This window comes from Leucoraja erinacea, chromosome 20 (assembly GCF_028641065.1).
Source record: "Leucoraja erinacea ecotype New England chromosome 20, Leri_hhj_1, whole genome shotgun sequence".
In the NCBI taxonomy this organism is placed as follows: Eukaryota; Metazoa; Chordata; class Chondrichthyes; order Rajiformes; family Rajidae; genus Leucoraja; species Leucoraja erinaceus.
This window is the reverse complement of record NC_073396.1, coordinates 4,475,905-4,547,993: the sequence shown is the minus strand read 5'-3', so window position 1 is coordinate 4,547,993 and position 72,089 is coordinate 4,475,905. Positions and strand designations below refer to the sequence as shown.

At 43.8% G+C, this 72,089-nt stretch overlaps 2 protein-coding genes across 6 annotated transcripts in view; both read left to right on the top strand.

The window, feature by feature from the left end:
• LOC129706657 (actin-related protein 2/3 complex subunit 1A-B) overlaps window positions 1–22,021 on the top strand; it is a 22,247-nt gene extending 226 nt beyond the window's left edge. The window contains exons 2-11 of one of the 5 annotated variants that reach the window (XM_055651041.1): window positions 1,447–1,594; window positions 7,345–7,444; window positions 10,424–10,528; window positions 11,901–12,123; window positions 12,876–12,983; window positions 13,768–13,980; window positions 17,473–17,548; window positions 18,432–18,625; window positions 20,281–20,371; window positions 21,598–22,021. In XM_055651041.1, coding sequence (XP_055507016.1) covers window positions 7,381–7,444; window positions 10,424–10,528; window positions 11,901–12,123; window positions 12,876–12,983; window positions 13,768–13,980; window positions 17,473–17,548; window positions 18,432–18,625; window positions 20,281–20,371; window positions 21,598–21,636 — 1,113 coding nt within the window. In that variant the 5' untranslated portion in view covers window positions 1,447–1,594; window positions 7,345–7,380 and the 3' untranslated portion in view covers window positions 21,637–22,021. Of the gene's footprint in view, window positions 1–1,446; window positions 1,653–7,344; window positions 7,445–10,423; window positions 10,529–11,900; window positions 12,124–12,875; window positions 12,984–13,767; window positions 13,981–17,472; window positions 17,549–18,431; window positions 18,626–20,280; window positions 20,372–21,540 lie in introns of all 5 variants that reach the window. The other 4 variants (XM_055651043.1, XM_055651042.1, XM_055651039.1 and 1 more) reach the window with 4 other exon arrangements.
• Window positions 22,022–29,983: 7,962 nt separating this feature from the next.
• On the top strand, window positions 29,984–63,321 carry arpc1b (actin related protein 2/3 complex, subunit 1B). Its single transcript, XM_055651038.1, has 10 exons — window positions 29,984–30,169; window positions 33,021–33,100; window positions 49,861–49,965; window positions 52,553–52,775; window positions 54,112–54,219; window positions 55,879–56,085; window positions 57,493–57,568; window positions 59,267–59,454; window positions 61,283–61,373; window positions 62,855–63,321. Exons 2-10 carry the CDS (start codon window positions 33,037–33,039, stop codon window positions 62,891–62,893), a joined length of 1,101 nt encoding a protein of 366 aa, XP_055507013.1. The 5' UTR covers window positions 29,984–30,169; window positions 33,021–33,036; the 3' UTR covers window positions 62,894–63,321.
• Window positions 63,322–72,089: the final 8,768 nt, after the last annotated feature.

Here is a 72,089-nt window from a genome sequence, read left to right as displayed (position 1 = left end):
GGGAGAGCCCGGGGAGGGAGATGGAAGCGCTGAGGCCTAGGCTGGAAACATGCCGGCAACCGGGGGAAGGGAAGGGAAGGGTGAGGAGGGCGGCTGTGATTGTGCGCCGAGTCTGAGGCAAAGGCCCCCCCCCGCTCAAACACCATGGGGACAGGCGAGGAAATGACCCACCAGAGAGAAAGACCGACATCTAATGGGGCGACACCCCCCGGGGCTGTAGGAGTGCCGTGTAGAAGGAACAAGTGTATGGAACACTGTAGGTAGACACACAAAACGCTGGGGTAACTCAACGAGTCACACTGCGTCTCTGGAGAAAAGGTATAGGTAACGTTTCGAGAAGAGACTTCTTCACATAGAGAGTCGAGGGAGACATAGAGATATGGAAGGGTAAGGTGTGAAAACGACAGTTCAAATGGGACGTTGATAAGGAAATGTAGAATGGGGTATTGTCTGAAGAAGGGTCTCGACCCAAAACATCACCTATTATTTTTCTCCAGAGATGCTGTCTGACCCACTGAGTTACTCCAGCTTTTTTGTCCACCGTGGTTCAGTATTAGCTGAGGGGAAGGTGACAAGAAGGCATACAATCACTCAGTAGAAATCGGGGAACAAGGGTGGGGGAGTGAAAGTAAGGGTAATTTGAAGTTGGTGAAATCAATATTCACACCGCTGGGTTGCAAGCTGCCCAAGCGAAATATGGAAAGCTGTTCCTCTAATTTGTATTGGGCCTCGCTCTATGACAGTGGAGGAGGCCCAGGACAGAAAGGTCAGTATGGGAATGGGAGGGGGAGTTAAAGTGTTTAACAACCAGAACAATGAAACACGCTGAGCAGGACGCTCCAGCTCACAGTTGCTATTTCTCTCTGGGAACACTCACATATTCCACTGGAGTTTATCTGAATCCTGGCCCAAACTCTCGTCATTTAGTACATGGTCGTAATCATTTGAGCTAATGAAAATTAAGGTTCCTTGTGTCTTTATTGTGTTTTTGTTCCTCGAACAATTATGGGGGGAAATGTTCATAAATGATAGGAACAGAATTAGGCCATTTGGCCCATCTCTGAAATTCAATCATGGCTGATCTATCTTTCCCTCTTAACTCCATTCTCCCTATAACCCCTGACCCACACTAATCAAGAATCTATATCGCTGCCCTAAAAATATCCATTGACTTGGTGTTTTCACTTTATTTGAAGGGAGAGAAAGCTCTAGGTATAGAATTTTCAGACCTATAATTTTGTCTCAATAGGAAAGGTTTAGAGGGAAATTGACCAAATGGGGATATCATGGAGGGGGCATCTTGGTTGGCATGGATAAATTGGATTGAAGGGCCTGTTTCTGTCCTGTATGACTTTGACATCTGAAATAAAAAAAGATAATACTAGAATCTCTTAGCAGGGCAGACAAAGTAGCTTAATGTTTCAGGTTGCCGATCCTTTGTTTCAGGGAAGGTATCCAGAAAAGGTTATGATCAAATCGGTGACACTACTGAAGATATCACTACTAGCGGTGATACTTCCTTTATTCACACGATGTTGGCATGCTGACAAGACTAGCAATTATTGACTTTCCTCAATTTTGCCTATCTTACCAGGTAATTCTGATTACGAATGAGCCGCATTAGTGTCTAGCATTATATGTAGGCCAGGCAGGTAAGAGGACATATTTCCTTTTGTCATTGTCACCTATGTTAATACTACCACTATATTTTCTGACATATTCAACCTAAATTCCAAAGTTATATAGGTTGGTGTTTGAAGTGGTCTTCCCTCTGGGGTTTATGCTTCTAGGAGCTAATCGGGTAAATAATTCAGTAATTTGTTTTGTGCAATAAATAGTACATCAAGTTAGGAGAATTCTTTGAATATTTTTAATCTTGGATAAATGTTCTCCTTTTTGATTTGTTCACACTTGACATGAGGTTTTGCCCCAGGGGTTTCAATGTAGCACAATTGCCGCATGTAATGTTCTCACGTGTACGTTTTTAACCAGATTTGGGTCGTGTCTTGATAGAGAATGATAAGGATTATAGCAATAAAGTGAATGAGTTAGTTGTTGTGATAACTTATATTGTTCCAGGAGCTCTGTTAATATAGTCAAGAGTTTTTTATATTAATCAATATGTACCACATATTATATACCATATAATTACTAGTCATTTCTTTTTAGAAATTATCTTTCTGCAAGTGACCCATTTTAAAATGACCAGTATTTATATAGTACTTTCCCACCGATGCAGCAAAGTGCTTTGTTAATCCAATTAATAATTGCAGTTATTTTTGTATTTTAGACAAGCCTAGCAAGCCGACCAGTTTAACATTGGTTCAGTTAATAAACGGTTAAAAGGTAAATGATCCGCTTTGTAAGTGTAGGACGAGAAATAAATGTTGGTCAGGAACAGGATTTTCTGGTCGTGCTCCAAAGAGCCAATAACTTTAGCTGACAAAGTACTGGGTCTCAGTTTTCGTGAAGCTGAAAGGTTGCCACAGGTTGCAGAGAAGAATGTATCTTCTCTGCAGTAAGGTGTGTTCGGATACGTTGATTGGCACTTGGACATAGTCCTCTGATGGTCCGAGAATTGCCAATCAGCAAAACCTGAAAGGTGATTTTTCGGTCACTGGTGTGCTTTTTTTATAATTCACCCAGAGGGTTGTGAATTTGTGGAATTCTCTGCCACAGTAGGCAGTGGAGGCCAATTCACTGAATGAATTTAAAAGAGAGTTAGATAGAGCTCTAGGGGCTAGCGGAATCAAGGGATATGGTGAGAAGGTAGGCACGGGTTACTGATTGTGGATGATCACTCGATGGGCCAAATGGCCTCCTCTTGCACATATTTTCTATGTTTCTATGCATATAATATTAAGCATTATTGATTTAAAAGATATTTCCAGGATGACTGCACTTCAAGGATGCATTGTTAAATGAAAGACTCAAAACCTATTCCTTTAAGGTGTGTTTTATTTCCACATACAGTGAGGGTTGGATACCATATTGCGCCAAAAGGTTGCACAAAAATTTGTTCAGCCTTCAAAGAAAGATTCCTACAATCACATCAGTGTACTGAAATGTGACTCATTAGGTTGAAGTACAAATAGGGTGGGGGAAGCAATGAGGTATGAGGGTAGGAATGTAAAGTGTTCTGGTCAAAGATTAAAAAAAGAGTCTCAATAGAAATACACTAATTGATACTGCAGACCAAAGGTTTATTACAAAATTACTTGAGAATCACATTTAAATATGTCCTATTAGTCTATATAGCTTTTATGAATTGTATTTCTGGTATTCATCAAGGGCAAGATATATAAACCAATAATTCAATGTAATAGTGAGCAATGTTTTAACAGAGGTACCAATTTTCATGTCTATTTGACCAAGACCTCTTGTTTGTTTTTTGGGTAGGTGAACATAAAAAATCCCCATGGCTTTGTTTGAAAAGCCGAAATTTTATCACTATTTTGCAGATAATCACACTAATGATTACCAACTCAATTATTTTTACTATTGTTTGTATGATCTTGGAGCTTGCAAAGTGGCATCTGCATTTTCTGACCAAACCAATAATGTTTATGGGCTGGTTATTGGCTAAGATTTGTTTTGAGATGTCTGGAGAGATGGAAAAAAAAAACTTTCCTCAATCGTATGACCTCAATTTAAAAAAAAAGCTTGTCCTTTCTCAAATTCACAGGACATTTAAAAATGATGTGATTGACTCCAGTAATCATGTCATATCCCACCGTTTGCTCTATGTTACTCAAGATCATTTTGATGTTCTTGGGACAGCAATGGAAATTAAAAACTAAAAGCTGCAAATGCTGGAAATCTGAAATGAAAGCAGAAGATGCAGGAAACACGCACCATCTCGGGCAGCATCTGTGGAGAGGAAGACGCAGATATTTCAATTCAATGACCTTTATCAGAGCTAGCAAAAGTTAGAAATACAATATTTGGGAGATGGAGAGATAGAAGGGAAAAATGCAATGAGATGGAGAGTGGGAACCCCTGAAAGGTTAGTGAAATAGGAGATTGAGTGAAGACATGAATATCTTGCATTCAAGCACTTGGTTTTCTCCCTTGTCTTTATTCATCTCCTATTATTTCTATCTCCTGGCAGATCAGCAGCAATGAACGGGTTTTTACTGTGCTCTCAGCCAATGCTAGAGTCTTTTTTCAATCTCATGATCTCCAGTTCCCCCTTTGCAACCTTGACATTTTTTGATTTCTAACTTTCTCTAATTGTGGTGCAAAATCATTGACCTGAAATGTTCCTTTCATTGATGAGCAACAACAGAATGGAATGTAATATTTAATCAAAAATATTGCAATACAATCTGCAGGTGATCGAGAAAAAGCATTGCAGATTGATTCCATGATTTTTTGAGGAATATCATCCCAGATCAGGATATCGGTTTGTCCTTTTCAGACTGAAGTATATTTGACCCATGGAAGTTCCAAACATTTCATTCATTAATGCTAAACAAAAGACACAAATTGCTGATAACTCACAGGAACAGGCAGAATCCCTGGAGAACATAATGACGTTTATATACACTAGCAAGTCTGAAGAAGGGTCCTAACCCGAAACGTCACCTATCCATGTTCTTCAGGGATGCTGCCTAAAGTGCTGAGTTACTCCAGCACTGTCTTTTTTTTGTAAACCAGCAGCTACATACAGTTCCTTGCAGTTTCTACTAATTTATTGATGCTTCTTGGTACACAATTTTGTATTTTCAAGAAACCTCCAACTGAAATCTAAAACTGATCTAGGGGAGCAGAATGCACATTAGAGCAATATTAAAATCTTGCCAACTACTCTTTCTAGGCAGCATCAGCATTATAATAATTGCTGACTAATTCAACTGCAAATGACACCATTGTGCCATTCTCTGAATGGCAAAGCTAATTTAAATTGATGTCCTTCACCCTTTTGTTGCAGATGCTGTTACCTGTATCCCACTGCAACCCAGATCTTCTTGTAAATGAGACATTGATTCAAAGAATGTTTGACATGCCAATAAAGTCAGAGGATTAGGAAACATACATGGTGTTTTGTGTTGAATGATGACTCTTGTAATGTGCCATACAAATTTTAAAATATTGTTACTAAAATTACTTTTGTTTTAAAGAGAAAATATATACACATGCGAATAAACAATGTACTCAATTCAAACATTTCTGGCATGTTTAATTTTTAGGATGGAAAATTCGCAATATCTTGAAACATAAAAATTATTAAATAATTCAAATTTTCATCAAATAATACAAATTAATTTTGAATTGTAACACTTTGACCATGCATAATCACTTCATATGTATCTTGGTACCAGGAATAAAACAAATAAATGATTAGGTCCATTTTACTCGGGTTACTGATAGATCATTTACTGGAGTAGGAAGAAAAAATTGATTGGGTTTTATTTGCATTGCAGTATTGTTAGTTGTGTGGCATCAATATCTCGAAATAAATTTTAGTTGTTTCTCCGTAAATCTAAAATGTGTGCTTCAATTAGCCCTTTTACTTTAGCTAAAATCAACAGTTTACCCCTAGGCAAAACGTAAATTCTTGAAATTCTTATGGGTGAATGTTAATTCAGCTAGATGGTAAAATATAGGAGGGGGGGGGGGGTTTCTGCTTGTTTTGGTAAGTGGTATATTGGTTACCTTCCCAAATGACAGACAGGTTTGTAGGTTATTCCAAAGACATACAGGTTTGTAGGTCAATGGCTTGGTGTAAGTGTAAATTGTCCCAAGTATGTGTAGGACAGTGTTAATGTGCAGAGATCGCTGGTCAGCGTAGAATCGGTGGGCTGCAGGGCTTGTTTCCATGCAGTATCTCTAAACTAGACTAACATAAAACTAAATACAGATTTCTCCATGTACCTGTGCTAAGATTCCATTTTTCATAATTAATCAGCTGGAATGTTTACAAGAGTCTGAGTAAACTTGCCACACCAAGGCAGCTACATGAATCTAACCTCTTTGTTGCTACATCCTCTGTTATCCAGGCAATCTTAAATCTGGATTGTTTAATTGCTTCCTCATTATTAATATTAATTTCTTGATTGAATCTCTTTTCCATCAGCTTGGTGTTTTGATTGAATTTCATAATTTGATTGAATTTAATATCTCAAACATTTTTCATTTTGACACTTGGAAAGTGCGCTTAGGTGCAACAATGGCGTTACTGTGTATTCTGCTATATTTAACACTTAGACATTGTTTTACAAATGTTTGGCTGAATCATGCCCTTTAACCCTTATTCTGAATGTTTTTAACCTTGGTGCCACAGTGCAAACATGGCAAGATGTTGAGTTCATGTCTAACTTTTGACAACTCAGTTGCACTCTAACTGTAATTGCTATGAAAGATTGTTCTCCAAAGTGTAGATTTACTTTCTGTCGTGCAGGAGCTGGTGATGAGTGTTGCATGCAATGTCTGCCTTTGCTAGAAAGTTCCTCCAGAGATGCTGAACATTTCCTTTTATTTCTAAGGGTGTTTTTGTCAGGAGGCAAGCTAGCAGTGAATTGTTTAATGGATGTTTGTTTAAAACCTGTTCTTGTGCATGCTGCATTGAATGAATTAACAAGGGCTTAGACTCCACATTTATATGAACTGCAACTTAATTGCTGAAGTTGAAGTGAGCTTGGTACTGGGGTGGAAATGGTGGACAACTTCCCATTTAGTTGTAGATTAAAACTCTCCCAGTGGGAAGCTTGTTGGAGATGCAATACAGTATTACAACTGGAAAGAATGAGAATGGTGACACCATTCTGCACTGAGATTCTGTCTTGGCTGAACACAGTAGATGTAGGTGGAATATGGGTAACAAAAATCCACAGAGAGGTCTCCCTGCAAAATGAGTCAAATTCCACTGTCATGATAAGTGGGCCAATGTTAGCATCTTCTCCTAGGCCATTGGCCCCAGCATTGGGATTGTAACCTCTTTGGCCACTCTAAGGATTGTTTTGATGCAGGATACCAAACTTGTAAAAAAAAAACCTATTCTGTTACAAATTCTCATAAGAAATTTCTCTAAGAAATTGCAGAAGGGCAGAGGAAATTGCTTTATTCTCTCATGGTCTACTTGCTGACCTGTGGAAGTCCTTGGTCCAGGATTGATCTAAACGAGGAAGGAGAATAAGGTTTGTTACCAGAAAGAACGACTCTCTTAGGAAGTACATGCTAGTCCATCTTAAACAAAGGAAGGGGCCAAAGAACTTGGGTTATTTCTTGTTAGTGATTTGGAAATAGTTGTTGAAAATAATTGTACTGATTTTAAGTTTTTAAATTGTTGAATAAATGATCAAAACACTGAAATGTTATTTCCCTCTTTTATAATATTTCAAGGTTTAGTGAAGGTCATAAAGAAGTTTTGAAAGTAGAATGTCTCGCCATCAATTCTTGTTTGAACCAATTACATGTCATGCCTGGAATCAAGATCGGACACGTAAGTTAACTTTGTGATGTCCGTGCAAATTGGCAAGAATGGTCAGTACTTTGTGGGAAATAATCATGGTTTGTTTTGCAAATTGTTTGTGCGTCAGTGAAGCCTGTTTCCAGGGTCTGGTGTCCATGTTGACTCCTGATTATCATTGCCATATCTTAGATTCTATGACAGAACAGTAAATCTAAAAATGTTGCTATTGTGATAATGTTGAGATCCACAGATAGCAAGCATGCTTGTACTGTAAGCGTGCCAAATTTCATCCAAAATTGTAAAACATTTTCCACCAAAATAACTGGATTAGAAATAATCTGCACACTTGACAAGTTATTTGAGGCTATTCCAAAGAACCAAATGTCTCAATTTAATTTGAGAAGTTCTTCAAGTGTCTTTATTTGCTTTAGGAGTGGCCAGTGATGGATGAATGACAGGTTAATCACATGTTAAAGATATTTTTACTGCTCAGGAATGTGATAAATTGCCCCCGAGAAAAATTTGTGGTTGCATTTGGAAGGGAATATCAAACTTAAAAGGATAGGCTATCTAATCTAATCTAAATACCCTTGTAATTGTGTTCAAACCAGGGATCTTTTAATCTACAAACTAAAAAAACATTGTAACACCTGTCTTACAGCATTTTTCAAGTGGTATCTGTAGGATCTTTTGTCAGAAGGAATAACTATTTCACAAGTGTGTCAGTTGAGTTGAATAAGCGAGTTAGGTATTCTGACTATGCATGCCCAGGTCATAAGTTATTTGCAATAAACATTCTCGGCAGCTCAGCTGCTGCATATATATACAGACCCGCGTTTCATCCGTAGTCTGGATCGAGCCCGGGTCTCCAGAGCTGCAATCGCTGTTGAATTGCTACTGAACCGTCCCCTCCCGAGTGTCCCATCCTTGTCCGGGAGCGTCCGGAGATGTCCGGGGTGACCCTAGACTGACGGGACAACGGCCCGGAGCAGTGGCGGTCCCAGGCTCAGAGCCAGCGCGGAAAAGAAGCATTGACTTCAGCTCAACTCTGCATATCCCGCCGGGTTAACCGACAGCCCTGGATTGACAGTCTGCGCTGGCAGTAAGTCTGGGGCTGCCACTACTCTGGGCCGGTGTCCCATCATTCTAGGGCTGTCTGTTAACCCAGCGGGACAGGCAGAGTTGAGCTGGAGTTAGCGCTTCTTCTCCACGCTGGCTGTAAGCCTGGGGGCCGCCACTGCTCCGGACAGGTTTCCCCCCGGACATCTCCGGCCGCTCAGACAGGGATGGGACACTCGGGTGGGGACGGGGTCAGTCCAGTAGTAATTCAGTCCAGTAGCGCTTGCAGCACCGGAGACCTGGGCTCGATCCTGACTACAGATGAAACGCAGGTCAGTACACAGGCAGCAGTTCAGCTGCTGAGAATGTCTCTACGCCAGTCCAGTCTCTCCCTGTCTCCCACTCGCATCTGCCCCCTCTCTCTCTCTCGTTGTTACCCCCTGCTCTCCCGCTACCTGGCACCCCTGTTCCTCTTTATTAAATATATTTTTACACATAAATTATGACTAAAGATAAGAATTTATACAGTTTATACTGCCAGCACGCTGTTCGCTTTTTCTTTATCGCGAATGACCTTTGACAAATCCCATGATTCTTTATGTTTTTCGGAATATCGAACTCGCTTATTGTTAGACAAGGTGGTATCTCTGAGATGAGAAAATGAGCAATCCATAAACAAAAATCTAAAATATTCTGCAATATAAGTATTTCACATTCTCCTTTTCTGAAGCGAAGGATGTCAAAGCAGAGGTGAATCAGTGACAGCTGAAAGTAAGATGAGTGACATTGTTATGAATGGGTTTTCATAAAGATTAATTTGTTAGATTGAAGACAGACTAACGCTGACAGAATATAGGAGTAATATTGATACAGTTCTAAATCAGATATTATAGTTCCACTGAATATGGATATTGCCAGAGTATAGAAAGTAACCAATGAACATGTTTGCTTTAGTGGGCTAGTTAGCCTTATATCTGAAATATAGATAATTGGGCAATATACTATATTTTCATTATCAAATATACAATACAATTTATTTGTGTCATTTGAACCTCATTGAGGTTCAAACGAAATTTGGTTTCGTTATATATTTAGACAAAGGTAAAATAAAAGTGAAATGGGAGGCAAGGCTTTCAGAAGAGAGAATTATGGATATATAAAATGGAGATGTTTACAGTAGCCTCATGAATTTAGAACAAAGCGTGGGAGATGCAATAGTAAATGAATGACACTTAAAGGATATCTTTCTGCAGATTTGAGAAGCTGCAATCTATGTTCATATAGCGTTTGATGCAGCAACAGTGAATGTTGATGATGAATAAGGTGCATAAAGGGATAGAGGGTAATTGAGATGTATTTTCTTGTGTAGAGATGGACATCAACATGGGTTGAGTCAAATGGGCCATTTCTCTCTGTCACCTCTATGGTTTTTGCCAGAAACAGTTCTTTGATTACCAATAGTTTTTGAAGATGTTTGAGAGCTTATAGGTTCAAGATTAAGTACATAACAGTAGGTAATGGTGTTGGCCTCTGGAGTCTCTCGGGCGCGTGTCATTTGTCTTTCCTATCTCCTCAACAATTCTTGAGTTCATTTGCTTAGTTTTATTTCTTAGTCCTCAAAGGCCACTTAATAAATGCCTTTAAGAGAATCCTCCTGATTTAATTAGCTCGATCGAAAATGGCATCGCTGTTTTAAGACCATATGTGACTTTTAACTTTGTAAATTGCTAATAGATGGTGGGCCTTTTCCACCCTGATCCATCACACCTCACCCTGGCAACTGTGAGTCTGAACCACACCCTATATGCTGTCATATTGGACGGCAAGATTGGTTGCTGACAATATACTTATGGCATCATTACTGAAATGCCCAAACACATTTTTATTTTTGACACACAAATATCACTCATTTGTATATTGTAAATTTTCCAATTTTCCTGTTTTCCACAGAGATAGCACTTAGTCCCAATAACCACGAGGTTCATATTTATAAGAAAGGTGGAAATCAGTGGATCAAGACTCATGAACTGAAAGAGCATAATGGTCGAATAACAGGTACAAAAACAACTTTGTTTCTATTAGTTTGGGATATTTACACTTGAGATTAGTTTGTAATTGGGATTGCCATCCAATGTTGTGAAAATGGTAATATATTTAACAATTTTCAGTCAGCTGTCTAAGCCAAAGTGTTTTAATTCGATGGTGCTACTAAATGTCAGACAGGTATTGGAGTAAAACCACGTTTTCATTGTTAGCTGTTGAAAAATCTGAAACCCAAACTGAACATATTCTTAACGTTCTCATTGGTTTCTTTGGGCTCTTTTGAAATCCAAGCAAACAAATATTCTGGCATAGAATAATTTATGTACCCCACGCTGCTGGGATATGTTGGGGGGGAAAGAAACAAATTGCTGGAGGAATTCAGCAGGTCAGGCAGCATCTGTGGAGGGCAAGGACAGACAACGTTTCAGGTTAGGACCCTTCTTCAGCCTTTGAGGCCCTCTTGTTCTTCTTTGAAAGAAATACCTCTCTACCCTTTCCTGATCTCTCTGTCTCCATCACAGGGGACGTCTCCTACAAACCCACTGACTCCCACAGTTATCTGGACTACATCTCCTCCCACTCTGCCTCTTGCAAAGAACGCTATCCCCTACTTTCACTTTTGCTGTCTCCGCAACACCTGATACCGAAATGAGGCTTCAGGACATCTGAGATGTCCTCTTTCTTTGATAAACGTATCTCCCTGATCCCTCGCCTGCATCTCCTGTGTCCCGTATTTCTTCTCTCATTTCACCCTACCCTCGAGATTAAATTTCCCCTCGTCCTTCCATTTCACCCCACCAGCCTCCCTATCCAATAAATCATTCTCCAACATTTTCGCTAACATCTACATGATCCCAACACCAGTCACATCTTCCCATCCCCACTCCGTTCTCCATTCTGCAGAGACCACTTCCTCTGCAACACTTTGGTTCACTCGCCCTTTCCCACCCAAACCACCCCTCTTCCCCAGGAACTTTCCCCTGCTACTACAGGAGATGTAATACCTGTCCCTATAAATCCACACTCACATCCATAGCAGGTCTTCCAGGTAAGGCAGAGGTTTGCGTGCACCTCCTCCAACCTCATCTACTGCATTTGGTATTTCTGATGTAGCCTCCTTTAAATTGGAGAGACAAATCGTAGACTAGGCGGCCATCTCACTGAACACTTGTGTCAGCCGCCAAGGCCTGCTGGATCTCCCATATTCATTTTGTCCAGAGATGCTGCCTGACCCACCAAGCTACTCCAGCACTTTGTATCTTTATTTGTAAGCCCACGTCTGCTGTTCCTTGTGTCTCCGTTTACATTTTACTGCCAGGATGTGTTCTTCTGGATACTGGTGTCCATGATGAATTTACACTGACATTTGCTACTGTTTGTGCAGGCATTGATTGGGCTCCCCAGAGTGATCGCATTGTAACCTGTGGTGCTGACCGTAATGCTTATGTATGGAGTCAGAAAGATGGTGTGTGGAAGCCAACCTTGGTCATTCTAAGAATTAACCGTGCTGCCACATTTGTTAAGTGGTCTCCTCAGGAAAATAAGTTTGCTGTGGGCAGTGGTGCCCGGCTGATCTCAGTATGCTACTTTGAAGGAGAAAATGATTGGTAAGGGAATTCTTGGTTTAAAAAAAACAAGAGTGCCTTTGAGGGCAATTTAAGTTTTCAAACACTATTTGTATTAGGGTAGTTGGCAGTTTTGTAGTTTTATTTTCTTCTTGCATAAATGTCTATAATACTCATAGGAACATTGTTTTTTATTGTAACGTTTGTGGGGCTGTCGATTTAAAAAAAAAAAATATATATATATATATATATGGCAAAGGTTGAAAATTGAGTTACAGACAGAAAATACAATTTTTAAAAAAAAGATGTTTTACGTTTTCAATATTTTAGAATCAATGTTAGTGATTTAGATAAGGATACACAGTTTAATTAATCCAAGTTTGCTGTCAGCACAAAACTCTAAAGAAGATGCAATAAAGCTATTAAAGCACAAAGGTTGTAATATACAGAAATTAGAAGAACAATAATAGCAAATAAAACATTCATAAACAGAAATGCTTAGTGTTAAGAGGAGCCTGGGAGTTGCTGAAATTCGATTTAAAGGTTTTCCACCATAAATACAGAAAAATATGAAATGTCTTGTCACGTGTAGTCTGATCAAGGCCTGGAAACTGGGTCCACCTGCCTTGAAGCAATGCACTTTAAAATCGAGAAGTAGGGGGTGTGCAGAAATGAAGATAAATGTTTCAACTAAATTAATTAAAAATGGTTAATAAAGTGTAATTAAAATCTTTTCTGAATGAACAAATGCATCTGTTGGGTGAATATCACCAGCTGTGGTTTTTCATGTTTAGGTGGGTGAGTAAACACATTAAGAAGCCAATTCGTTCTACTATCCTTAGCCTTGACTGGCATCCCAATAATGTCTTACTGGCAGCAGGTTCATGTGACTTCAAATGCAGGTAAGATCCACTGCAGTTCTTGTTGGTTTCACAACAAAGTTCTCTCAGTTGCACAAATTATTGTAAAGTAAATTTAAGAAAAATGCATTCTCTTCAAAAAACGTCCATTGTAAATATTAAATTATTTTTTATATATAATGGCAATTGTCAGGAAAATTTGAATTGACAAACTTCCAATGTATTCAGATAGAAGATAAATCCCGTTAAACTTTATTTAATTGTGTTACCCAAAGGAAATTGTAGGGCAGCAAATCTTTTTCAGTGACTTATTCATGGGCTTTGTACGGGAATGAATATCAGTTCATCCATAATCTTGTTGCATGTTAAAGGAGCTTGAAAAGCCATGTAGGTCTACTCTTTGCTTCTATTGCTTATGTTGTGAACATTTAAACACAATGAAGATCTCCACTTCTCACTTCTTTTGACCCGAATAGTAAAAAAGCTATGATAAATATTACGTTTGTACATTCTCCCCATGATGGAGTTTGTACATTCTCCCCGTGAACTGCGTGGTTTTTCATTGAGTGCTCTGGTTTTGTCCCACACTCCAAAGACACACAGGTTTGTAGGTTAATTGGCTTGGTATATTTGTTAATTTTCCCTAGTGTGTGTGTGTGTGTTGGATAGCATTAGTGTGCGGGGATCGCTGGTCGGACAGTAGCTGGTGGGCCGAAGGGCCTGTTTCTGCACAGTATCTCTAAATTAAATTGTACTTTTGTGCAGCTTTCCCCTAATATCTCAACCAAACTGTGCTTCTGACAAGACGATTTTATCTTTCCTTTAGAGTTTTTTCTGCTTACATTAAAGAAGTAGACACAAAACCTGCGGCCACACCTTGGGGTTCCAAAATGCCTTTCGGACAGGTGATGGCAGAGTTTGGTGGTGCCAGTAGTGGTGGCTGGGTCCACAGTGTTTCTTTCTCTGCCACAGGAAACCGCCTGGCATGGGTCAGTCACGACAGCACTGTATCTGTTGTTGACACTGGTAGAAATATGACGTAAGTATTGTTCTTTATTTTTCAAGTGAATTGAGGCTCGTGCTGGCCTTAATTTTTTTTTTTTTTTAAGTTAAGGGGTTTTAAAGATTGCTTTTGATTTTTTTAATCTGGGTATATTTATCATTTAATTTCAGTGTTATCTTGATCAGTAAGGATGTCAGGAGTTATAGGGCATAGGCAGGAGAATCGGGTTGAGAAGGAAAGATAGATCAGCCATGATTGAATGGCGGCGTAGACTTGATGGGCCGAATGGCCTAATTCTACTACTAGAATGTATCAACTTATTACAGTATATTGATGCATGGGTATGTCTCAAGAAGATTTCAGTTTTGCTACTGAATGCTCTACTGATTCAAGAGTCAAGAGTGTTTAATTGTCATATGTACAGACAATGGAACAAAATATTCTTGCAGGGGGCTTAACAGACCATAAATACAATTTGCACAGATTGTTTTTAAAAATTCAGTAAATTAATTACCATAATACTAATACAAACCAGATGTCCTTGCAGCTGAGGTTAGTGTTGTTTGGTGTCCGACTGCCTGATGGTTGCTGGGAAGAAGCTATTCTTAAGCCAAGTGGTTACGGTTTTCAGAGGTTTGGACCTTCTTCCCGATGGTGGGAGTGAATTGATTGTGTGATGTGGGTCTTTGATATTGGCTGCTCTTTGGAGGCATAACCTCTTGTAGATCCCTTTTAGATGATGGTCCGGCGACTCAACCCACCATGAACGAAGGAGATTGTAGAGAGCTGCGGACACTATCCAAGCCTTTCTCCACAATCTCCTTCGTTCGTGGTGGTTTGAATCGCCAAACCAGGCCATGATGCAACCAGTCAGTATGCTCTCTGCCATTCATTCACCTGTACAAGTCTAGAAGAATGAGGGGGGAAACATACCGAATAGTGAAAAGCTTGGATAGAGTGGATGTCGAGAAGATGTTTCCACTAGTGGGAGAGTCTAGGATTGGAGGTCATAGCCACAGAATTAAAGGATGTTCTTTTAGGAAGGAGATGAGAAGAAATGTCTTTAGTCAGAGGGTGGTGAATCTGTGGAATCCTTTGCCACAGTAGGCTGTGGAGGCCAAGTCAGTGGATATTTGTACGGCAGAGATAGACTCTTGATTAGTACGGGTGTTAGAGGTTATGGGGAAAAGGCAGGAGAATGGGGTTAGGAGGGAGAGATCGATCAGCCGGGATTGAATGGCGAAGTAGACTTGATGGGCCAAATAGTCTAATTCCTCTCCTATCACTTATGACCTTATGACAAGTTCAGGCTATTTTTGTTCAAAATTATTGTACTCATTTAAATTTGATGCATTACCTTGGTTTCTCACGTCCGCTAAACAGAAATGAAAATAGTTTTAGTACAAAGTGAATGATTCCATATTGCCGTTCACTTTAAATTCGAATGAATGTAAAATATTCCAATTCATTTTAAGTAGTGCTTTCTCATGTAATGCATGTTTGGACCACATGGTGTCAGTGTAACATCATGTAAGCCTACATCCAAATTTGGCATTCATCTTACAGTAGTGGTTTTTAAAACACTCTTCTTTACAAGGTGTCTTTTTCAACGAGAAATCCATTTTTTTTCCCCCACAAAAGCTGATAATTTTTGTCGTGCTTTGAATTATCTATTTCTTTATTGAAATCAGCACCCATCAGCATTTTCAAATAACCACACAATCTTTGTGTCTCCATTTGGTTCTTTTTGCAAATCATCTGAAATTTCTATTCCTCATTTCTTGATCCTTCTATCAATGGGAACTGGGTGTATATATATGATTTAATTTCAGTGATATTAAACTCTGTAAACCTGAAACGTTAATTCTCTTTCTGCCACACAGATACAGCCTAACTTGCTGAGTGTTGGAGTATTTCCTGTTTATATTTCAAATCTCTGGCATGTGCCATAGTTTAGAGTGATTCCCTATTTACTGATAGATATTTAATGTCATTGAGTACTTCTATCAAATCTCTCGAGTGTCTTTGATTTAAGGAGTTTAATCTAACAGCCCCTGTTTAAACAAAGTATGCACAAAATTAACGTCCTCGAATCTTTCTGGGAAATCAATCCTGTAAGACCTTAATATCCCCTGTAAAATTCTCTTTGAAATGTACACACTAGAGGCGTTATTCAATATACACAATGGATGCATCCAACCGTACTGCCAATTGGTTTAAAAGAGGTTTAACAAAATTCCCTTGTTTTGTACTCTATCCTGCATGTAAAATTCACCGTCACTTTATGAACAACATTATCGACCTGTCATATCACTGTCAATAATCTGTGCAACTGTGGCCCCAGAACTTCCCCCCCCCCACAGTTGGAAATTTTAGATGACATTTTCCTGGCTTATACTTTCCATCAGAATATGTAACTTTGCACTTTGTGTGTTTTAAATTAAATCTGCTGTGTATTTGTCCTTTCCATCAATGTGACTATTCCCCTTTGAAGGATGTCCATTCTCCAGAACACAACAGTTCACAATCACTATGCCATTGTTCCCTAACTTACTTTCACATCTATGTCGCCACTTCCCCTTGCATTCCATATGATTCCGTTTTGGTGACAAACTTAATATGTGCCTTTTGAAAATCCCCATGTAGTCAATGAATTTCCATTGATACTTTTTGCTAAATTTCTCATTAAATAAACATAATTCATAGTCATCCCAGTGACTCTTGATTCTACCCCAGACTTTTACTTCCACCTGCTTCTCTGCCTCTTGTTTGACTCTATAGTATCTCTTTATTGTTTTTGGCCCTGTCCAGTTTTTCAACTGCCTTGCCTTCTCATGTAATTTTGCTAACATTTTCTCCTTGGTCATCTTCTTTATTTTTTCTTTACTCTGGCAATATAGAATGTAATATTTTAATCATTTTTTTTCTTAACGTTTGTTCCATGTGACCAACCTCACTCCTTAAAATGACGTTGAGTGGCTCATCTTTCCTCATTGCATCAGAAACATTCTCGTGAATATTTTTCTATAATCACTGTACGTGGGGATATTTGCAGTCACACTTTCACTTGTCTAAATCCATTGCAAACAGTGGTGTGTGGAACATTAGGTCACCCAGGGGTTGCTCAGAAACGTGTGCCTCTGGTTAGAAAATTGCCTCCAATTGCTTAGGCTGCAAGCCATCTTTGAAGTTTCATTTGTCTAATTTTAGTCACTGAGCCATTATGAAATCTAGTTCCATACATCCCAGAAATCAAAACTTGAGGGCGAAGAGAAATAATGTTTATACCACTTGCTCTGGAAAGTACAATAACATAATGGTAACTAAGTTTCTGATAGTGGTTTGGATTTTGAAATTGTTTTTAAAACTACTTGATTAGAAATTGAGGCTTCTGCTTCTGTCCAAATTTCTATCGTTCCAGCTTCAGGGGTTCCACTTTTACAATGGGGAAATAGGTGATTAAATGGTGTTGGTTAAGGATGTTTGAAAGATAAGTGGTTAGAATTTAAGTGTAATCTTTCTTTCTAGGGTTTCTCAAATGAAGACTGAATTTCTCCCCCTGTTGAGTGTGATTTTTGTCTCTGAAACTAGCATAGTGGCAGCAGTGAGTACTACTTGATTTCATGTTACAAAAGCCTCTAAGATCAATCAAACCTGTTTGAGATAGTCCACATTTGCTGTTTAGTCCTGAATAAAGAATTTGTCGCAATGTCACTTGATCTCATTCCACAAATAATCGGATCAATAAATCGGGACAAATCAAAACCCTTGGGAGATATAACTCATTATCAAGTTGTCTTTGACACAAAATGCTGGAGTAACTCAGCGGCTCAGGCAGCATCTCTGGAGAGAAGACATTGATGACATTTCGGGTCTCGACCCGGAACGTCATCCGTTCCTTCTCTCCAGAGATGCTGCCTGAGCCGCTGAGTTACTCCGGCATTTTGTGTCTATCTTTGGTGTAAACCAGCATCTGCAGATCCTTCCTACACCAAGCTGTCTTGTCAGCTTGCGGGATTGGTAGGCGAGGTAAAGACGGATGTGTGTCGTGAACAGTGATTTGTGCTTGTTAGCTGGGGCAGACTTGGCTATGATGAACCAGCGTGTGCGTCTGGAGGCTGCTGGTATCTAAGCTTCCATTCTGAGGGCTGAAAGCAGCATTCTACCACATCCCATAGGAGCAAAAGCCTTCAAAAAGACTGCAAATGGGGGGAGGAGGGTGGACAAGGAAGAATGCGCGCTCATCCTATCAAAAGTATTGCATCTAAATACTAATTAAATGTTAACTGCTTAAATGTGATTACTGCGTTATTATTTTAGTAATTTTGCATTCTGTATTTTTCAATGTAAATTATTTACTGATTAGTAATTAGAAATATAAATGAACCATATTGTTTGAGATAATAAAAATTCTGCATGTTTCCTCAGCTCAACTTGAGTGAGTATTAAATTGTAGAGTCCATTATACAGTTTTCTCCACACCTCAGGGCCATGACTGCTGCCCGATGCTCTTTGTGTACGACGATCGTGGCTCTTTAAACTACATCTCTAAGCTAGACATTCCAAAGCAGAGCATTCAGCGCAACATCTCTGCTATGCAGCGTTTCCACAATCTGGATCGAAGGGCGACCACAGAGGATCGAAACGCCACACTCGAGACCCTCCACCAGAACAGCATCACGTAAGTGGCCAACCTCCGCGAAGCATGTGTAAGAAAGAACTGCGGATGCTGGTTTAAATGGAAGGTAGACACAAAATGCTGGAGTAACTCAGTGGGCGAGGCGGCTTCTCTGGAGAGAAGGAACGGGCAACGTCGCCCATTCCTTCTCTCCAGAGATGCTGCCTCACCCGCTGAGTTACTCCAGCATTTTGAGTCTACCTTCACGAAGCATGCAGCCTGCCTTGCTTGCTTCAGGAAGAAACCCTGAAAATCGATAGATTGGAAACTCAAGGTTAGCCATAGCTGACTGGTTAGCACGCAACAAAAGCTTTTAGCTGTAGCTCAAAAAAAAGTGACACAAAACCACCGTAAGGGGAGGGGCGCTGTGAAGGAGGGAAAGGGGGAGAGCAAAGGGGGGGGGGGGGGGGGGGGGCACCACTGTGATGGAGGGGGAAGAGCAATGAACCATGGAGGACCTGGTGTGGGGGGACCACAGGGAGGAGGGAGGGGCAGGGGAGAACAATGGAGGATCTTGGATATGCGAGCAATGAATTTAACTGCCTTGTCGCATGTGACAATAAAGCATTCCATTCCATGCTAAACTCAATTCAGCCATATAATCTGCCAGAATCCAGAATGGTTGAGTTTAGTTTATTATTATTGTACCGAGGTACAGTGAATAGCTATTTTTGTTGTATTCTATTCAGTCAGTGAAACGACTATATATGATTACAATCAAGCTGGCCACAGTGTACAGGATACAGAATGGATTCTGTATAATAGTACATTTTGGTACTAAACGTTTACTGCAACTTGGGATTTCAACAGAGACCCTGAGAATATATTGCCGTCTCTGTGACTGTCTGAAGAAGGGTCTCGACCCGAAACGTCACCTATTCCTTTGCTCCATAGATGCTGCCTCACCCGCTGAGTTTCTCCAGCATTTTTGTCTACCTCAATCAATCAGTTTTATTCATCACATACACACATAAGTGCAGTGAAATGAATTTGACAGCAGCGGTACAGTCGAAAAAGAACACAATAAAATTAATCACAAACATCCACCACCGCATTCTTCACTGTGGTGGAAGGCACAAAGTACAGTCAGTCCTACTCCATTGTTCACCCGTGGTCGGGGCCATAAACCTCCGTAGTCGCAGCTACGGACGGCCCGATGTACAGGCCCTCTCATCGGGAGGGTTGAATATCCGACGTCGGGACGGTCTAACACACTTCGCGTCTTGGAGCTCCCAAATCGGCGCTTTCCTACCGGAGGCCGCAGCTTTGGGGTGTTGTAGGCATCGATTGTTCGATTTTTCCAGCATCTGCAGCTCTTTCTTAAACACTGTGGCTGTCAATGTGACATAATTAAATGGTCAATCTACAATATAGAAAAAACGATAACCAAGATTGTTTAATAAAGGGAGGTCTTTCAGAAGGGAGGCTGTGTATTTATTCGTAGATTCCACAATAAAATTCCTATACAGACCAGACTGCCGTATTGAAATGCTGACAGGGTTAAGCAATCTGTTAGGAGGCTCATGTGGAATGTTAATGTAGCTTGGATTCATTTCTATTCTGCAAACTCTCCCTCCCACCCAACCTGCTTGAAATCATAAGCACACTGTATTCTGTAATATAACATGTGTTTTCTCTCTCTCTCTCCCTCTCTCAAGCCAAGTCTCCATATATGAAGGCGATAAGAGAGATTGTTGGAAGTTTTGCACTACTGGGATTGACGGTGCGATGACAATTTGGGATTTGAAGGTGAAGTAATATTCTGGGAACGTTGACTGTTTTCAACAATGCAGGGAATGTTTTTAAGTGTTTTCTCATTCATATTTATAATTGTGTTCATTGACACAAACTGCAGTCGAATTGATATTTTAAACAATAACCAGTCTAAATTGGTGTTCAGTTTCTTCACAACTTTAGGGAACTTCAAGTACTTGTTTTAGGAAGGATCAGTGTTTCTAAAATTTGTGTTCACATCCGCATGTTAAGTATCCAGTCTTTGTTGAACATGTTGTTATTTAAATAACAAGGTGGTGCAGCTGGTAGAGCTGTTGCCTCCCAGTGCCAGAGACCCGGGTTTGATCCTGACCCCGGGTGCTGTCAGTGTTGAGTTTGCACGTTCTCCCTGTAACCACGTGCGTTTCCTCCGGTTGCTCCTGTTTCCACCCACATCCAAAAAAAAATGTGGGTTTGTAGGTTAATTAGCCTGTGTAAAATTGACCCTAGCGTGTCGGGAGTGGATGTGAATGTGGGATAACACAGAACTAGTGTAACCGGGTGATCGATGGTTGGCTTGGGCTGGGTGGGCTGAACGGCCTGTTTCCGTATAGCAAGTTAATTGGAAATGATTTACTTTCAAGTCCAAGTGACTATATTCCAAACATTATCTACTGTTCTCTGCTAACCACCCACCAGCTCCCCCTTCCCACCCACCCGAAAAAAAGGATTCTCAATTTTGTCTGAAAAATCTACATGAAGCTTTATTCCAACATTTTTCCAGAAGTATATGAAGGAAAAACCTTGGACTTTTGAGTTACAGCGTGGAAACAGGCCCTTCAACCCACCGAGTCTGCGCTGACCAGCGATCGCCCCGTACACTAGCACTATCCTACACACTAGGGACAATTTACAGGAGCCAATAACCCTCAGACCTGCACGTCTTTGGAGTGTGGGATGAAACCGGAGTACCCGGAGAAAACCCACATGGTCACAGAGAGAGCGTACAGACTCCATACAGACAGCACCCGTAGTCAGGATTGAACCAGGGTTCGCTTGCGCTGTAAGGAAGCAACTCTACCGCAGTGCCGGCCCAAAATATTGCAGAAGTTGATGAGAAGGTCGAACATTAATCAAACTGAAACACTAACTCTTTCTTTCTTCAAAGCTGCTGTCTGACCTGTTGCCAACATTTATTTCACCAGAACTTTTAACTTTCTTCATGGCCACCAAGCACTTAAGCATTCTCAATTTGCTTTCAGACTCTGGAATCCTCAATCCAAGGCATGCGTATCATGTGAACACGAAACTCTGCAATCTAGGCCGATGAAACCGTGAGAAAGGAAGAGCCCTGCTCCCTCCCCCTCTCTCTCCACCTCCACCTCCAAATGCAACCGGCTAGAAGCTGGGCAGCAAATCTTCAAAAACAAACACAAGGAAAAGCACTGACAACATTCGGAAATCAACGCTCCGCCACTTCATTCTGGGAATTTTGATTTGATTTTAAAGGAATTGCTTTGAAGTGGGGTTTTTTTCCTTTTTTTTCTTAGCTAAAGCTCCCTTCAAAACAGTTTCTGCAGCACCCTGAGGGCTTTGCCCTAATGAGGGGAATAATGTACACTAATTTAAAGGGACTTTTATGTAGTGTGTCTGCTAGAAAATAAACACTACAAAACTTCACTCTTATCTCGCCTCTGTTGTTCATTTACATTTTTTGATTGCAGGGAAAAAAATCCAAATGTGTGCTTTGGCGGGAAATTGGGGTTGTGAGGGGAAAAATGGATTGGCTGCATTCGAATGGCAGAAGAGATTCGATGGGCTGAATGGCCTAATTCTGCTCCTGGGTTTTTTGGCCTTAATCTGTTCTGAACAGAATGTACAGATGTGCTGCAGAAATAGTCCATTGTGTTTCAATGCAATATGTTTCTCTCCATTCATCCTTTGTTCTTCAATCCTTATGAACAGTTAATAGCCATTCTTCTTGGATTGCAGCTGTACAAAGAAGGCACGCTGGGTAATAAACGAGAGCCAAATTAATCTTCTGTGACAGATTCGCTAATCCAGTATCTACAATACACAGATCTGCAGAAAATCTGATTCAATCTGTCAGTATGGCTGATTAACGAGTGCTGGAGAAGTGGCCCGTGGCTGGGAATTGCTCATCCTCTACAATGCCTCAGTACCCACAAGCTAATGTCCTAATTAGAGGTACGCAACACAGCGGAGAGGTTTCACTTGTTCGATGTTGTTGAACAGCTTGATATTACGTCCTTAATTTTCAGCAATACTTATCAAAAGCTTTCTAACCTTTTGGCATCTCGGAGCTCAACATTGAATAATTACGGTGGATCTCAACAACACTAAAGTGTTCAAATGGTGTTTCGTATCAATCAAATAGTAATGCAGACTTTTCTGTGTTTAATTTGTAAGAATTAGTGATGGATTTCCAATCTGTAACAGAGCAGATCAAGGCAAAATTAAACCCATTTGGACAACGTGATACCTTCCGGAAGAGATGGTGTATTAGATCATTTGAAACTTGGGGTTACATAATCTGTTTCAATTTTCTCTACTTTCCCTTTCCATTGGACAGGGATTTTTTTTTTTCAAATCCCTCCACATTTGAAAGACATTTGGACAGGTACCTGGATAGGACAGGTAAGAGTGATATGGGCCAAATGTGGACAGGTGGAACTAGTGTAGAAGGGACGTGTTAGTCAACATGGGCAAGTTGGGACAAAGGGCCTATTTCCCTGCTGTATGTCTCTGACTCTATGTGGATGCTGATAAGGAGAATTAATTTAGCTCCTTGCATATTTCCACCTGGGTTCGGCATCTTTTAATAATTAAAGCAGATTTGATCATTTCCATTCAAGTGGGCTGCAGGGCACTACATGGCACAACTGGTGGAGATGCCGTCTCTGTGCTGGAAACCCCATTTCATACTTTGCCTCCTGCTGTCTGTGTGATGTTTCTACCTTCCCGTGGCCAGGTGGGTTTTCTCTGGGTGCATTGGTTTTCTCCCTCATTCCCAAGACTTTAGATACATCGCATGGAAACGGGCTTCAGCCCACCGAGTCCACGCTGACCAGCACCATCTTATACAGTGACGATTTTCCATTTTTACCTACAAATCTGTACGTCTTTGGTGTGTGGGAGGAAACCGGAACGCCCGTAGAAAACCCACGCAGTCAGAGGGAGAACGTACAAACTCCATACAAACAGCACCCGTCGTCAGGATCGAACCCGGGTCTCTGGCGCTGTAAGGCAGCAATTCCACTGCTTCGCAATCGTGCAGGTTGATAGATTAATGAATGACTGCAACTTGTCCAAAGTACGTAGGCGAGTGAGTGAGAGAATGTGTGGTGTATAAAATGTTGAATTAACGTAGGCTTAGTGTAAATAGGTGGTTGATGGCTGGTACAGTCTTGGTGGACCGAAGAGCCTGTTTCCATGTGGTTTCTATGACTGGTAACTTTTACAATGTTTTGCAAAGCTACTGACTAGGCACTTTGGAATATTTTAAAGCATAACGTGACTACTATAAAACATTTAATTGGTGATATTTAATGTTTCTAAAATTATGATTTCTTAATGTTACTATTAGTTATTTGTCAAGGCACATGCACAATAGTGGTAGTATTTGAATCTGAGGTAATTAAAGGGATAAAGATATTTAAAGTAGTGTACAATTCCTGAAATATTACAGGAATTGGTGGAAATATTCTGACCAAACCAAAGTAACATTTTGGGTTGGTATTTAGCTGTTGTATAAATGAATGATAGTAAAGGCAAAATATTAACAAACAGAATTAAGAAGGCCACTGATGTGTAAATACGTACTGAACAGTAACAAATATCAAAAAGGTTAATCTCAACAGAGCTTATAACATTTAAAAAGTGTTAGTGTTTAGATGTTAGACAGTTGTTGGAGAAACTCAGCGGGTGAGGCAGCATCTATGGAGCGAAGGAATAGGTGACGTTTCGGGTCGAGACCCGTCGGTTATTCCAGCATCTGCAGTTCCTTCTTAAACAGTGTATAGATGTTCATCATTCTGGAGGTTCGTGTGGATTCGATCTGGATTGTGGGTGGTGTCTGTACGGACTTTGTACATTCTCCCTATGTCCGTAGATACACAAAAATGCTGGAGAAACTCAGAGGGTGCAGCTGCATCTATGGAGCGAAGGAAATAGGCAACGTTTCGGCCCGAAACGTTGCCTATTTCCTTCGCTCCATAGATGCTGCTGCACCTGCTGAGTTTCTCCAGCATTTTTGTATACCTTTGATTTTCCAGCATCTGCAGTTCCTTCTTTAACTCCCTATGTCCGTGTTGGTTTTCTCCAGGTGCTCTGGTTGCCTCCCACATTCCAAAGTCGTGCAGGTTTGTAGGTTAATTGCCTTCTGCAAATTGTCCCTGTTGTGCAGGAGAGAACTGGTGTACAGGTGATCATTGATCTGCCCAAAGGTTGTATCTCTAAAATAAATACCTTCAGTGGAAACTCAATAGATGCATTCAGAGTTTCAAAGGTTCCTGTTTATTATTGTCTGTATATCGTGATCCCAGAGAAAGCAATCCAAGTTTGTCCAGCCTCTCCATGTAGTTAGTGCCCTCTAATCCAAGCAGCATTCTGGCACCAAGGTGGCGCAGCGGTAGAGTTGATGCCTTTCAGCACCAGAGACCCGGGTTCGATCCCGACAATGGGTGCTGTTTGTACGGAGTTTGTACATTATCCCTGTGACCTTGTGCTTTTCGATGGATGCTCCCATTTCCTCCCACACTCTTAAGACGGGAGGGTTTGTAAGTTGTTGGATAGTGTTAGCATGCGCTGGTTGGCATGTACTTGGTGGGCCAAAGGGGCCAGTTTCTGGGCAGTATCTTAACTCTAAATTAAACGTTGACATTTCTGACTGTCTTAACCTATTATTCCTCTCGGCTTTAAATGCGTCTATCAGGGAGACTCCAAGACCTTGGACGTTCCAGAGAAAAGAATCCAAGTTTGTCCAACCTCTCCTTGTAGCTAGAACCCTCCAGGGTTGGACAGGCTAGATGGAGGAAGATTGTTCCCGATGTTGGGGAAGTCCAGAACAAGGGGTCACAGTTTAAGGATAAGGGGGAAATCTTTTAGGACCGAGATGAGGAAAACATTTTTCACACAGAGAGTGGTGAATCTCTGGAATTCTCTGCCACAGAAGGTAGTTGAGGCCAGTTCATTGGCTATATTTAAGAGATAGTTAGATGTGGCCCTTGTGGCTAAAGGGATCAGGGGGTATGGAGAGAAGGCAGGTACAGGATTCTGAGTTGGATGATCAGCCATGATCATATTGAATGGCGGTGCAGGCTCGAAGGGTCGAATGGCCTCTACTCCTGCACCTATTTTCTATGTGTCTATGTCTAATCCAGGCAGCATTCTGGTGAACCTCTCCAGGGCCTTGTATGAATTAATGGATTTAACCCTTTGTGTCACTTCCCAAGAAGCAATCTATTTGCAGCAAATACTTTACAGACCATGGCTGTTGCAAATGTTTTTGCATCATGAACCACAAGACCAATCTAGCGTTGCCTTGTGGGATGTGGAGGAAACACGCCTGGGACATTCCTGAAGTATGACCAAGCATAACATGAAATGTATGTCTGTATTTTGACTGAGGAATGTGAACCACAGGGTGTGGGCAGGTTAGAAACCTACAGGAGTAGACCATCATCACTGTCTCCACAGCTAGTTATTAAGGCAGCCACCAATCCAAGTTCCTAAACATTTTGCTGTTTTTTTCTTCCCCCTTGTTTTCCTGTGCTGGCAAAATAAACGAGACCTCTGTTTATTTGATGACTGTAAAACCATTTTAACAGTACCCCCTTTAATTAAGAGGAGGGCACTAAGAAAAATGTGAGGGGTGGAATAAATTAAAAGAAGCACAGATTCGCTTGGTTGAATTTGTCCGGCTGAGGAGATTAGTCGGGGAAGAAGCATTTTCATCGTCACGCTGCCCCCATTCATCCTCAGATGGAGATTTGCGAATGTTCCGTTCATTAGTCCCCGAAACCGGAGCAGTGATGGTGAGGGTGGCGCAGCGGTAGAGTTGCTGCCTTACAGCGCCGGAGACCCAGGTTCGATCCCGACTATGGGCGCTGTCTATACGGAGTTTGTACATTCTTCCCGAGACTGCGTGGGTTTTCTCCGAGATCTTTGGTTTCATCCCACACTCCAAAGATGTACAGCGGGTTCGTAGGCCGATAGGCTTGGCATAACTGTAAACTGTCCCCAGTGTGTATAGGATAGTCTTAATATGCGGAGATCGCTGGTCGATGTGGACTCGGTGGGCCGAAGGGCCTGCTGTATCTCTATGCTAAGCCTGTAGACTGGGAACCAGCTTGGAGGTGGGAGGAGTAGGCAACGCTGCAGATGCTGGACAGAGGACCGGTAAGAAGAACTAGGGTCTAACCTTCCGCGCCCTCTAGGTCGGCTGCGGGAGGTGTTTCGCGGCATGAAGGCTGTAGATCACTGGGCGAGGAGAGGGCCGACAGTTCGCCTTTATGGCCAGCTGCCATTGGGACTGTGAAATGGTGCCAAAATCTGGTGACCTGCGTTTAGTTTAGTTTAGAGATACAGCACGGAAACAGGCCCTTCGGACCACCGTGACTGTGCCAACCAGCGATCCCCGAACATTAACACTATCCTACACGCACAAGAGACAATTTGCAATGATACCAGGCCGATTACTCTACAAACCTGGAGTGTGGGAGGAAACCGGAGCACCCAGAGAAAACCCACAGTAGACAAAAATGCTGGAGAAACTCAGCGGGTGAGGCATGGCAGTATGTATGGAGCGAAGGAATGGGTGACATTTCGGGTCTCAACCCGAAACGTCACCTATTCCTTCGCTCCATAGATGCTGCCTCACCCGCTGAGTTTCTCCAGCATTTTGGTCTACCGTTGATTTTTCCAGCATCTGCAGTTCCATCTTAAATAGAGAAAACCCATGTTCAGTTGGGAATGTGAAATTGCGCCAAAACTTGCATTTAGACTTAGTGGGCTGTTTCTTCTCATGATGTGCTATCCGGGGGATTGTACTTGTGTAAAGCAATAATCTCGCTGATCTGTATGGAAAAAGAAATCCACTGTACTATGGTATACGTTATAATAATGGAACCATTGCACCAAGTCCCAACTGAAGTATATACAATGCCTATTTTGGATGAGCAACTCACACCTTGCATGAGGACTTGTAATGGATTTTGCTGTTACACTCAGCTGCTCTGCCGGGTAAGCTGTCAAAACGATGGTTCTGGTCTGCCGAAACGACATGTTAGCTTCCTGTCTGCAACTTGTTCCACTCTCACCCTGTTGCTTCTTACTTCCGGTTCAACTATATTGAGGAACCACTGTGTTTCTCATGTGCATCGAGTGTTGGCGGCTCACTGCAAGGGTGAAAATGGTTTGAGCCTCTCGCTTCTGCAACCAGCCAGTATGATCGGGTCTTCCTGTCAAAAGAAATCTTATTATTAATAATAATAAACTTTATTGCGGACTCAAGGTCCAGACAAGGGGCAACATTAAGAAATGCATTGCATATTATAAAATATCATAAAGTACGTATAAAATGTACCTTTAGATGTGGCCCTTGTGGCTAAAGGTATCGGGGTATGGAGAGAAGGCAGGTACAGGATACTGAGTTGGATGATCATATTGAATGGTGGTGCAGGCTCGAAGGGCCGAATGGCCTACTCCTGCACCTATTTTCTATGTTTCTAAAATCTTAGTATATCACTTATAAAAGCATCATAAATTATATATTAAAAAACAAAACACAATACATTACTTAAATATCCAGGTTAAAAGAATGATCAATGTCCTACAACGAGACAACGATACCAGTGCCTCCACAGCTGGGACTCGTAGCGTGTAGTGCTAACCCTTATGGTTGAGTTCAAGTTATTAAAGTTGATGTTTATAACAAGGCCGTGAAGCATTTGGGTCTCACATTGCTACGATCAGATGCGACTGTATAAAATTACAGGAAGGAGCATGACTAGTAGTTTTACACAAACAATCAGTCAGATTAGTCAGATTTTGTACCACCTTGAACATTCCCACTGCATTACCAACAGCTACCTGTGTCCACTTCAGCTAAATTGGGTGTTTCCCCCATCTTATCTTTACTGCCCCAGAAGCCCATACCCATCCCTACATTATTGTATGATTTAAACTTTACCCATTACAAATTCTGAGAGTCTGAAGAAGGGTCTCGACCCAAAACGACATCTATTCCTTTTCTCCAGAGATGCTGCCTTATCCGCTGAGCTCCTCAGCATTTTGTGTCTACCTTTTATAAATTCAAATGGATTAAAAATAAGCTGTTAATCCTATCGACAAAGATGATCTTCTTGACTTTCATTGACTCCCTATCTCTTGGGTCTTCCATGGAACTTACTCAATGTCACCCCTGAAATCTCACTCTGATGCTGATGTCCTATGATGACTGATTTTCCCCACAGAGTTACTGTCGTATACTCTAAATCTCTCTCAAATGATGCTGCCAAGCCAGTTATGTGGCCATCTTCAAAACCCTTGAACCTGGGTCATCAACTTAATCTTCACTAAATTCTCTCCAGCTTCCTGTTTGCGCTCTTCTAATGATCTAACTTTCCTCTTCATGTGAAACCAACTGTGTACCATGTACCATCTTTGAAAAAGGAAATATTCAACAAATGCCCTCCAGCATGTTTAAAAGAAAGAGTTGAACCTGCTGAGTTACTCCAGCTTTATGTGTCTACCTTTGGTTTAAACCAGCATCTGAATGTTTCCATGACACAGTTTGGCTCAACACTGCCCAGTCCATCATCGGCTCTGACCCCCCCTTCCATCGAGGGGATCTATCGCAGTCGCTGCCTCAAAAAGGCTGGCAGCATCATCAAGGACCCACACCATCCTGGCCACACACTCATCTCCCCGCTACCTTCAGGTAGAAAGTACAGGAGCCTGAAGACTGTAACATCCAGGTTCAGGAATAGCTACTTCCCCACAGCCATCAGGCTATTAGACTCAACTGGAACAGAACTCTGAAAATTAATAGACCATTACCTGTTTATTTGCACTTTATCTGCTTATTTATTGATCCCAAGATTCAAGGTCAAGATTCAATTTAATTGTCATTTGGACCCCTTGAGGTCCAAACGAAATGCCGTTTCTGCAGCCATACATTACAAACAAATAGACTCAAGACACAACATAATTTACATAAACATCCATCACATCGCTGTGATGGAAGGCCAAAAAAACTTATCTCTCCACTGCACTCCCCCCCATGTCAGAGTCAAAGTCAAGATGTATGTATATAATGGTATATGGACACACTGATCTGTTCTGTAGTCATGCCTACTCATATATTGTGCTGAAGCAAAGCAAGAATTTCATTGTCCCATCTAGGACACATGACAATAAACTCTCTTGAATCTTGACTCTCAACTATTCTACGGCCAACAGAGGGTTAATCCATTTATTGCAACATAACGTGTTCGTCAGAGTGGCTGTGGGAGTGGTGTTGGCCTTGTTTGGTGTTGAGGCGAGGAGGGAGGGGACGAGTGGAGAGCTGAGAGCTGAGAGGCAGCTGGTGAACGAGTCAACCGCCCACATCAGGAAGTGGTCGGATCTCTGCAAGAGGAAAGGGAAGTAGGAGAGGGCGAATCAGGCACTCAGCCCTTTTTCTCTCTTACAACTGCACCGCCGTTCATGTTGACGGAACAGAGTCCATGAACAGAGGCAACTCCTCTCCACCAAAAACAAGAAAACCCTCAACTTTTTAACTGGGATCTTTTGCCTTTTAATTGTTTACAGGTAGGTTCAACATTTCAGATGTTTCCCCCTTAAAATAAAGAATGATTAGCAAGTTCCCTTTGTGATTTTTTCCCCTTCCCTTTTAAGCGGAACCTCTCGATCTTGACTCATAGGGCAGAGCTTGTCAAGGTTTGTGCAACTTTTTGTGCTGGTAAATGATGTAATTTATGCTCGGAAAATGCCAAGTCGCGAGAGAAAAGTGGGCCGTTTTGTAGAGCTCTCTGTGCAATTAGTATTGTGGGAGTCGAGGGTGCGAAGGAACAGAGTCTTGTACTCCACAAGCAGGGCAGAGTCCCACAGAATGCCCCGAATACAATGATGGGGACTAAACAATAATTTGCAGCACAATGAAGATAGTTTTTTTGTTTGACTTTGTTCGGCTTTCTGTGCTAGTCCCAACCAAGACACATGCCATTTGTGTGCTGAAGATTTGATGTCAGCCCCAGATTGTTACAGAGATGTGGTTGAATCTGTCAATTGTGCCTTTTTTTAATTTTTAGGTTAAAGGCATTTTATTTTTGTGTTTGTGTGTGTTGAAGGTGAATGTTGAGACTCGTTGTACAGAAACATTAGGGTAGGATGATTATGCAGTGTAATAAGGGTAGATAGGAGTTATTTGGAAAATGTGGTGGAAAAGTAGAGTAAAGAAGGGTTAATTTGTGCGGCTTAGTTTAGAGATACAGCAGGGACACAGGCCCTTCAGCCCACCGAGTCCACGACAACCCATTCACACTAGTTCTGCTTTATCCCTCTTTCTCACCCACTCCTTACAGACTAGGGGCAATTTTGCAGAGGGCCAATTGACCTACAAACCCGCACGATTTTGGGCTGAGGGATGAAACCCACGGGGTCGCAGGGAGAAATGGCAAACTCCACACAGACAGCGCCTTCTTCTTCTTGCGTATGGCGAGCACAGCCTAAAGTTGTAGGACAATGTACCTCAGTGACTGCCAATCACCCCACCCCCCCCCCCGGATACTCCTCCCACAGGAAAACACTATGAATGTATGCATGTAAATAGAATATGGTTTCAATAAATAAATCTATGTCGCTAACTGCATTTCGTTGTCTCTGTACTGTACACTGACAATGACAATTAAAGTTGAATCTGAATCTGAACTTGTTCTATTTGATCTTATTTGATTGTGCTCGCTGGGTTGACTGCATTCGTCGAAACAGGGCGGACCACGTGAAGGTTGCAACCTCCCACCCCAGTCAGCACCTGAAGTCGCGATTGAACTTGGGTCTCCGATGATGTGAGGCAGCGCCTCTACCAGCTGCACCACTGAGAGATGTTGAAAGTGTTGTTGCTTTGTAATTGACTAGGGTGGTGGATATATTTGGATGAGCTTCCAGAGGAGGTAATTGAGGCAGGAACTATAACAACATTTAAAAGACACTTGGACAGGTACATGGATAGGAAAGGTTTAGAGGGGCATATGGACCAAATGCTGGCACGTGGGACTAGTGTAGATGGGGCATCTTGGTTGGCATAGATGGGTTGGGTCGAAGGGCATGTTTTCATGCTGTGTCACTCTGTGGAGCTGTTGGGCTGAAACTAATACAGGATACAACCATGGATGCAGAAAATAACAACTGAACTAACAAGGGGTAGGTGTTGTAGGAGGGACCGTTCATGGCCACTGCAAGCCACGCTTACACTTTGTTCCTCTTGAATTCACCATCTAGAATCCGAATGAGTTCTCTTGGATTCTTCAGCTTGAGAAATATTAACACTGTGTTCATTGAAAGTGCAGCTCAAAGACATCGTAGGCAGAGGATTGCGTGTGGGAAGAGGTGGAATATTGAATTCAGCGTTCACTAAATGGCTCGTATCTGTAACCAGAAACTAATGAAAAATGCTCCAGGTATTTCAGGAAGTGAAGTGAGTTTTTTTGTGGCTGGTGTGCCTCATTCCTACAAACCAAAATGTCTATAGCTCACTCCATCACTCATTATACCTCCAGGCCAGCAGCATAATCAAGGATGAGTCGCACCCCGGGCACTCCCTCTTCTCCCCTCTCCCATCAGGCAAAAGGTACAGAAGTGTGAAAACGCACACCTCCAGATTCAGGGACAGTTTCTTCCCAGCTGTTATCAGGCAACTGAACCATCCTACCACAACCAGAGAGCAGTCCTGAACTACTATCTACCTCTTTGCTGTCCCTTGGACTATACTTGATCGGGCTTTGCTGGCTTTACCTTGCACTAAACGTTATTCCCTTTATCATGTATCTGTACATTGTAAGTGGATTGATTGTAATCATGTATTGTCTTTCTGCTGACTGGTTAGCGCGCAGCAAAGGCTTTTCACTGTACCTCGGTACACGTAACCATAAACTAAACTAAACTGATCTGAAACATCACCCGTCCATTCCCTCCACAGATGCTGCCTGACCCGCTGAGTTCCTCCAGCACTTTGTATTTTGTTCAAGATTCCTGCATCTACAGTTCTTTGTGTCCCCATGTCAGCAGAGGACGTGGTGTTTTATTTTGTGTGAATTCTCGATTAGTACGGGTGTCAAGGGTTATGGGGAGAAGGCAGGAGAATGAGGTTGAGAGGGAAACGTAGATCAGCCATGATCGAATGGCAGCGTAGACTCGATGGGCCGAATGGCCTAATTCTGCTCCTTTGACTTATGGACTTTGCAAGGATAGATATAAATGTGTTTCATCTGGGGCTGTGGGAAGTCCATTGGTGTGAGTCGCAGTTGTTCTGTAACTGTGTGTGTCTCTGTCTCTGTAACTGTGTGTGTCTCTGTCTCTGTCTCTGTCTCTGTCTCTGTCTCTGTCTCTGTCTCTGTCTCTGTCTCTGTCTCTGTCTGATGTAAATTGTTTCCATCTGTTTTAGTTGCAGAAGATCAGCCATGTCTTACCACAGCTTCCTGCTCGAACCTATCAGCTGCCATGCCTGGAATAAAGACAGGACCCGTGAGTATTTCAAACACACCGCAGATCAAACACTTTTGCCAGACCGCCGGTCTTCATGTCCACTGGTAACCAACGTCACGGATTTTACGCTGATCTTTCTTCAACGACCCACACCACAGTCACTACTTCACTACTTGAATGGAACTTGTGAATCATCGCTGCACAAGTTGCAATATTTGTTCCAGCTTTGGATGCCAGCCTCCAGCTTGGTCCGACAATTTGGCAATTATGATTTCTGTTGTTTACATTTAAAATATCTAATAGATGACAAAGAAATAGAACACTTTCCACATTGCTAATAGAAAAAGTAGATCGGCTCTAAAGACTGCTCCACTTAGATCGTCCAGCACAGCAACAGACCTTAGAGGCAGAAATAAGTCTGTACTCTGGGTTGGATTATGAATAAATTGCTGGTTTATTGGGGTTTAGCTGGAAAAGGAGCTCAGTGGGATTGGAACTCAAAGTGTTGGAGTAGCTCAGGAGGTCAGGCAACATCTCTGGAGGACATGGACAGGTGACGTTTCATGCTGAGACCCTTCTTCAAGCAGATTGTACAGTTGGCGGGAGCTAAAGCTGGAAGAGAGGTGAGGGTGGGACAACGCCTGGCAAATGATAGGTGGATGCAGGTGAGGGGGGGGGGGGGTAGTTTGATTGATTGGAAGATAGTTAGACAAAGGCTGGAGATGAAAAGACAAAAAATATGAGATAAGGATAGAAGAGGCAGGAACAGTGAAGTCGGAGGAAGGAATACAGGTGGAAGTGGAATGGGAGAACCAGGTGCCATCCAGTCTAGGTTCAGTTTATTGTCACGTGTACCGAGGTACAGGGAAAAGCCATTGCTGCATGTTATCTGGTCAGCAGAAAGACAATACATGATTACAATCAAGCCATTTACAGTGTATAGACACATGATCTATATTGATACAGATTTATGGAATTCCCTGTCACAGAGGGCAGTAGAGGCCAAGTGACTGGATGGATTTAAGAGAGAGTTAGATAAAGCTCTAGGGGCTAGTGGAATCAAGGGATATGGGGAGAAGGCTGGCACGGGTTATTGATAGGGGACGATCAGCCATACTCACAATGAATGGCGGTGCTGGCTCGAAGGGCCGAATGGTCTCCTTCTGCACCTATTTTCTATGTTTCCATGATAAGGAATTACATTTAGTCCAAGGTAAAGCCAGCAAAGTCCGATCAAGGATAGTCCGAGGGTCACCAATGAGGAAGATGGTCCTTCAGGACTGCTCCCTGATTGTGGTAGGAAGATTCCTCCAGGTGCCCTCTTACTCCAATCAGTCTGAAGAAGGTTCCTGACCCCAAATGTCGCCTGTCCATGTCCTCCAGAGATGCTGCCTGACCCACTGAGTCACTCCACAACTTTGTGTCTATTTCTGGCACTGTTATTCACTTCCTTAAGTCTGAGCACATAATGAGAATGTCTTCTGATGTTGTTCTGCCTCGTACTTTGCTTCCTGCAAAGCTCTCAGGTTGAGTGTTCTCGGTCTGGTTGCATCTTGCCAGCCGTGCTTTATATAGAAACATAGACAATAGGTGCAGGAGGAGGCCATTCGGCCCCTTCGAGCCAGCACCGCCATTCATTGTGATCATGGCTGATCGTCCCCTATCAATAACCCGTGCCTGCCTTCTCCTTATATCCCTTGACTCCACTAGCCCCTAGAGCTCTATCTAACTCTCTCTTAAATCCATCCAATGACTTGGCTTCCACTGCCCTCTGTGGCAGGGAATTCCATAAATTCACAACTCTCCGGGTGAAAAGGTTTTTTCTCACCTCAGTCTTAAATGACCTCCCCTTTATTCTAAGACTGTGGCCCCTGGTTCTGGACTCGCCCAACATTGGGAACATTTTTCCTGCATCTAGCTTGTCCAGTCCTTTTTATAATTTTACATGTTTCTATAAGATTCACCCCTCATCCTTCTAAACTCCAGTGAATACAAGCCTAGTCTTTTCAATCTTTCCTCATGTGACAGTCCCGCCATCCCAGGGATCAATCTCATGAACCTACGCTGCACTGCCTCAATCGCAAGGATGTCCTTCCTCAAATTAGGAGGATTGGAACTTTGGATGAGCAGAGTTGAGGTGAAAGGGGAAGTATCGATAAAATTGTTCGTCGGAGGTAGACCCGAAACCCCCCACGGATTTCCACGCCGTTTCTGAGCCCTAGACCAGAGCGTTGCCTTTTTTGATCCTGCGTCGAGGGTTTTGGGCAGAAGAAAGAGATGAGAGTCGTTGAAGGGATAGCCTATTGAAAGATCCTTCGCTCCATAACAAGATTGATTGAAGGGTGGAGCTAATTATTGACTGTTCCGACACACATCCCAATCTGTCCCATCCTGACCGGGTAGACAAAAATGCTGGAGAAACTCAGCGGGTGCAGCAGCATCTATGGAGCGAAAGAAATAGGTAACGTTTCGGGCCGAAACCCTTCCGGGTTTCGGCCCGAAACGTTGCCTATTTCCTTCAGGGTTTTGGCCTGAAACGTTGCATATTTCCTTCGCTCCATAGATGCTGCTGCACCCGCTGAGTTTCTCCAGCACTTTTATCTTCCTTCGATTTTCCAGCATCTGCAGTTCCTTCTTAAGCACCCAAACCGACCAGGTTGCCCAAGGAATGCCCAACGATGTCACCCGGGGCAATATGGTCGATATTTCTGTACAATATCTAGCACGCGAGTGACGTCATTCCACGTGGCCAAGTTGGAATGTTATCGGGGTTGCTGGGGGGGAACTGACGTCGTGAAGCCCCTGCTGAAGATAGGGCTCTTTTAAAAATAGCGGAGTCAGGGGATATGGGGAGAAGGCAGGAACGGGGTACTGATTGGGGATGATCAGCATCAGAAGTAACTCTGCGGGGATAGGCAGCAGCATCTCTGGAGGAGAAGGAATGGGTGAGGTTTCGGGTTGAGGCCCTTCTTTTCTTAACCACCCTGAAACGGGAATGAACGCATTTTATTTGTTGGAGGGAGTCGGAGGAAAGAATTGATTTTTAATTGCGTAATCTTGAGGCATCTTGGTCGGCATGGGCAAGTTGGGCCGAAGGGCCTGTCTCTGTGCTCTGTGACTGATTGAGTTGCCAGGCACATAATGCATCGCAACTAACTGTTTGCATTCAGTCTGTTTCTTCTGACAAGAAAAGCAGAAATTATATATAAATCCCAACATAACCACTGCCGCCAGTTTGCAAAGGGAGTCCGTAGAGGGAGTGTAGAGAAGGTTCACCAGACTGATTCTTGGGATGTCAGGACTTTCATATGAAGAAAGACTGGATAGACTTGGCTTGTACTCGCTAGAATTTAGAAGATTGAGGGGGGATCTTACAAAAAACTTACAAAATTCTTAAGGGGTCGGACAGGCTAGATGCAGGAAGATTATTGCCGATGTTGGGGAAGTCCAGAACAAGGAGTCACAGTTTAAGGATAAGGGGGAAATCTTTTAGGACCGAGATGAGAAAAACATTTTTCACACAGAGAGTGGTGAATCTGCCACAGAAGGTAGTTGAGGCCAGTTCATTGGCTATATTTAAGAGGGAGTTAGATGTGGCCCTTGTGGCTAAAGGGATCAGGGGGTATGGAGAGAAGGCAGGTAAAGGGTACTGATTGGGGATGATCAGCCATGATCATATTGAATGGCGGTGCAGGCTCGAAGGGCCGAATGGCCTACTCCTGCACCTATTTTCTATGTGTGTTCTGGTTGGCTTCCTTGCTGTGAATGCCAACGTAATAAGAACAACACTGACTAATCAAAGTGTGCCCCCTGGGATGGTAACTGACTCTTGATCCCACTGCCCTGACTTGGGTGAGCTGTATATTCTCGTGCAGCAGCTCCCACACAGAATTCAAAGACCTGCTTTGTTCTATTTCCTGGAGACTATTTGAAATGTCCCAACAAAAAGAGCCCTATGGTGCGTGCCAGTTATAGTTCACGGTCCCAGGAATGTATGTATTTAGCTGAGATTCATTTGGAACTGACTGTGCAGCGATGTGTAACCCAGATGGGCAAAAGATGAGAGAGCATAAAGTGAATCGAATGCAGATGGATCAAGGTTCACTTTGGCAGTCGATGCTCTTCACTGCTCCATCAAACCCTGCTTCCTCTTAATCCAGAGTGACTGGCTTCAGCAGTTGTACAGAACCGCAGTCCACAGCAGTATTATTTGTAAAGTTGTGTGTGTGTGTGTGTGTGGTTGTGCGTGTGCGTGTGGGTGTGTGTGTGTGTGTGTGTGTGTGTGTGTGTGTGTGTGTGTGTGTGTGTGTGGGTGTGTGTGTGTGCGTGGGTGTGTGTGTGTGTATGTGCATGTGTGTGTGTGTGCGTGTGCGCATGTGTGTGTGTGTGTGTGTGTGTGTGTGCGCGCATGTGTGTGTGCATGTGTGGAATAGTGCTAGTGTACGGGATTATGATCGCTGGTCGGCACAGACTCGTCGGGCCGAAGGACCTGTATCGACGCTGTGTCTCTAAACTCAGTCTCTTGACACAATCCCCCCCCCCCCCGGCTCGATTCCAGGGATTACTGCGGCGTTTCTGTCACCGTGCCGTGAATGAAGTACCCGTCCCCAACACCCCAGGCAACTTTATTCATGAGGACATGGGAGGATCTTGTGTCTTTTTTTTTTCCCCCAAGTATTTAGGTGTGGATTTATTATTGTCATGTGTACCAAGGTGCAGTGAAATTTTGTGATGCACGCTATACAGACAGATCATGTACAATGGGCAGAGCAAAGGGGAAGATACAGAATGCAGAATATAGTTCAAGTGTTTTATTGCCATATGTCCCGGATGGGACAATAAAATTCTTACTTGCTGCAGCACGACAGAATATGTCAATATGTAACCATAGTATATAACAGGGGGAAGAGAAAAAAAAAAGAAAAACTTCAATAAATAACAAACGTAGTGCAATAATAATATACTTATTATTCTCAGTATTGTAGCATCATATCCATTGATTCCCTCCAAAATCTGGAAATCTCTCAGTCTCTGCATTGAATGCAACTAATGTCTGGACCCCCAAGGACTCTTGAGGAAGTGAATTTTAAGAAGTCTCCATTGAGAGAAGCATTTTCTTCTCATTTCAGTCGTAAAGTTTCAGTAACTTTTTATTTTTGAGATGCCAACCCTTGGCAAAGACTAAAACCCCTGTCCCACTGTACGAGTTCATTCCAAGAGCTCTCCCGAGTTTGCCCTGACTCGAACTCTGAGATTTACGGTAATGGCCACTCGTCGGTACTCGGGGCTCTCGTGGACATTTTTCATCGTGTTGAAAAATCTTCACGAGTCTTCCCGAGTACCTGCCGTTAGCGCTAAGAGACGTCCCCGAGCTCCAACGTACCCGCTACGTTCATTCTCCGTGCTTTCCACGAGTTTGATTTTTTTTAAACTCGGGACAGCTCTTGGAATGAACTCGTACCGTGGGACAGGGCCATTACACTGTGGTGCAAACGTGTGTTTATCATTGTTAATGGGGGAAAATTGTCCCAACGCGGCTTTAACGAGAGAGTTGAACGATTAAAGGAATATTGTGAAGAACGTCCACATTTCATAATGTACCTCCTGACATTTCACAGAATGACTTGGTGATGTTGCGGCATGTTTGAAAGCAGGCTGTTGTGCAAGGCGCTGGTATGCTGAAGGATTGCTCAACCATTAGCACCAGGTCTCGCCGAGACATGTACAGCTCACAAAATGCTGCTTCAGGAAAAACACATATTTGGCAATTAGTTTGGGCATGTTGAGATCAGGTCATGTAAAGTTGGGTTGGGACCTGTCCTCCCTTTTCACTTTTCCCCACCCATATTGGCTTACCTTCTCATCTTTCAACTCTTCACCATGCAAGCCGCATATATCGTTAATGTTGCCAGCTAACTCCTGCAAAAACAAGGAACTGCAGATCCTGGTATACACAAAAACTCAAAGTGCTGGAGTAACTCAACAGGCCGAGCAGAGACCTCTGGATTCTCTCTTCATCAAGCCCTCCTCCTATCCCAGAAACAAAAAAAAAACTGCAGGTGCTGGTTTATGCCAGAAATAGACACAAAGTGCTGGAGTAACTCTGCGGGTCAGGCAGCATCTGTGGAGAGAAAGGATGGGTGACGTTTCAGGTCTGGATCTCTCTTCACGCTTTCAGCCATCTTTGTCTCCAGAGATGCAGCCCGACCCGCTGAGTTACTCCAGCACTTTGTGTCTTTCTCCTCCTTTCCTTCCTTCCTTACAACTGGTTGGCGTCTCTTCCCATCCATCGCCTTCTGTGCCTCGGCATTGAATTTTGTCTGACATCTCTCCTGGCAAAGTGTCGCCGTGAGAATATGTGACTTTTATAGACAATAGGTGCAGGAGTAGAGGCCATTCGTCCCTTCGAGCCTGCACCGCCATTCAAAGTGATCATGGTTGATCATCCCTAATCGGTAACCCGTTCCTGCCTTCTCCCCATATCCCCTGACTCCGCTATCTTTCAGAGCCCTATCTAGCTCTTTCAAGGGGCAATGGTCAGAAAAATAAGGAAGTAACAGAAATAAATTTGAGGATGTCTTTTATCAATCATCAGCAAAAAAAAAACTCTGCAGTCAAACTAAACATCTAGTAGTGAGAAAATAAACTGTGTGGGCGGGCGGGAGAACTGCTGGACAGATGGAGAATGACGTGATGTATGGATGGATGGATTTAGTTCCCTGGTCTTTTAGTTTCTGGCCAGTTAGATTTGAACACAAACCAAACTAAACAAGCAGAAGGTTCTCCTCCAGAGATGATCATCTCTGACAGGCACAATCCGACTGATGTCTGATACTGGCTACTGGGTGAACTCTCTTGCTGGGAGCTGAACATCCAGGCTCCTTCCTCCTATTTCTTTTTTACATTTAACGTAGAACGGTACACAGAGTCTCTTGCCCAGAGAAGGGGAATCGAGAACCAGAGGACATAGATTTAAGGTGAGGGGGGCAGGGGGGGAGATATTGAACAGGAGCCTGAGAGGTAACTCTTTTATGCAGAGGGAGGTGGGTATAGGGAAGGAGCTGCCGGAGGCGGTAGTTGAGGCAGGGACTATTGCAACGTTTAAGGAACATGTAGAAGGGAAGTATTGAAGGATCTGGGCCAACAGCAGGCAGATGGAACTAGTACAGTTAGGGCACGTTGGTTGGCATGGACCATTTGCCATTTATTACAATGCTATTTGTGGGATCTAGGGCGGCACAGTGGTAGAGTTGCTGCCTTACAGTGCTTACAGCACCAGAGACCCGGGTTCGATCCCGACCACGGGAGCTGTCTGTACGGATTTTATACGTTCTCTCTGTGAACATGTGGGCTTTCTCTGAGATCTTCGGTTCCCTCCCACACCCCAAAGACGTACAGGTGTGTAGGTTAATTGGCTTGGTGTAAACGTAAATTGTCCCTAGTGTGTGTAGGATAGTGTTAGTGTGCGGGGATCGCTGGTCGGCGCGGACTCGGTGGGCCGAAGGGCCTGTTTCCGTGCTGTTTCTCTAAGCTAAACTAAACCTAGTTGCGACCTCCTCCAGTAACTTAAGGTTTCCTGTCTGCCAGCCGTGCCTGCAGGCCATTAGTATTTTACTAGCAGTGAAGTACAAATGTGCTTGCCTCTGCAGATAGCAGTCTGCAGCCGTTGAGAGGATGTTGGGGAAATGTTTTCTGCAGAAACCGCAGTGTAGTGACATGGGGGCGAGGTCTCGGGGCTGGCTGGCTGAGGAAGCTGCAGAACCAGCTCTCCACACGCTCCAACAGTTGCCGAGCCACCACTTTGTTTTGTCTGAAGCAGGGTCTCGACCCGAAACATCACCCGTTCCCTCTCCGCACAGATGCTGCCTGACCCACTGAGTCACTCCACCATTTTGTGTCTATCTTTGCATCTGAAGTTACTTCCTACAACTATTTTAACTCTTGTTAGAGTTTTATTCTGATCTGAAGAAGGGTCTCGACCCAAAACCTCATCCATTCCTTCTGTCCGAAGATGCTGCCTGTCCCGCTGAGTTAGTTACTCCAGCATTTTATGTCTATCTTTGATGTTAAACCAGCATCTGCAGTTCCTTCTTACACATTTATACTGATCAGTTCTCTTTGTCAAAAATGCTGGGGAAACTCAGCGGGTGAGGCAGCATCTAAATGCCTGATCTGCTGAGTTTCTCCAGCATTTTTGTCTACCTTCGATTTTTCCAGCATCTGCAGTTCTTTGTTATACAATTCTCTTTCTCGTGTACTTTGTTTCCTCGTCGTACAGTGTGGAAGGAGGCATTTGGCTCACATCCCTCTAAACTTGTCCTATCCATGTACTTGTCCAAATGTGTTTTAAATGTTGAATGATAGACCCTGCCTCAACCACCTCCTCTGGCAGCTCGTTCCGTACACCCACCACCCTTAGTTTGTGTAAAAGTAAATTTGACCCTCTGGTTCCTATTAAATCTTTTCCCCCTCAATTTAAACCTATGACCTCTTTTTCTTGATTCCCCTACTCTGGGTAAAAGACTCTGCATTTACCCAATCTATTCCTCATGATTTTGTACCTCTATAAGATCACTCCTCATCCTCCTGCACTCCAAGGAATAATGTCCTAGATGTCAGCTGATTTACATCGGGGAGACTAAGCGGAGGTTGGGCGATCGTTTCGCCGAACACCTCCGCTCAGTCCGCAGTAACCTACCTGAAATCCCGGTGACTCAGCACTTCAACTCCCCCTCCCATTCCCAATCCGACCTCTCTGTCCTGGGTCTCCTCCATTGCCAGAGTGAGCAACACCAGAAATTGGAGGAACAGCACCTCATATTCCGCCTGGGTTGCTTGCGTCCGGATGGCATGAACGTTGAATTCTCCCAGTTTTGCTAGCCCTTGCTGTCTCCTCCCCTTCCTTAACCCTCGAGCTGTCTCCTCCCATCCCCCCGCCCTCCGGGCTCCTCCTCCTCCCTTTTTCCTTCCTTCTCCTCCCCCCCCCCCCCCCCCCCCACCCCCCCCCAGTCCCCATCAGAAGAAGGTTTTTGGCCCGAAACGTCGCCTATTTCCTTCGCTCCATAGATGCTGCTGCACCCGCTGAGTTTTCTCCAGCATTTTTGTGTACCTTCGATCTTCCAGCATCTGCAGTTCCTTCTTGAACACAATGTCCTCACTTTATCAACTTTGCATGGAGTTTATTTTTCCACCCAGGAGTTTAACAAATGTTCCCTCTGTTTTTCAAATACTTTTCATCCCATTGCCCCCATTGCTCACACCCCCATAAATCCAAACATTTAGATATTTTAATAAGTTGCCAAATATTTTATCAGTTTTCTCTAGTAAGACAGGCGATCAAATATCTAGTAAAAAAAACTGCTGGTGTTGTTTCTGTAACAGTGGTACAGCTGGTCAAGCTGCTGCCTTGAAACGCCAGGGACCTGGGTTCAACCCCGACTTTGGGTGCTTTCTGTGTGGAGTTTGCACGTTCTCCCCTGCCGCCGCCTGGGTTTTTTCCGGGTGCTCCGGTTTCCTCCCACATCCCAAAGATGTGCGGGTTTTGTAGGTTAATTGGCCTCCGAAAAGTTGCCCCTAGCGAGTGGATGAGAAGGTGGGAATGGCATCTATTATGACAATAAAAGGCTATCTATCTCTGAAACTGAATTGAATGTAAAGAAATAGACCTTTTGCTGGTGTTTTTTTGTTAGTGTTATTCGGAAAAGAGTTGATAACCAAGATACTGTAGTTGGTTCAATGACATTCATGATCCGTTGATTCGAGGATGTTTCCACTGGTGGGAGAGTCTAGGACTAGAGGTCACAGCCTCAGAATTAAAGGGCGCTCTTTTACAAAGGAGTTGAGGAGGAACTTCTTTAGTCAGAGGGTAGCTGATCTGTGGAACTCATTGCTACAGAGGGCTGTGGAGGCCAAGTCAGTAGATATCTTTAAGGGAGAGATAGATAATTTAGAGATTAGAACGGGTGTCAGGGGTGATGGGGAGAAGGCAGGAAAGTGGGGTTAGGAGGCGGGGATCAGCCATGATTGAATGGTGGAGTGGACTCGAGGGGCCGAATGGCCTAATTCTACTCCCATAACTTGTGACATGGATAGTAGAAGCCCAAGGAAGTTAACACCTATGACCTGGCCCAACATATATTGCGCAAATGAAAACCTTCAAAGCAGCAGATCATTTAATTATTTGTTTTAAGAAGGAACTGCAGATGCTGGAAAATCGGAGGAAGACAAAAGTGCTGGAGAAACTCAGCGGGTGCAGCAGCATCTACGGAGCGAAGGAAATAGGCAACGTTTCGGGCCGAAACCCAGAAGGGTTTCGGCCAGAAACGTCGCCTATTTCCTTCAGGGTTTTGGCCTGAAACGTTGCCTATTTCCTTCGCTCCATAGATGCTGCCCCACCCGCTGAGTTTCTCAAGATCATTTAAATAATTATGTTAGTGGAAGTTTGCTGCGTGAACATTGGCTGCAGATTTACTTCATGGAATCATTAAAACTACATTTCAAAAGGTGCAATATTTTGGGATGTCTGCAAGTTGCGTAAAGGGTTAGAATGCAAGTTTTTTTGGAGTTTTTTTTACCAGCCAACAGCCGCTGTTTAATCTTCTATCTTTGCTCGGGCTTGTGTTCCTGTTTCACCGCTGATTACTTGACCATATTTGGAAATGATTGACTGGATTTCTGTTCCCTTTCTGAAGCTGACGTCACAATTTTATTTGTAGCGTTTTGCAGTTTCCTTTTTTCTTTTTATTTTTCTCTCTCCCTCTCTCTCTATTCACCACACTCTCTCCATTCCCCCCTCTCCCTCCCCTCCTCATTCTCTCTCCTCTCTCTCCCCCCTCTCCCCCCCTCTCTCCCTCCCTCTCCCCCCCTCTCTCTCCCCCTCCCTCTCTCCTCTCTCCCCCCTCTCTCCCTCTCTCTCTCTCTCCCCCCCTCTCTCCCCCTCTCTCTCCCCCCCTCTCCCTCTCCTCTCTCCCCCTCTCTCTCCCCCTCTCTCCCCCCCCCCCCCCCCCCCCCCTCTCCTCCCCCCCCCCCTCTCCCCCCCTCCCCCCCCCCTCTCCCCCCCCCCCTCCCCCCCCCCCCCTCCTCCCCCCCCCCCCCCCCCCCCCCCCCCCCCCCCCCCCCCCCCCCCCCCCCCCTCCCCCCTCCCCCCCCCCCCCCCCCCCCCCTCCCCCCCCCTCCCCCCCCCCCCCCCCCCCCCCCCCCCCCCCCCCCCCCCCCTCCCCCCCCCCTCCCCCCCCTCCCCCCCCCCCCCCCCCCCCCCCCCCCCCCCCCCCCCCCCCCCCCCCCCCCCCCCCCCCCTCCCCCCCCCTCCCCCCCCCCCCCCCCCCCCCCCCCCCCCCCCCCTCCCCCCCCTTCCTCTCCCCCTCTCCCCCCCTCTCCTGCCCCCCCTCTCCCTCTCCCTCTCCCTCTCTGCAGGTCTCTCCAAACAGGTGGCATCACCAACAACTTTTCACCTCTCCAACCCAGTCCTTGCTGTATCACAGATAGAACATCAAACATGGATCAGTACAGCACGTGAAGGTCATAAGGAATAGTAGAACTTGGACATTCGGCCCATCAAGTCTTCTCTGCTGTTCAATCATGGCTGATCTATCTCTCCTTCCTAACTCATTCTCCTGTCTTCTCCCCATAAACTCTGTCACCCTTACTCATAAAGAATCTATTAATCTCAGGAACAGGCCCTTCGGCCCACGATGTCCATGTTCAATGTCTGCCTCATCTACCTACACGTAATCCATATGCCTCCATTCCTTGCATTACCATGTGCCTAAACACCATTATCGTTGCTGCCTCCACCACCAACCCTGGCAGCGTGTTCCCGGCATCCACCACCCTCTGTGTAATGGAAAACGTGGACCATTACACATTCAACTGGGTGCAAGGAATTTCAGATGCTGGAATCTGGAGCAGAACATGTGGTGCTTGAGTAAGTGTGGGTCAGGCAGCATCCCTGGAGGACATTGGAGATGTATCAGGTCGGGACCCTTCTTCAGACTGAATATAGTTGGGGTGAAAACTGTGATATTCTGCTTTTACATCTATATCGGGAAGATCTCTTAACCTCCATCTTTAAGGACTAAAGCAATGCATTCCTTCATAACTCGGACACTGGGATCAGACATGTCCCTGGGATCAACCAGCCATGAGATAGGAAAGACATAAGGAGTCTTGGTTATCTCTCTCGAACATCAGCAGCCAGCCAGTCTGAAGCACTACAGTCTTTGGATCAAGTCGACATGTCAGCACACTGCACAATTTGACTAATTACAACCCCATTTGTATTCTGGCCCACGGCCAGTAGAATAACCGTGAAAACTGGCTCTAACAATCATTGAAGAACGTTTGTTCTAAGTACAGACTAATCTCTGGCAAAATGTTGCAATATAAAATGGTCTGTGCGGTTTAAACTTCAGAATTCCACTAACTGTGCTTGCCTGTGACACAGGAGGAGGCCATTCAGCCCATTGTGTCTATGCTGGCTCAGCAGAACAATTCACAGCCCCATTCCCCTTCTCACAGATTCGTTCTCTCCCCTTCCCCCTCCCCCTCCCTCTCCCTCTCCCCCTCCCCCCTCTCAATTCAATTAAAAAACTTTATTGGCATGATAAAAACACATTGTTATATTGCCAAAGTATTATGACATACATGTTTAAAGTGCATAATTATAAATACAAGTACACAGTGCATGGATAGATATGTCCCTGTACATAAACTCGCAATAGGCCGATAGCCCTTTATTGATTGCTACAAGTTCTTGCTGCTGTAAGCAGTACAACACAATAGCAAGTTTAGCAATTCAATATTAATTTCTTAGGTTACACAAAAAAGCTGGAGAAACTCAGCGGGTGCAGCAGCATCTATGGAGCGAAGGAAATAGGCAACGTTTCGGGCCGAAACCCTTCTTCAGACTTTCTTAGAGTTAGTTAATGTCAATTAGTGTGTGCGTACATATGTGTATGTTGGTCATTCACCGTCTCTCAGGTTATGGCATGCTGTTACGTATTGTGCACCAAGATGTGCCGTATTTCCTTCACCAAGGATTATTCTTAGTTTTGATGTATCCTCTAGTTCTTTAAAATCAGGGGTTGCCACACTGAGTTTGTCAAAGTTTGCTTTCAAGTCAAGTCAAGTCAAGTCGAGTTTATTTGTCACATACACATACGAGATGTGCAGTGAAATGAAAGTGGCAATGCTCGCGGACTTTTGTGAAAAAGACAAACAACAAAACAACCAAACAAATTATAAACACAATCATAACACACATATTCTTTTACATAATAAATAATAGAAGGAAAAACGTTCTGTAGAGTTAGTCCCTGGTGAGAAAGGCGTTTACAGTCCGAATTCCTTGTTTTGTCAAATTGTTTGCATTTTAGGAGGAAGTTACACCTCTGTTTCAACCTCATCTGTCAAACAGTGGCCGCATATTCTGTTTTCTCTTGGTTGCCAGAATCTCTTCTGTCTTCCTTTTTCAACTGCCAAATAGTGGTCACTTAACCTGTATTTGGCCTCTCCCTATCCCCTCTCTTGACTCCCATTAGGCAGCAGCTCGAAAATGCTCACCATTAGACTCGGGAACAGCTTCTTCCCCTCTGCCATCAAGCTTCTGAATGGCCCTTCCATAAACTAGGGTACTGCCCAATACACTTCTACATTGCACCTTGTCTCTGGAGCTACTGTGCTGTGATGCTGAGAACTATATTCTGCATTCTGCTATTCCCCTATTGTATGGAGTTTGGATTTATTCTATTTATGTATAGTATTAGTACAGATATCTGATTCAGTGGGGGAACATGCAAAACAAAGTTTTTAGCTGTACTTGATAGATGTGTCAAATAAGATTCAGATTAAATTTTAATTGTCATTGTCAGTGTACAGTACAGAGACAACGAAATGCATTTAGCATCTCCCTGGAAGATCGACATAGCAAATGATTTGAATAAATAATAATAAGTGTCCGGGGGGGGGGGGGGGGGGGGGGGTGATTGGCAGTCACCGAGGTACGTTGTTGAGTAGAGTGACAGCCGCCGGGAAGAAGCTGTTCCTCGACCTGCTGGTTCGGCAACGGAGAGACCTGTAGCGCCTCCCGGATGGTAGGAGGGTAAACAGTCCATGGTTGGGGTGAGAGCAGTCCTTGGCGATGCTGAGCGCCCTCCGCAGACAACGCTTGCTTTGGACAGACTCGGCCTCAACTAAAAAGGCACATCCTGGTAAACAACTGGTGGAGCCGGAGTGGTGAACACAAGTCTTTGAAACCCCAGTGAGCCAGAGTTTGTTGCAGCATCCTCACAACCCTGGTAGTTTTAATAAGTTACTGGAGACTCTTGACCAAGTTTACAGAGCTGGTCGTTTTGCACATTGTGTTTGAAACAGCAGGAAGTCATTAGTAACACACCAGAGAAAAGGTTATTCCAGAGTTGTGTGCATTGGCATAAAACCATCAGTGACAGCAATGGAAGAGGAAGTAGTCTGATTGAATAGGCTGAGTTAATGGGCTTGAGAATGAACTTTCCTCCTATTAGAGGGTGGATGTGAATTCTTATCTCAAGGCTCTGTGCACAGGGGGATGTCGACCAGGATGTTGATGAATGACACAACAACATCCTTGGCCGAGGGGGGAAGATCATGTCCTTTATCCCAAAATGGGAGAATGCTCATTCCTCGGTCATTGGTAGCAGAATAATGATATTGAGCCAACACAGGGATTTAGACATATATATTTAGCAAGTCACAACACACAGTCAAAATGGAGTGTACCAAAACGTCACCTGTCCATGTTCTGCAGAGACAGAAGATAGACACAAACTCAGGCAGCATCTCTGGTGAGAAGGAATTGGGTGACGATTCGGGTCGAGACCCTTCTTCAGGCTGAATCGGGGGGGGGGGAAAGGTGATACAGAGATAAGGAAGTGTAAGGTGTGAAAATAAGACAAAGGGGATGAAGATCGAGGAACATGTAGAATAGATCGTAAACAAAAGTGCTGGAGAAACTCAGCGGGTGCAGCAGCATCTATGGAGCGAAGGAAATGGGCAACGTTTCGGGCCAAAACCCTTCTTCAGACCTTTTTTGTCCGGTTGGAGAATTGTGTATGCCGGTAGATAGGCAGTCAGTATCGATAGTCCGGCTTGGGTCAGAACTGGGAGGTAGGGAACTGGAGCTGGAAGCCCTGAGGTATGAGATGGAGGCGCAGGCATGCCCAGAGGAAGCAAACATGGCTGTGGTATCAAGTCTGGGTAAGGATGTGGTGGTAGAGTTGGAAGGAAGGATGATCTATTCTGAATGATCAGTCTGGAGACGGGTTTTGGCCCGAAACGTTGCCAATTACCTTCACTCCATAGATGCTGCTGCACCCGCTGAGTTTCTCCAGCTTTTTTGTGTACCTTCAATATTCATACTGCTGGGGTATAAGGTGTGATTCCCCCAATTTGTGCTGGGCCTCACTCTGACAGTGGAGGGGGCCCAGGACAGAAAATGTCAGTGTGGGAATAAGAGGGGGAGCTAAAGTGTTTAGCATCTTTCCCCTCTCACCTTAAACCCATGGTTCTTGATCCCCCTACTCTGTGGGTAAAAGACTCTGCATTCTCCCTGTGAATTCTCCTCGTGATTTCAGGACACAACAGGTATAGTTATTAGGAAAGCTGCCAGGATCTCTCAAACCATTCACAAATCACTGTCTCCAGAAACACTGGAAGGGAGGGAGTACAAGAAAAGTAGCGAGATTCACATATGTAAACCATTTGCTTTTAGTTGTAAATGATTACAGATGGAAACTAAAGGTAGTATGGTTGTCTGGAGATTTGGGGTCTGAGTGATAGTAATAAAACTTCCTGAAATACATGGGTTAACAAATGATGAGCATTTTTCAGCACTGGGCCTGTATTCACTGGAGTTTAGAAGAATGAGGGGGAACCTCATTGAAACATACAGTATAGTGAAAAGCTTGGATCGAGTGGATGTGGAGAGGATGTTTCTACTATTGGGAGAGTCTAGGACTAGAGGTCGTAGCCTCTGAATTAAAGGACGTTCCTTTAGGAAGCAAATGAGGAGGAATTTCTTTAGTCAGAGGGTGGTGAATCTGTGGAACTCATTGGAGGCCAAGTCAGTAGATATATTTAAGGCAGAGATTGATAGATTCTTGATTAGTATGGGTGTCGGGGGCTATGGGGAGAAGGCAAGAGAATGGGGTTATGAGGGGGAGATAGATCAGCCATGAACTAATGGCGGAGTAGACTAGATGGGCCGATTGGCCTAAAACTGATCCTATCACTCATGGCAGAGGTTCCCAACCTTTCCCCATCCCGTTTACCCCTGGCAACATTAATAGCACATAACAATGTTATTTCATTTATTTATGAACAACTAATGATGAACAGATATTATAACGCTACACCAGAACCAAACAGTCAGTCAGTGAAAAAAAATATATACGCATCCAGAATCAACAACTTTAGCCCCTGGGGAAGTGAAATTTACCCCCAGGTTGGGAACCTTTGACTTATAACCTCATGAACTATAAGTACAGAGATAGCTGCTGCCTCACATTTGGAGCGCTGACGGGCCTGTTTCCACGATGTGTCTCTAAAACTAAGTAGATGTGTTGATGACATTTTGGATCCTATGATTTGCATTCCCTCCCCATTTCAATTGTTGCCTTTTGTGTCCAAAATCTTCTCTTCTCACTTTAACCTCATGGGTTTTGAACACTTCACCTAGATAAATATATAAAAACCAGGCACATATGGTTCTTTAGTTTGGTTTGTGCCTCAGTCTTGTGGTTCACATGTTCTAATTGTTTCCTCAGAAATTGCACTGTGCCCCAACAGTCATGAGGTTCACATCTACAAGAAGGAGGGCGCCAAGTGGAGTAGGATTCACGAGCTGAAAGAGCACAGTGGACATGTGACAGGTGAGCGATCAGATGTTAGCCCCACACGGTTACACTGAAGTACCATCTCTGGGGCAGAAACGCATCGTCACGGCTCATGAAGTAAGTGGGCAGCAAAGAGTTCCTGCCGCACAGCGCCACAGTAACCCCTGTTCGATTTTGACTGTGGGCGCTGTCTGTACGGAGTTTGCACGTTCTGCCTGTGACTGCGTGGGTTTCCTCCGGGGGCTCGGGTGCAACACACATACATCAAAACACAAAGTGCTGGAGTGACTCACACAGCATCTATGGAGGGAATGGACAGATAGCATTTCAGTCTCCTTCAGATGTGGTTTATTTAACTGTAAAAAAAACAAACCCATACATATTAGATGCATAAAATGTGAGTTTTGCAGAAGTTACTTCAAGATGAAGTCATTTACTTCTACAACAAACAGACATGTCTTTATTGCAAGATGCAGACAAGTATACAACATGAAGAATATACTCCAAAATATAATGGATTTTAGACGGGTACATTCTAATATTTTTAAGACAGAACTGCAGATGCTGGAAATATTGAAGGTAGACAAAAATGCTGGAGAAACTCAGCGGGTGAGGCAGCATCTATGGAGCGAAGGAATAGGTGATGTTTCGGGTCAAGACCCTTCATCAGACCTATTCAGACCAAAACGTCACCTATTCCTTCGCTCCATAGATGCTGCCTCACCCGCTGAGTTTCTCCAGCATTTTTGTGTACCTTCGATTTTCCAGCATCTGCAGTTCCTTCTTGAACACAATGTCCTCACTTTATCAACTTTGAAATTTTGTTCCCTGCAGTCATAACAGTAGAAAAAAAACCACACACAGACAATTAACACAATTCCACACAAACATCCACCACAGTGAATCTCCAAACACCTCCTCACTGTGATGGAAGGCAAAAGTATTTTCTCTTCCCTGTTCGTTTCTTCTAATATTGTGTGATAGAGAGTCAGAGCCATTTTCCCCAGGGTGGAGATGTCCAATATTAGAGGACATAGCTATAAGGTGGGACGACAGATGGCGCAATGGGCTAAGTGTTCGGCTGGCGACCGGAAGGTAGCTGGTTCGAATCCCGCTTGGAGTGCATTACTGTCGTTGTGTCCTTGGGGCAAGGTGAGAGGGGTGAAGTTTAAATGAGATGTGCGGGGCAGGTTGTTTTTTTACACAGTGTTTGGGGCCTGGAATGCGGTTCCACGGGCGGTGGTGACGTTGAAGAAATACATTTGTAAGTGCAGGGAATAGCGAGAGATATGGATCATATCGATGAGATTAATTTAATCTGGCTTCATATGTGTGGGAAAGAACTACAGGTGCTGGTTTAAATCGAAGATAGACACAAAATGTTGGAGTAACTCAGCGGGACAGGCAGCATCTCAGGAGGGAAGGAATGTTGGTGATGTTTCGGGTCGAGACCTTTCTTCTTAAAATCTGCCGTCACGTTCTGCACAAACATTGTGGGCCGAAGGGCCTGTTCCTGTGCTGTACCCTGTTCTCTGTTCTAATACAATAGCTTTAAATAACTGAACAGTCACAGGTCCTTTATTGGTGAATTAATCAAGTCGAGCTCCAAAATTTAATTGAAGAAAAGGCACAAAGTGCTGTAATAACTCAGCGGATCAGGCAGAATATCTGGAGAACGTGGATAGGTGACGTTTCGGGTCGGGACCCTTCTTCAGACTGTTGGTGAATGTAGATTCGCAATGTGGTTTGTATTTTTCAGATGCTCAGGATGATACAGAAATGTACTTTCAGCATTAAAATCAGTTAGTTATCCAAACTCTGGTAGTTTTATCCTCCACACAAGATAATGATTGTACTCTAATGAATAATAGCTGTACAACTCACCTTCACCACTCGTAGCGATAACATGTTCTGTACTTCACTCCTCGATAAGTTCCCCCCCCCCCCCCCCCCCCCCCAAGTTGTTACCTGATTTATTATGTGTTGGAAGGAACTGCAGGTGCTGGGTTATGCCAAAGATAGACACAAAATGCTGGAGTAACTCAGCGGGACAGGCAGCATCTCTGGAGAGAAGGAACGGGTGACGGTTCGGGTTGAGACCCTAGTCTGAAGAAGGGCCTCGGTCCGAAAACGCCACCCGTTCCTTCTCTCCAGAGATGCTGCCAGTCCCACGGAGTTACTCCAGCATTTTGTGAGGAAGCTGTAGTGGTTCTTCAGTCTGAAGAAAGGTCCTGACCTGAAACATCGCCCATCAATGTACTCCATAGTAGCTGCCTGACCCGCTGAGTTACTCCAGCACTTTGTGACCACTGTTTTGCACTGGTTCTTGAGTGGGAAAGGGTCACATCTAACAGAAGCAAGTGCTACATGGATCAGGTGGGTCAGGCAGCATTTCTGGAGAAAAGGAATACCAAGGTGAAGTTTCGGGTCGAGACCCCTCTTGTGATTTATTAGTGACTTTCTCTTTAGCGTTCAGCCGTTATTGTTCTTGCCTGCAGCAGGCCAAGGTTGCCATGTATAAATTGGTTGCAAACATTAGGAGGAACTGTGGGACACTTTCGCGATTCTGTCTTCCTTTCTAAATGGTGATCGATTCAGTCCATTGCTGTTTGTCTTGCATTAGGGATTAGCTGGGCTCCGGAGAGCAACCGAATCGTGACCTGTGGAACCGATCGTAATGCCTACGTCTGGTCACTGAAGAGCAACGTTTGGAAGCCAACCCTGGTCATCCTGAGAATCAACCGAGCCGCCAGATGTGTCAAGTGGTCTCCAAAGGAGAACAAGTTTGCGGTGGGCAGTGGGTCGCGGCTGATTTCAATCTGCTACTTTGAGAAGGAGAATGACTGGTGAGTTTACAGTGACGGGCGTTCGATCTTCAACCACAATTGTGATGGGACTGTCCATGGCTCATGGCTTGAGACCACTCGCGTTGACCTGGGCGACACGGTGGCATTTATTTTGCTTAAGGGCCTGTCCCACTTGCCGAATTGTTTAGGCGACTGCCGGCATCATCGACTGACGTATCAGGTCACCGAAAAATTTGCGTTGGTGACTCGGCGTGACGGCATATTGATGCGCGGTGTTTTTTCAAGTGGCAAAACTTTTTTTGTCGCTGCTGGATATTGAAATGTTCAAAATCTTTTGGAGACACTGATATGACGCTGGCAGTCGCCGAAAATATCGCCATGTGGGACATACATAGATACATAGAAAATAGGTGCAGGAGTAGGCCCTTCGAGCCTGCACCGCCATTCGATATGATCATGGCTGATCATCCAACTCAGTATCCCATACCTGCCTTCTCTCCGCACCTGCCTCTCTCCATACCCCCTGATCCCTTTAGCCACAAGGGCCACATCTAACTCCCTCTTAAATATAGCCAATGAACTGGCCTCAACTACCCTCTATGGCAGAGAGTTCCAGAGATTCACCACTCTCTGTGTGAAAAATGTTTTTCTCATCTCGGTCTTAAAGGATTTCCCCCTTATCCTTAAGCTGTGACCCCTTGTCATGGACTTCCCCAACATTGGGAACAATCTTCCTGCATCTAGCCTGTCCAACCCCTTAGGAATTTTGTAAGTTTCTATAAGATCCCCCCTCAATCTTCTAAATTCTAGCGAGTACAAGCCGAGTCTTTCTTCATATGAAAGTCCTGCCATCCCAGGAATCAGTCTGGTGAACCTTCTCTGTACTCCCTCTATGGCAAGAATGTCCTTCCTCAGATTAGGAGACCAAAACTGTACGCAATACTCCAGGTGTGGTCTCACCAAGACCCTGTACAACTGCAGTAGACCCTCCCTGCTCCTATACTCCTGTACTTTGCTCCTTTAGTCCCGTGAATCGGACAGAGCACGAGTGCATGGAGGTAAAAATGGGAAATGCTACAATGGCTTCACGGTGTTAAAGTCCACAGATCCCGCGCATTCACGGGCGAACCTCCGCAAAGGATGGCGGGCTCCACCAAGCCCGGCAACCATGCTCCAGTTTGCCTTTGAGCAGAAATGTATTCTTACAACATGTACATACATTGGTACTGACCGCATGAGTTGGCATTAACACAAAGCCCATTGACTGGGGCAGATTTGGCAGTGAATGTCAGGGAGGGAAATCACAAGTTGAATGTGAAAAGTTGTGTTGCCTGCACAACACAGCACCTTTAACCTTCCACGTGTACTCCTGCAGGTGGGTTTGCAAACATATTAAGAAACCGATTCGCTCCACTATACTGAATCTGGACTGGCATCCCAATAACATCCTGTTGGCTGCGGGATCTTCTGACTTCAAGTGCAGGTAAAGCTTTCATTCATTCATTATTTAAGATGTGCAGAAATTATCACTGCCCTCAAAACATTAAGGGGCTTGTTCTTGTGTTGTACTGTTGTGTGCTCCACATCAGTAACACTGTACACACATATAATTGGTGACTCACTACTGTGTTTCTGTTTTATGAGTTTCACTGAACAGAACCCAGGTTACCACATCTGTCATTGGCCGTTGACTTGTAAAATAGTCCATGTGTGCACAAGCATTATGCATCTGCCTCAACGATACCCAAACATCACTACACCAGATGACAATCCTCCCATTAGGTCCATGCTAGCTCGCTCTTAGTGCAATTGCATCAGTCATTTCTTCTCCCTTTTCTTGTATCCTTGCAACTTGCTCTCACTCGTACACGTGTGTGTCACCGTGGCGCAGTGGTAGAGCCACTGTCCTACGATGCCAGAGATCTCGACTATCGGGTGCTTGTCTGTAAGGAGTTAGTACGTTCTCCACGTGACCTTGGTGGGTTTTCTCCGAGATCATCGGTTTCCTCCCGCACTCCAAAGACGTGCTGGTTTGGAGGTTAATTGGATGAGTGTAAATGTAAAACTGCCCCGTGGGTGTGTAGGACAGTGTTAATGTGCGGAGATCGCTGATCGGTGCCGACTAGGTGGGCCGGCGGGCCTGTTTCCGCGTTGTATCTCTAAACTAAAGTCATCAGCTTCTCTTTGAGTTTGTTTTTTTTGCCACTTACCCAGACTAAGCAGTAATTTGTTCCCTCGAGAATTGTTTTGCATCAGGTTTGGTGATCAAGCTTTCAATACAATAATGTTTATACCAGGTTAATATTGTTTTATACAAGACATTATTAGAGTCACTAAAACTAGTTTGAGGCTTTAAGAGTACGATGATGGGTGATACAACCAGACAACATTATCCATTTCTGATTTGGCCGACAATGATTTCTGCTGGTCAGTAGCCCACCTCCATGTGTGTGTGAGAGGAACTGGAGAAACCAGATTAAATCCACACACAAGGACACAAAGTCTACACGCTTACCACCAGTTTGATTTTTTTTTTTAAGCTGGGAAGAGCTCTTGAATGACCTCGTACAGTGGACCAGGCCCTTAACTCAGTGGGTCAGGCAGCGTCTCTGGAGAACAAAAGATGGGTGACATTTCAGGTCGGGGGTCCTTTAGTCTGACGGGCCTGTTCTTGTGTGTGGGAAGGAACTGCAGCTGCTGGTGCAAACCAAAGACAGACACAAAATGCTCGAGTACCTCAGCAGGACAGGCAGCATCTCTGGAGAGAAGGAATGGGTGACGTTTCGGGTCGAGACCCTTCTTCAGACTGAGGGTCGGGGGAGGGGGAGAGAAGGGCCTGTTCTTGTGCTGTACTGTTATCTAGTCCACGTCAGTAATACTGTCCTTCTGGCCCTAGTCCCTTTGCTGGTTCTGGTGTTAAAACTAGAAGGTTGGAGTTTTGCAAATGCTGAGTTTGAGTGAGCAGCCTGTCAGTGTAAGTGGTGGAAGATAGACACCGGATACTGGAGTAACTCAGTGGGTCAGGCAGCATCTCTGGAGAAAAGGAATAGGTGACGTTTCGGGTCGAGACCCTTCATCGTGTTGTAAGTGGTCTAATTGCATCTTTGCACTTTCTCTCTCTCTCTCTCTCTCTCTCTGCCAGGATATTCTCGGCCTACATCAAGGAGGTGGAGGAGAAGCCCTCGCCTACGTCCTGGGGCTCGAAGATGCCATTTGGAGAGATGATGTTCGAGTCCAGCGGGACGGGAGGCTGGGTTCACGGGGTCTGTTTCTCCGACAGTGGGGACCGCGTGGGCTGGGTCAGCCATGACAGCACCGTGAGCGTGACGGACTCCAACAAGAAGACGGTGTAAGTATCCGTCCTCCCTCGCTTCAAGTTCAAGTTCAAGTTCAAGGGAGTTTATTGTCATGTGTCCCTGATAGGACAATGAAATTCTTGCTTTGCTCCTGCACAACACAACATAGTAGGCATTGCTTTTACATTGTACCTTTCCATAACGGTAGAATATCCCAAAGCACTTTACTGCCCGAGTATTAACTGAGTTAAAGGGTACAACATGGAAACAGGCTCTTCAGCCCACCAGATCCACACTGACCATGGATCACCTATTCACACGAGTTCTGTGTTATCCACTCCCTACACAGTGGGGGCAATGTACAGAGGCCACTTAACCTACAAACTGTCACGTCGCTCGGACGGGAGAGGAAAGAATAAGGAGTAAGGAGATGAGGAAACACTTTTTCTCACAGAGAGTGGTGAGTCTGTGGAATTCTCTGCCTCAGAGGGCGGTGGAGGCTGGTCCTCTGGATACTTTCAAGAGAGAGCTAGATAGGGCTCTTAAAAATAGTGGAGTCAGGGGATATGGGGAGAAGGCAGGAACGGGGTACTGATTGGGGACGATCAGCCATGATCACAGTGAATGGCAGTGCTGGCTCAAAGGGCCGAATGGCCTACTCCTGCACCTATTGGCTATTGTCTATTGAAACTGGTGCACCCAGAGGAAACCCCTGCAGCTACAGAGAGATCGTGAAAACTCCACACATGCGCAGGGGCGGAAAACCCGGGGGGGGGGCAGAAGGGACACGTCCCCCTCATGTTTTGAGAGGTGGGCGACATCCCCGCCAGGTTAACCTGCCTGGGAAATATGGCCAGCATGGAGAAGCAGCGCTGGTATCCCGTCAGTCCAGACAGGGCTGTAGTTAACCCGGTGAGACGGGCAGAGATGAGCTGCATATAGCGCTGGGTTGAGCCTCCGAAGCCTCGCGTGCGCTCGCGTGTGTTAGTGTGCGCATGCGCGCGCTGCCGCCAAAAAATTGTGTCCCCCGTCCCCTCCATGTTTTGATAGTGAGTTCCGTTTTTGCACACGCACACAACGGCCAAGGTCAGGACAGAACCTTGGTCTCTAGTGCTGTGATCCAGTCGCTCCACTGTGCTGCCCTGCCACAGGTACTTGTTGAAGGTCACTGTTGTAATGTCAGATGGTACACAGCAAGGTTCCCACAAGCGGCAATGTGAAAGTAATGTTGCCCCTCCCACCACGTCTCCGAGACGTTTATACCGGGGTCTCTGGACCCAGGTCTTGAACTCCCACCTCCCACCTCTCGCCATTTTCAAAGAGTGGAAACACAAGAGTTTATTTTAAAGTGAACAAGGTTCTTTTGGAAGGAGAGTAAACTATTTCTGGAGAATGCAATTCTGTATCTCCTCGAATACGTGAGCCTTTCCATTTATCTTCACTTGCTTTTCTCTTTACAGGACTGCGTCGCTCAATTCAGAGTCTCTACCTCTCCTGACTGTTACCTTCATCACAGAGAACAGTTTAGTGGCAGCGGTAAGTAACTTGGCAGAAACACACTGGTTTCTCAAGAGAGTTTTATAGACCAACAACAGAACAATGAAATTCTTACTTGCAGCAGCATAACAGGCTTGTAAACACAATATGGGTAGATAATGCAGTAAATGAATAACCACACTACTAGTGCAAATAAACCACACCTTAGTGCAACCAATGTTAGTCTGTAGGTGCAGCACAGCGGTAGAGTTGCTGCCTGACTGTGCCAGGGACCCAGGTTCCATCTTGACAACGGTTGCTGTCTGTACAGAGTTTGCACGTTCTCTGTGTGTCCTCCCACACTCCAAAGATGTACATGTTTGTAGGTTAATTGGCTTTGGTTTCTAAAAAAATGTACATTGTCCCTGGCGTGTAGGATTATAGTGTGTAGGTGCTATAATCATAATCGTACTTTATTAGCCATACTTTATTATGCAACATATGAGGAATTTAATTTGCCATACAGTCGTACCATTAAAAAGCAACAAAACACAATTGAACATAAACATCCACCACAGTGACTCCTCCACATTCGTCACGGTGATGGAAGGTGAAAAAAAGTTCGATCGCTTCCCTTCTTTGCTGTCCTGCGGCCGGGGGCCTCGTGCCTTCCGTTGACGGGACGATCTTGGCTCCCGTAGCCGGCGCTGTTCGGGGGGGGCAGGGGGAATCTCAGCTCCCCTGCGCCGGGCCATCGACCCTGGGTCGGGACTGGTCGAATCTTCTGCGTCGTTTGGAGCTTCCCGACATCGGTCTCTACCCGAGACTGCGAGCTCCTCGATGTTGAAATACGCAGACCGCGGTTGGAGCGTCGATCCCAGGCAAGGAATCGGCTCTGATGGTAACTCCACATCCCCGCGGTGGGGCTCAAAGTCAGTCCCGTGCAAGGCCTCCAGCTCCATGATGTTAGGCCGCAGAGCAACCGGAGATACGATCCGGAAAACAATCGCATCTCCGGCAAGGTAAGAAATTGGAAAAAAGTTTCCCCCCGACCCGACCCCACCGCCCACATGAAACAAACCAGAGGACATTAACACAAGCTTTTAAAACACACTAAAAATAACAAAAAAAAGACAGACTGTTGGTGAGGCTGCCATCGTGCGGCGCCCCCTGGTGGTATATGCATTTATATGACATTTAGACAGGTACACAGGGAGAGGAAAGGTTTAGAGAGAGATGGGTCAAATGGGACTAGCATGGGTGGGCATCCTAGTCAGCACTGGCGGGTTGGGCTGAAGGACATATTTCTGGTTTGTATAACTGTTCTCACTCCACATTACTGTCTGTTGATTCCAGTTACTGGAGGACAACAAACTCCACTGGGAGTGACGGCCACCCAAGGTCTACAACCCTGGGATCCCCACTTAAAGGAGGATATTAGAGAGATACATTTTTATATAGTTTTCAAAGTACAGAGCATGTGTTACTGTAAAGTATTGTGTGGGAAGGAACTGCAGATGCTAGTTTACACCGAAGATAGACAAAATTTTGGAGTAACTCAGTGGGTCAGGCAGCATCTCTGGAGAACCTGAAACGTCACCTATTTTTTATTTTTCTCTCCAGAGATGTTGCGTTACTCCAGCATTCTGCATCGATCTCACTGCATAGTCTTTCTCTACAACTTGGATGAAATGGCAATTTAATAATAACAATTTAATAGGACAGAGAATTCAGCTGGTGTCCATCTTGTTCGGACAGGGTCATGATTGCTACCCGGTGCTGTTTACCTATGACGGTGACAAGGTGACGTTTGGCCGGAAGCTGGACATTCCGAAGCAGAACGTGCAACGTGGGATGACCGCTCGGGACAAGTTCAAAAACCTGGACAAACACGCCAAGGCCGATGACAATGTCACGCTGGACACTATCCACAAAAACAGCATCAGGTACAGAGAATGGCACCCACCCTCCAAACGCAGCAGTGTAGAGAGTTTGGTGTCACACACGGGGGGGGGGGGGGGGGGACCTCTCCTGCATCATTGCTATTCTTGCTATTGAGGGAGTGCAGCGTAGGTTTACAGGGTTAATTCCCGGGATGGCAGGACTGTCATATGCTGAGAGAATGGAGCAGCTGGGCTTCCACACTCTGGAGTTTAGAAGGATGAGAGGGAATCTCATTGAAACATATAAGATTGTTAAGGGTTTGGACACGCTTGAGGCAGGAAACATGTTCCCGATGTTGGGGGAGGCCAGAACCAGGGGCCATAGTTTAAGAATAAGGAGTAAGCCATTTAAAACAGAGACGAGGAAACACTTTTTCTCACAGAGAGTGGTGAGTCTGTGGAATTCTCTGCCTCCGAGGGCGGTGGAGGCGGGTTCTCTGGATGCTTTCAAGAGAGAGCTAGATAGGGCTCTTAAAAATAGCGGAGTCAGGGGATATTGGGAGAAGGCAGGAACGGGTTACTGATTGGGGATAATCAGCCTTGATCACATTGAATGGTGGTGCTGGGCCGAATGGCCTACTCCTATTGTCTATCACCAAACAATTGAAGACCATCCAGGTGGCAACAGACGCAGCCCTTTCCCACTCAAAACCCGTGCAAAAAGATAGACTCAAAAGTGCTGGAGTAACGCAGCAACTCCAGAGCTCATGGATAGGCAACGTTTCATGTCTGAACCCTTCTGCAGCTTCCTATTGAATCAATTTACACGAGGAGTTAAATTGTGCACTATTATAATTTAGTGCACTAGGTGGCAACGTATGCCGGAGGCTCTCCACTCCCTGGGCGGGAACGACACAAAAAAAATGCTCGTTGTTCCATCATTGGCAGTGAATTAAAATTGTATCCTTGCATCAGACCATTACCCAAGACCGAGGAAGAGATCCTCCTGACCCCTTGTGATAATGAATTAGGGTGAAAGCTGCAGCTGGAAATCTGAATCCTGTAGATCTTCTAAATACGTGTTGAATCCTATGGCACTGTGAACTTTGCCCAGAATCCTCTAAGTTCTTCATCTTCAATATCTGTCCAAATTCCTGTTTAAGTCATGTATATTTCCAGGGAACTCATTCCTGATCATGTTACAGTGAATATTTCTAGAGTCCCCTGCTAGATGTATTGTGTCCATGACCTTTCATTGGGTAGACAAAAATGCTGGAGAAACTCAGCGGGTGCAGCAGCATCTATGGAGCGAGGGAAATAGGCAACGTTTCGGCCCGAAACGTCCCAGCACCGCCACTCAATATGATCATGGCTGATCATTCACAATTAATACCCCGTTCCTGCCTTCTCCCCATAATCCCCTGACTCCGCTACCTTTAAGAGCTCTAACTCTCTCTTGAAAGCATCCAGAGAACTGGCCTCCACTGCCTTTTGAGGCAGAGAATGTCTCAAATTCATAACCCTCGGTGTGAAAAAGTTTTTCCTCATCTCTGTTCTAAATGGCCTACCCTTTATTCTTAAACTGTGGCCCCTGGTTCTGAACTCCCCCAACATCGGGAACATGTTTCCTGCCTCTGGCGAGTCCAAACACTTAATAATCTTATGTGTTTCAGCAAGATTCCCTCTCATCCTTCCAAATTCCAGAGTGTACAAGCCCAGCCGCTCGATTCTCTCAGCATATGACAGTCCTGCCATCCTGGGAATTAAACTCGTGAGCCTACACTGCATTCCCTCAATTATGTTGAACTGACACTGAACAAAGCTATCCGATTCTGTAGTTTCGGAGATGCGGAGGGAAGATGGAGACTTTACTGTAACATTTTCATTGCAGCCAAATCACCAATCTTGATGGTGGAAAGAAGAATTGTACCAGCTTCTGCACCACGGGCATGGATGGTGGGATGGCAATCTGGGATTTAAAGGTACGACCATCTCTTTTAAATTGTTGCTCTGGCCATGCCCCTCCCAACTCCACTAGCCCCCAACGCATATCAATTAATTAAGTTCAGGAACAGCTTCCTTGCTGGGAAACTACAGCCTCAAGATGCAAGTGCACTCCCCAGTAACAATGGGGCCATACAGACCAGTTGGTTCTTAATGCCGAGCAAGGTGGTGGGAAACTGTTGGTGCCCACTATTAATGGTTCAAGTCCAGAAAGATGGAAGAACGTACAGCAAGATTCCCATGCCGAGTGAGTGTGGATGGAGGTCCCAAGGTTACAGGTACTACATATGTCAGTTATGCGGGCTATATCATTTATTTTCTGGTTCATTCATGTAGTTGAGGGAGAACCTTGTGATTCTTTTTCCCAGAATACCAACCCAGCCATCTTCCAGTGTTCTGATTTCAACCATCTGGTCACCAGGAGGTAGCAGAGTCTCTTTCACATTCACAATTGAAAGAGCAGATTCTGCACCCGGGGCCAGCTTCAATAGCTCCATCAGGTCACTACATCATGGGGATAAGTCCACAACCCAGACTTGTGAATTAAGAGCAGAATACACAGCCCTTTAAAGTAAACGCAAGCATTTGCTACGGTTGTGGAAGATATGATGATAATCTCAACCAATTCTTTATTTAGAGGAATACTGGCACCTCTGAAAAGTTAAAATCCTAAAAATGTGTAATGAATGAATGAAGAGGTTTATTGGCCAAGTATTCACATACAAGGAAATTGCCTTGGTGCTCTGCCCGCAAGTGACAGCATGACATACAGTGAGAGTTAGGAATACATTTAGACAGTGAGTACACATAAAACATTAAAATCTAATCTTTAGTTATGAAATTATTAAATTTGAAGTTGGTCACACAATCAAAGCAGGGGGTACCAAGGCAAAAAAAATGTCTAGAAAAAAAGTACTGATCTCAAGTCTGCAACCCACCTAGTCCGAGTAGCAGCTACTTGCCAATAGCTTGTTGAAATCAAACGGTCAAAAATCTTAGTGTGGAGATACTTGTACACTTTTCCGGAGTTGAAGGAATTTCACCAGCGGGGTTGACTTGGTCAGATATCGTGTGAAGAAACTTTGCTCCGCTGGTTCTTTGTTGAAAGAGACTGTATCTTGCCCCATCACCGTGACGGGTTTTTGTTACAATTAAGAACCTGCCCCACTTGCGCGACTTTTTTCGGCGACTTGTTGAAAATCCAGCAGCGACTACTCTCGACCCTACAGCCGCCATTTTGCAGGGTGAGTGACGCCTGTATGGATGTGAGGACGACTCTTTGGGCGACTACCTTTTTTCTGGTCGCCGCTGGATTTTCAACATGCTGAACATTTTCTGCCTCCTGCTGCGACTATGACGGGTGCCGGCAAGTCGCCAGAAAAAAATCGTGTAAGTGGGACAGGCCCTTAACTCAACCTTTTGTTGAATGGGTGTATTTATCGCCTCTGTTTTTCCCCAGAGCCTGGATGCAGAGTTGAAAGGCCTGAAGATTGCCTGAATCACGGGACCAATCTCCTAGCAATCTGCAACGCCTTTAATTACCGCTTAAACCAATGCATTTGCAACTATTTCCAAGTTAAGGCCAATTGTGTTGAAATGATGATCACTCTTCTAGGAATTGTGTACCTGTCAATTTTACTAAGTGTAACCTGGTACTCTCTAAAAGGTACAGAAATCTCACATTCCACCAAATTGCTTTGCAGTGACTCCGTGCTCTTGTATTTGAATGCTGCGTTAGGTGCCTTGGGCAAGTCCCAGTTACTGTCCTCAGGGGTTTGTCAGATTAAACTCAATGTTATCCTTTTAACTGAAAAGCAAATGGAGCAAAAAACTTGTGCTATTTAGTCATTTTCAAGCTATCTTTGCTGGTCATAAGATGAAACCTGTTTCAAAGCTCTTGGGATAATAAAAAGAAACATTAAACAATGTGTATTTTTTTTTCCCTTTTAAGTTGAGAGGCAAGTATTTGACATTTGACAAGTATTTGAGAGGCAAGTATTACAGAGATAGGTTGAATAAGTTAGGTCTTTATTCTCTGGAGCGCAGAAGGTTAAGGGGGGACCTGATAGAGGTCTTTAAAATGATGAGAGGGATAGACAGAGTTGATGTGGACAAGCTTTTCCCTTTGAGAATAGGGAAGATTCAAACAAGAGGACATGACTTCAGAATTAAGGGACAGAAGTTTAGGGGTAATATGAGGGGGAACTTCTTTACTCAGAGAGTGGTAGCGGTGTGGAATGAGCTTCCAGTGGAAGTGGTGGAGGCAGGTTCATTGGTATCATTTAAAAATAAATTGGATAGGCATATGGATGAGAAGGGAATGGAGGGTTATGGTATGAGTGCAGGCAGGTGGGACTAAGGGGAAAAAAAATTTGTTCGGCACGGACTTGTAGGGCCGAGATGGCCTGTTTCCGTGCTGTAATTGTTATATGGTTATATGGTTATATTTAAGTGTCAGATAGACACAAAAAGCTGGAGTGACTCAGGCAGCATCTCTGGAGAGAAGGAAAGGGTGATGTGTCGGGTCGAGGCCCTTTCCGACATCATTGGAAAGGGAAATGAGAGATAGAGAGCAATGAATGAAAGATATACAAAAAAAGTTTTGTTTAAGAAGGAACTGCAGAAGCTGGAAAAATCGAAAGTAGACAAAAAATGCTGGGCAAACTCAGCGGGTGAGGCAGCATCTATGGAGAAAAGGAGTAGGTGACGTTTCGGGTCTCGACCCACTGAGTTTCGCCAGCATTTTTCGTCCACAAAAAAGTAATGATGATAAAGGAATCAGGCCATTATTAGCTGTTTGTTGGGTGAAAATGAGAAGTGCAACTTGGGTGGGGGAGGGAATAAAGAGAGAGAATGCTAGCGTTACTTAAATCAATATTCATACCACTGGGCTGTAAGCTGCCCCAGTATCACAAGTACTGACAATGGAACAATGAAATTTTAACTTTCAGAAGCTTAATAGTCTAAATTCTACTTAAATCTAATTTAAAATATTTGTGCAATCATTTCATTGAACAGATGAGGCTTTTATCTTTTCTGTAAGTTGATAAAAACAAAATATCTTGCCATCTGCAGTGAGAACTGTGAGGAAAGTTCACATTTGACAAAGTACCAAGAACATTCAGTCTATTTTCTGTGGTGTCAGCCCACCCCATTAAATGTTCACAGTCCCTTCTTCGTGAAGCCTTCTTGTGGCCTGACTGAAGACATCATCAATTTTCATTAAGAAACAGCATTTAATAGACAGAAAGGACTTCTTCCTTAATGCCATGAGCTATGATGGTCTGGAATGCATTGCCTGTCCCACTGTACGAGGTAATTCAAGAGCTCTCCCGAGTTTAAAAAAAAATCAAACGTGGTAAGCACGTAGAATGTACGTAGCGGGTACGTCAGAGCTCGTGGCGTCTCTTAGCGGCTCGTAACGCTAACGGCAGGTACTCGGGAAACGCGGTAAGCTCGTGAACATTTTTCAACATAGAAGCATAGAAAATAGGTGCAGGAGTAGGCCATTCGGTCCTTCGAGCCTGCACTGCCATTCAATATGATCATGGCTAATCATCCAACTCGGTATCCTGTACCTGCCTTCTCCCCATACCCCGACATGCTGAAAAATGTCCACGAGAGCCCCGAGTGCCTACGAGCGGCTATTACCGTAATTCTCCGAGTTTGAATCAGGGGAAACTCGAGAGAACTCTTGAATTAGCTCGTACAGTGGGACAGGCCCTTTAGAGTGGTGGAAGCAGATTAAGCGGTGACATTATGTACCGTTTCCCCACAGATTAACTGCAGGTCCACAGGCAAAGAACAAGGTGTTGCTTTAGTTATCTAGTTCACTTAAAGTGCAACCAATATTCTCCAGAGTCAATCAGCCTTCCCTGGGCATTAAATTATTAACTGCATTCCCTTTTGTTCTCACATCCATGCTTTTTGAGTTGTATCTTTTAAAGATATTTGAAAGAAGATTGGTATGTGTGTCAGGGGTTATGGGGAGAAGGCAGGAGAATGGGGGAGATAGATCAGCCATGATTGAATGGCGGTGTAGACTTGATGGGCTGAATGGCCTAATTCTGCTCCTATGACTTAATGACCTTATATTTATTTATTGATTCTACCAAGGGGTCTAAACCACAAACTGTTTTGCCGATATTTTTCAGATGTTGGAGGCCATTGTACAGTTTTCATTCATGATTGTGATTGTCCATAATCTGAGGTTATTGCACCACCTTGTGGCAATAGAACTGTAAAATCAAATGGAATGCAGTGTAGAACAAGAGCCATTGGCCCACTGGCAACAACTACCAGGCACTCATTTGCACTAATCCTAGGCTCATCCTATCAGATTCGACAATTTACCACCAACCACCCCGTTGGAATAGAACACGAGATACTAGAAGGAACAGGCCCTTCAGCCCATAACGTTTGTGCTGAACATGACGCCAACATCAACTCATCTCATCTGCCTGCCCGTGATTCAGATTCCATTTTCTTTCTGTCATTTCAATGAGATGCAGAGGACCATCTGCAAACATATCTTCTCAAGGATGGCAATGTGCTACACTGCATGGTTGCCCGCAGGGTGGAGCTACAGGGGTTGGGGTGTCAAAAGCAGCAAGCGATATACAGCGGAGACACAAGTAACTGCAGTTGCTGGATCATTGCGCAAAACACAAAGTGCTGGAAGAATTCAGTAGGTCCGGCAGCATTTGTGGAAGGAATGGGCAATGAACGTTTCCAGTCGGGATCTTCTTCAGATTAAATATCCAGACATTGTCTGATCCACTGAGTTCCTCCAGCACTTTGGGCTCTGTTTGAGGAATATACAGTGGCCATGTGCCCCAATGAGTACCCTGATATCTGTAGTTTGGAGGGGGATGTTGGGGGCTTCTTATAATGTGTGAGGGCAGTAAAAAAATTAAGTGGGTCAGGCAGCATCTTTAGATTTAAGGAATATAGAGTCTTTAGATTTAAGGAATATCAAGTACTAAAGGGTAGAACTTAAAGGTGAGAGAGGCTAAATTTAAAGATGTGCAGGGTGTTTTTTTTTAAACAGTTGATGGCGGTGAAGACAGATACAATTGAAGAGACTTGGATATGCAGAGAATGGAGGGGTAATGATTATATGCAAGCAGCCAGGCAAGGGTTGGTCTTGGCATGTTCGGCTCAGACACTGTGGGCTGAAGGGCCTGTTCCTGTGCTGTACTGCTCTATGCAATTTCTTCACCAGTGTTGAAGCCAAACGACCACTGGCCCTGAAAGAGTAGCAGAGTCAGGACAATACGGTGCCAAAGCAAGGCCAGTGTCCACACAAGCCATAAACCACCAATTTACACTTGGTCCATTCTATACCCCCCACACTTCCATCAAATTACCCACACCCTATCAGCTCCACAACCATGTATCTATCTAACTGTGTATTTATCTAACTGCTCCTCCCCCCCAAAAAAAATCTCTGCTGGAAATATTCTCAATGATCAACAGAAATGTGATGGCACCAGTTTCAATTCTTATTATTTCCCCACTCCCACCTTAACTGTTCAAATAAAAACCATTCACAATTTGTCTTTGTCATCATCTAATGAAAACTGGTGATCTTTCTCTCATTTGAACAGAAATATCATATGAACCAGCTGGATAACTATTGATGTCAAATCATTAAGCATTTCACTCAATTTAATGGCAATAAGCATGTTCATTTTTCGCTAATCCAACTTGATATCATTCATTACCAGTGCAACTTTCTTATTAGTTTCATCAGTTTTTTGGCACAGCATTCACATCTACCATCAGGTGGCGAAATCAGATGACTTACCCGCGATGTGAGGTCCCACAGTCAGAGTATCGGAGATTTGCTTCGGATAATTTAATTACCTATTGGGTCTGATCCAGCTGTCAGCAGGCTGCACAATTAAGCGCTATTTCACTCCAGTTCACTGGTGACATAAGCAGAACGCTGTTAGCGATGAATCATTCAAAACCTGTTTGGGTCATCGTGGCCGGGGATAAAAACCACCCCAAGCATGATAACACTCAGACTTTTCTATATTGTCGAATTATAGTCTGAAGAAGGATCTCGACCGAAAACATCACCCATTCCTTCTCTCCAGAGATGCTGCCTGTCCCGCTGAGTTACTCCAGCATTTTGCGTCTATCTTTGCTGAATTATAGTCTCTATTTAAAACATTTTGTTTTATTTTTTACCAAAATGTATGATTCACAATATACTCAATATGCCATTAACATTTCCATTCACTTAAAACATAGAGTGGGCAAACTCAGCGGGTCAGGCATCTCTGGAAGACCTAGCTAAGTGATGTTTCGGATTGGGTCCCTTCTTCGGACTGATCTACCCATCTTCCTGAGATGCTGCCTGACCTACTGAGTTCCTCCAGCACTGTGTTTTGCTCAAGATTCCAGCATCTGCAGTTCCTTGTGTCATCATCTTCCCACTTACTTAATCCATTTGTATCTCTACAGACTCGATGTCTTCCTCACAACTTACCTTCCCAATTTTGGCCACAATACACGTGGTCATTTTATCTTTGTGATAAAATAGAATTACTAAAATAAAGAGGCTGCTGCCCATCTCTTAACCAGTTTGCCAATTATAAATATCTCCTTTACTATGAAATGACCCAATCATTTATTTTGGCAGGACAAACCTCTGCCCATGCTAGTGTATAACCTCCCTACGATGAGTTCCTGCTCACACAATGCGATGGATAATGATTCCACTTGCGTAATCATATGCAAGACTTATCACCAAAGCGGGGCCATGCAAAGTGGCCAAAGAAAGGCAATATATTGTTTGATAAAGGGAGTTTGTCAAAACCGTTGATTCAGACTGAGCTTGCACAAGGGTCTTAAAATTTCCCATTTGTCTAAATCAGTCCATTAGTTGTGGTGCATTAAACAGAGTCCATGGGAAACGTTTTGAAGTTTCCATAACATGTGTTTTTTCCGACTAATCAAGACCGAAAGCTTCTGCAACAAACACAAATGAAACTTATAATTTACCCAAGACAGCATCAACACGTTATTCTCACCACATGCTGACAGCGCTGGATGAAGTCTTGGATTTCCATTCATAAGCCCTTTGGGTAACCCCAGCTGCCAGATCCTACTTGAGTTATATTTTCCTTGCCTACTAGAGGTAAGATGTTCCCATTCCTTACTTGCATCCCTGAATGTTTAGTTTGGAGATACAGCGTTGAATCAGGCCCAACTCTGCGATGACCAGCGATCCCCATAGACTAATATGATCCTACACACCGGGGACGATTTTCAATTTTTACCAAAGCCAAATTAACTGACAAACCTGTACGTCTTTGGGATGTGGGAGGAATCCGGAGAACCCGGGGGGGGGGGGGGGGGGGGGAAACCCACACAGTCACGGGGAGAACGTACAAACTCTGTTGACAGCACCCGTAGTCAGGATCGAACCCGGGTCTCTGGCGTTGTACGGCAACTCTACCGCTGCGCCACCACGCTGCCATCAATGTATAAACACCATTTGGCTAATCGATACAGCAAAAGGCTACAACTGGTTAATCAATAGAGCAGCATTACATCCAGGCCTTGCTTGCCATTCATCCTACAAATGTTAAATCACATTGCAACATCCCATGGGCAGAAATGGGGACCCATTTTATTCTTTGACATGTGAAACGTTGAACAGAAACTTTCTTGGTCCACATTGTGGTCTTCTGCAGCAAGATAATACAATCAAGTGTTCTTCATCCACTGAACTCAGCTGTAGCCAAGCACATCAGTATCAAATGGGAGTCGTTTATTAGCAACAGAAACTGTTGCAAATACTCAGCAGGTCAGGCAACATCTATGGGGAGACAAACAGGTCGATTTGATGACTTTACATCAGAACTGATGGAGAATTTCTTGGAAGTCTGTTGATCGATGCCTTCAGCCGTTAGGTAGATGGTGCGTTTATTCATTGATTGGTGGCAACTCACACGGCCAGTTTGTACGAAGATCAGCTTCACAATCATGTTCAGTGGTGTACTCACTACAACCTTGCATCTGTTTTTGGAGAAGCAGCTCAAAAAGGTAGAAAAGCAGAAGTGGATAAAATCTAGCACTTTTTGTTAATTGTTTTTTAATAATTTTCTGTTGATACATTTCTTCATTACAGATCCTTCAGTGCTAAAATGTGCAAATTCATTGTCTTCACATTGCAAAATGTAACATTTCAATTTATGACTTCAAATGTCACTAAATTATTATTTTTTAAATAATTAAAATCTGATGTCGTAACTTTAATGCAGGTCAGGTAGTGAGAAATCCAGAAACAGGGAAGGCCTCTTTCACAGGAGACAGAGTTGTCTACAGCTTATATTCCTATTTTATTCAACATCCAATATACTAAAAGTTGAACACCTACTCTGCATCTCATAAGATGTTTTGTCGTTCGCAATTAGAAAGCAAAAAATGCTTCAGCACAAACATTTTTGCTGTATGAAGTGAATCGGTGCTAAAATATGTTTTGGAGGATGATAGTAGGGAAAGGCAGTCTGGAAGAATTAATGTCAAAAGAATATTATAACTCTGGATTCATTCTTACAGGGAGCAAAATACTTAGATGTATAATAAACTATAGATGTCAGTGTCCAAAAAATGATTAAAATATACAAAACATTACCTTTCCATACATAATTTACATACATATCACCTTTTTGTACATCATTAAATTGCTTACAATTTACAAACTCTAAACACCACAGCACAACTGGATTGCAAACAGAATTTGCAAGTTCTGTCATTCTGTCTTTTATTAAACCAACAAACTGCCTCTCCTCCACCATCTCACAGCCCTGGCCCCTCTACTCAACTACAGCCAGCACGACAACCAATTGGCCATCTTTAGCCATGGTGAACTGTTGGCTTTTAGAACCAACCAGATTTGGTACCATCAAATATTCTCCTCGTGTTAACTCTAGGAATTGGATTTTTAAAAGTGTTTTTCTTTTAAATAATATCATAAACAACCGGACAATTGAGTTATCATTTTCCTTGCCTTCCTTCACCAGAGGCATTACACCCAACTGAATTACTGGAATATGACCATTAGATAATCTAGTTCCATCAAACAGGAGCCACTTCTAGTCTCAACGCCTCAGCTTTATGCATCTCATCCATCAACTCTGGAAATGAAGTTCTGCAGTATGTCGTTCTTTCAAATAAAAATATCAGATCTTAATTTCATGGAGAAAAATAAACACCGCAGATAATCACAGAAAGTGCAATAGATGCATCTTCACAACTTGATTCGACTTGCTCTGAAAGTCGACTTGATTTGAATTGCTACACAGTTCAATTAGGGGGTTACAAGCATTTAACTACTTTCTTGAAAGGAACGCTTCTCAATCTGCTCCAGAAGAAAGTTTCAATGGCCCTAGCTTCTTGCCAGAAGGAGAAAAAAAACATTGTGGTGATTACTTCTGCTGTGCTGCCAACCTTTCTACACATTGCTCCAGTCTTTAAAACAAAAAACATCAATAAAAGTGGAGCATTTCGGCAATCAACATCAAAAAACAGTGGAATATTTTATCACCAATCACATTTTTGTACAAGCCTTTTTACAATATCGGTAAAACGCCAAGCAAAACACCTTCTAGCATGTTTGTATTAGTGGCTACCAGGTAGAATAATTAATTAAGAGCACTGGGTTAATGCTGGACAGGTGCACACTTCTACTAAGCATGATCATAGAAGCAAACGTAAAGAAAAACATTGGCTGAAAAGACGCAGTATATTAATTTTTTTTCCCTTCAATGGCTTTGTCATTTAGATTTCTATTATCTCTGCTTCAGAAATACTACGACTTGCATTTCTTGACCTACAGATCTGCAGTGTAACCAGAGTAGTGGTGAGCCTTGTCTACGCTCTCCACAGAGATGACCAAGGAAAGCCTGGTGCAAATGCCACACTTTGAGTAGCTTTTGATGGTATCAATCCAGGTCATGATAGACACTGAAGAATAACAGCAGATTCAATGTTGTTACAAACATGTTTTTTTCCCCTCTATCTCAAATAGATGTTTTGTCCTGATCCAATTACATTCTACCGATGAAAAGGTCTCTCCCGTGTATCTTAATGGCCACATTTCAGCAGATCAGTGGCTGTAAACTCTTGATCTTTGCAGTTCTAGAAAGTTTATATTGCAAGGTGTTGAATGATTATAGTAGAACATCATTAAAAAAAAAACCTCACGTTTCAATTTGTTTTTTCACCTCATAGGACCAGAAAGGCCATTTGGCCCATCAAGTCTATTCCACCATTCAATCATGGCTAAACTATCTTTCTTGGTCCTCCAAAATATTCCAAATGGAATTTAAACTGGAGGTGGTGAAGGGAGGGCTTAAGCCAGAAAGGGTTATTGGGATGAAAGAGCTACTTGAAATTTAGTTGCATCTGGTTGGGTAACTATAGTTGGGTGGAGTATATTCCATGCTTTAATTTCCCTCTCAACCCCATTCTCCTGCCTTCTCCCCATAACCTTTATTTATTTTCAAGTCGTAAAATGAAGCAATGGAGGATCGCTTCTACTGATTGCATGTTTATAACTAGTAATTGAAATACACTCAGTAACAGCAATTGTCAAAATAAAAAGAATTCTTTGTTGCAAGAATTCCACTTACTAAAGGAATTTCTAAAACAATTTGCTGACGCACCTTCAACAT

Excerpts from the sequence above, each read along its gene's own strand:
- arpc1b (XM_055651038.1), top strand. The coding sequence starts at position 33,037 with ATGTCTTACCACAGCTTCCTGCTCGAACCTATCAGCTGCCATGCCTGG. Across the intron at positions 52,776-54,111 it reads TTTGAGAAGGAGAATGACTG|GTGGGTTTGCAAACATATTA; the intron begins GTGAGTTTACAG and ends GTACTCCTGCAG. Across the intron at positions 61,374-62,854 it reads TGGCAATCTGGGATTTAAAG|AGCCTGGATGCAGAGTTGAA; the intron begins GTACGACCATCT and ends GTTTTTCCCCAG.